We start from the raw sequence: 72,089 nt of genomic DNA, 5'->3' as shown, positions 1-72,089 counted from the left end.
TCCAGAAGAGTTCCAGTGTTCTGAATCTAGGGAGTGGCTCCTGCCCCACCCAACAGGAAAAGTAGTTCCAAACAGAGGAGGATCAGAGACTCAACTGGCAGGCAAGTAAGCAGCATGGTCTGCTGCAGGTAAGTCCACCCAAGCATTATGAGCCCGGCGCTTCCAGCGCTGGGACTGGGCATATTTATGAGCCTGGTGCCACTGGCGCCAGGACTGGGTCCAAAAGGTCCCAATTGGGACTGGTTGGCACTCGGAACCTGGGTTATGGATCTGCTTCCAAGGGAGTTGGGAAAACCCTGACCTTTTGGAAGCAGAGATCATGACAGTACCCCCCCTCAAGGCCCCTCCCAAACCGGGCTTCTCCGGGGGTTTTGGCTTGTCAGGAAATGTTCGGTGAAATCTTTTGATTAGGCGAGGAGCGTGGACATATTCAGCAGGTTCCCAGGATCTGTCTTGGGGGCCGTAGCCTTTCCAGTCAATTAGGTAAAATAGTTTAGATTTGGAGATCTTGGAGTCCAGAATGCTTTTGACTTCAAACTTGAGTTCTCCATCAACTAGGATAGGTTTTGGAGATTTAGTTAGTCGGGTTTGAGGTTGCACGGGTTTTAATAGAGAGACGTGGAAGACCGGATGTATCTTCATGTGCGGGGGCAAGTCCAACTTGACCGCTACTGGGTTTACTATGGTAGTGATGGAATAGGGACCAAGGTATCTTGGGTTGAATGTGCGTGGCCCTTTTAGAGGTAGATATTTGGTGGATAACCAGACTTGATCCCCTACTTGATATTGAGGGGCTTCCTTCCGATGTTGATCTGCTCCTTTCTTGTATTGTTCTTTAGCCCTTTGAAGGTGAGAAACAGCTTCCTTAAAGGCTTGGGTGATTGTAGAATGCAGGTAGTCTACTGCTGGTGTTTCAAGATCTTGGAGGGGATCCAACTCCGAGGTTCGAGGGTGACTGCCGTACAAAAGAAAAAACGGGGTTTTCCCAGTTCCCGAATGGACAGAGTTATTGTAGGCATATTCGGCTATCCAAAGAATGTCTTTCCAAGTTTTTTCAGTTTGTTGCAGCATGCAGCGTAAATACTGTTCCAGAGTTTGTTTGGTCCTCTCGGTTTGTCCGTCGGTCTGAGGGTGGTGACTGGTCGATAGTCTCACATCAATTTGAGCCGACCGACAGCAACTTCGCCAAAAATGAGAAATAAATTGACTACCTTGATCCGAAATTAGAACCGAAGGAAAACCGTGCAGTCGGACGATGTTTTCGAGAAATTCTCGGGCCATAGTTGCTGCTGTTGGCAAGCCTTTGAGCGGAATGAAATGCGCCATCTTGGAGAATAAGTCCACGATTACTAGAATCGTATTGTATCCGGAGCATGGAGGTAGATCGGTGATGAAGTCCATAGAAAGCGTATGCCAAGGGCGAGGAGGGATGTCAATAGGGCGTAAGAGGCCTGCTGGTCTTTCCTTTTGACTCTTGTTTTGGGCGCATACTCCACAGGACATTATAAAGTCTCTGATATCTTTTTTCCAAGACGGCCACCAGAAGTAGCGCTTGATCTTTTCTGAGGTCTTGGCCATACCGGGATGTCCTTCCATTAAAGAATCGTGATAACAAGAGATTACTTTTTTCTGTAAATCTGTGCTGGGTAGGTATAATCGTTCTTGGAAATACAATAAGTTGTCCTTTACTGCAAAGTCCTTTCCCTGCAGATGCCAATTCTGTATGTCTGCTGGAGTTACAAGTTGCCTGGCTTTATCCTTAACTTCCTCTATGGATTCTGTGGCGATTACACCCAGAATTCTTTGTTCGGGAATGATTGGTACAGGTTTAGGGTTGATCAAGTGTTCTTCCACTCCCATCCGAGAAAGGGCATCAGCTTTACCGTTCTTTGTACCAGGTCGATAGGTAATTATGAAGTCAAACTCGGCAAAGAATAATGCCCAACGGAGTTGTCTAGAGGATTGGGTTTTTGCGGTTTTCAAATATTGCAGGTTTCGGTGATCCGTAATCACAGTAACGGTGTGTCGGGCCCCCAGCAGATAATGCCGCCAAGCCTTAAAGGCAGACTTGATAGCCAGAAGTTCCTTGTCAGTAATCGTGTAATTGATTTCAGGAGGCGAGAATTTGCGGGACCAAAATGCCACGGGATGCAACTGATTGGTTACCAGGTCCTTTTGTGATAGAACTGCCCCCATGGCAAGGCTTGAAGCATCAGTTTCCACGATGTAGGGGAGTTCGGGGCGAGGGTGTTTTAAGATTGGTGCAGAGATAAATTTAGTCTTCAAATCCTGGAAAGCTTGTTCCGCCTCGGTAGACCATTCAAAACGTTTGTTTTTCTTTAACAAGGCAGTGATGGGCTGGACTATTCGAGAGAATTCGGGGATAAACCTGCGGTAAAAGTTAGCGAAGCCTAACATGCTTTGCACACCTTTTACGGAGGATGGTGATGGCCATTTGAGAACTGCATCGACCTTCTTTGAATCCATACGCACTCCGCCAGGTGATAATATGAATCCCAAGAATTCAACTTCAGTCACGTTGAAAACACATTTTTCCAACTTAGCGAAAAGTTTGTGTTGACGCAATCTTTCGAGGACCATTTTCACGTGTTTCCGATGTTCAGATTCCGATGAAGAATAAACGAGGATGTCGTCAATGTAAACAACAACACACACATCTATGAGCTCTCTGAGGACATCGTTCATAAAATATTGAAAGGCGGCCGGGGCATTGCAAAGTCCGAAGGGCATGACCTGATATTCAAATAGCCCATACTTGGTGCGGAAGGCCGTCTTCCATTCATCGCCCTCTTTTACTCGTACCAAGTGGTAAGCTCCTCTAAGATCCAGCTTTGTATATATGCATGCTTTTCTGACTTGGTCCAGGAGTTCAGGGATCAAAGGTAACAGATATCTATTCTTAACGGTGATCTGGTTCAGGGAGCGATAATCTATACAAGTTCTAAGGTCTCCTTCCTTTTTTGGAACGAAGAACAAAGCTGAAGAAGCAGGGGACTTGGAAGGACGAATAAACCCATTTGCCAGGTATTGATCCAGGTATTGTCGAAGGTGAAGGTTCTCAGGCTCGGTGAGGGCATAAATTCTACTACAAGGAGGAGTAGATCCAGGTATCAGGTCTATCTGGCAGTCATAAGACCTATGAGGAGGTAGAGAGTTAGCCTGATCCTTCCGGAAAACATCTTGGTATTCTAGGTATTCGGGAGGTAACTGGGGAGTCTCTGAAGAAATTGCTGCCAGTGCAACACCAGGTGGAGGGTGACAAGTAGAGACACATTCTGGAAACTGGACCGTTCTTGCTCGCCAATCGATCAGAGGATTGTGTTTCTCTAACCAAGGTATTCCTAGAATAATCTGAAACTGAGGGGCCTTGATCACATCGAACACGATCTTCTCATGGTGTCCATCTTGACTTACTAGCATCACCTCTTGAGTGGTATGCGTTACTGGCCCGGAGGCTATCTCCGTACCATCCACCGTAGTAATGACGTCCTTTACAGCCTTGGGACAAAGAGTTAGATTCATCCTCAAAACCATTTCATGATCCACATAATTGCCGATGGCACCGCTGTCGACGTAAGCTTCAATTGCATGTAATCGATCCGGATTACCAGGGCTAATGAGGACCATAGGTATCACGAAATGCGAGGTCACAGAACTGGTTTTCACGCTCGGCAAGAGGACCTCTATTCTTGTCGGGCGAGGTCGTTTCCCTGCTCAGAGTTTGTAACTTTGGTAACTGCAGCTCCTACTGCCTTCTTGGCAGGTTTCACCGGACAGTCTCGAAGAAAGTGCCCTGAGTTTCCGCAATAGAGGCATAATTGCAACTGTTTTCTCCTTTCCCGCTCCTTTTGTGTTAGAGGACCTTTCAGACCCCCTATTTGCATGGGTTCCCCGGAGTCTACTCCTTTGGAAGGAGTTGGCGGTTTGGAAAATACTCGAGCATCAAACTTGGAACGATCGGCCTTCCTGTTCTGCAGTCTGTGATCTATTTGAACGACTAAGTCTATATAGTCCGAACAATCTTGTGGGGGATTCACTACTTGGGCTAACACATCTTTGAGCTCTCCATGTAGACCTCTATAAAACAGCGTAATCCTTTTGTCCTCAGGCCATTGAGTTTCCACTATCAGTCTGTTGAAAGACGCAATATAAGCCAAAAGGTCTTGATTACCTTGTCGCAACGAAAGAAGCTCATTGTCCAAGGTCTGCCCCTGTGAATGTCTTGCGAACAGTTTTTCCATACTGAGCTGAAAAGCTTGAAAATCATGGAGGACTGGATCATCTTGATTTACTAGAGGGATCGACCAGTCTGCCGCATTGCCACTGAGGTACGAAAGCACGAAAGCTACTTTAGCTTGATCAGTTGGAAAGGCTGCTGGCCGGCATAAGAAATGCAACCGGCACTGATTGATAAATACTGCAAACCTCTTTGGGTCACCAGAAAATCGTTCGGGCGGAGCCAGAGGTACATTCCCAGGTAGGTTGATCTGCACTGGATTCATAGAGGATGTAGAAGGAAGATTTCCCCCAGATGCGGGTAACGGGGTCTGTCCGGCTTGTGACTGTAGCAATTGTCTAGCGAGATCATCTGTTCGCTCCTTGGAAATAATCAGTTCCCTTCTTAGAGTGTTCGTTTCCTGACGGGCTGCATGCACTTCTGCCCTTAGTTCCCCAAGTAACTGGGCTAGCTGGTCGGTATCCGAGATTTCCATAGCGCCTGGACGGGAGTTTTGTGGTAGGCTTTGCGTTCTGTAACGCTCACCTGATTCCCGTAGAGGCGCCGGTCTTGACTGGGCGTATACCGTATCTTCAAAGGTGATGTGTAACACACGGCTGGCTCTTTGGGCTGGACCTCTGTGCACTGTATGTCTGACTCGAAGGGTAAGATGTCTGCAGATAGAAAATATGGGATTAAGGAACTCGGTTATTGAATGTCTCTCTCTTCTTCCCTTTCTCTTCTCCTGTAGAACCCCAAAGGTTAACGCTCTCACCTTAGGTAAGTGAACGCCGTGCTCTCCATCTGCCTCGGGGCAGGGTGCTGTAACCAGTTTCTTCACTGGATAAGGGGAGCAGGCCTCTTGACTTCAGAGGACTGCTGTCCGTCGTTTACTGCACGAACGGTAAGTTTCGAGTAATTCTAATGTCTTTAAAGTCTTTAGTAATGATGTTTCTTGTTTTGCAGGGTTCCGGCGATGGCGGATGACGGGCTGAAGTGAGTTGAAGATGGAGCCCGTGTGATGAATAGAAGCGCCTGGAAGCACGTAAGTAAGCGCTTGTTGCCTGCTTCACGATGCGCTCTAACTGTCTTTTTATTTTGCAGGTACAAGTTCGGAGCGGCTGCAGGGTGCCGGAATACCCACTGGGTTAGATGTGGAAAGGAGTAATGGCACGTGAGTATTAAAGTTCCCCAATGTCTTTAAACGCACCTTGTTTTGTCTTTCAGATGCGGGATGCAGCGCCGAAGGCCTCCGGAGCGTGCAAAGAGTTGGTAAGCTTTTGTCTTTCAGATGCCGGAATGCAGTGTGAAGACCTCCGGAGCGCACGAAGAGTAGGTAAGCCTTTGTCTTTCAGATGCCGGAATGCAGCGCGAGGCGTTGGTGACAGCCGATGGACCAGGTAAGTGAAGAGCTGTCACTGAAGACCGTAATGCTAACCTGTTCTTTCTTGTCTTTATAGGTGTTGCTGAAGACTGGATTCAGGATGGTAAGCCTTTTTCCTTAGGCCCAGGATCAGATGCAGAAGACACGATGAGCGTTTTGCTGCAGAGGATGCAGAATAACGCAAAGCAAGATTCATCCATCGGGTGTGGTTTAAATAGCCTCCTGTAGTGCTTAGGTGTCTCCTTCCACAGCCACGCCTAGGTAAGAAAAGAGTTCCTGCTTTCCAGAAGAGTTCCAGTGTTCTGAATCTAGGGAGTGGCTCCTGCCCCACCCAACAGGAAAAGTAGTTCCAAACAGAAGAGGATCAGAGACTCAACTGGCAGGCAAGTAAGCAGCATGGTCTGCTGCAGGTAAGTCCACCCAAGCATTATGAGCCCGGCGCTTCCAGCGCTGGGACTGGGCATATTTATGAGCCTGGTGCCACTAGCGCCAGGACTGGGTCCAAAAGGTCCCAATTGGGACTGGTTGGCACTCGGAACCTGGGTTATGGATCTGCTTCCAAGGGAGTTGGGAAAACCCTGACCTTTTGGAAGCAGAGATCATGACACATACCAAGAAAAGTATTTTAGCCAAAATATAACGTCACAGAGTCCTTCAAAATCTTATACAAACAGGAGAGAAATCAGGTTCAAAGCTTAAAACCTATCGTAGGAAATTAATCTTAGAAGCATTGATGGACAGTGCAATTCTTCTCAAAAGAAATGTATTTATTTTACTGTTAAACAAAATGAAACCACTAACAAAACTAATAACTAAATTACAAAAAAGACTTCTCAATAAGCGAAATATCAACAGAAAGAACTTCTTAAGTATCAGCGGAGGTGAATGGAATCACACTACAAGCACAGAACCATATTTTAATGAAGAAGCGTACAAACAAAAGCAAACAAATACAATTGCCATACATAGCAGTGGTCGAGGTTATGGAACAAGAAGTACTTCTTACAAAAATATGCCCTGAAAACTTAGAATTACCCCTCCATTCAACTGAATCAGAACGTCTAGTGTACAAATGGCCATGCACGTCAATGTGTAACATTCCCAAACAATGTTTCAAATCTTTACGCCAATTCCCCAATAAATATGTAAAAAGCAAAGACAAAATCAAAATTAAATTACTGCAAAATATAGATACCTGTCCAGTGCGCAAGTACACAGGACTACAAGGACCTTCATTGGCCTGCATTACAGGACCTACTTGTAAAACCAATTTCCATGATATCAAAAGGATATCAACACATCATTCAACTATAAGAAATCTAGTCTATAAACTGTACTATGCTAAAAGTCCTGCTTTAGCACTAGCAAAGTTAAATAACATCCTTCTACATGGTACAGCAAAAGACCTACTTGAAGAAATTCACTATATCCAGAAAAAATATTTTGGAAGTGAAAGCCATTTACAGAATGAAATAGCTTTAAACCAATTAAGCAACAATTCTACACATGGCAACCTTTTGCTAAACACATACAAAAAGGAAACACTAAAATTTAAAAGTACATCAGCTGAAGTACCAAACCATGTATGTGTATGTTGCCGTAGAATTTTTTATAAAAGTAACACAAAAACTGTGGACCTATCATACAAAATAGAAGACAATGAAGATTCTAAATGGTTTGAATTAGCTCTCTACCTTGTAGCAGAAAACAAATATGAAATAACTGAGCCCTTAATACTTTGCAGTTATTGCACTACAAAACGTGACAACAACCAAACTCCTTCACGTTCTATCACAAATAATTTGGAATTATACCCAGTACCAAAACCTCTACAACAACTTAATTTATATGAGAGCATCATAATTCAAACAGTACACCCATTTCAAGCAATAATACGCCTTCAACCAAAAACAGCAAAATTACCTCCTTCTGAATTGGTAAAAGGCATTCGTGGAAAAGTAGTTTATTTACCATTAAATCTAAAAGAAAATGTGCATACTCTGGGAGTGCAACGTCCAATGCAGCAATCTTTAATTATATTAGTAAATGGAGTACCTACAAAAGACAAAAAAATATGGCAACAGCTGGTAGATTTATATAAAGTTAGACAAGCCTTCCAATATCTTAAAGAGAATAATGAATATTACAAAGAAATTAATATTGAAGAAAACTTGAAAGATACAACTGAAATAATTCAAGAAACACAAGAAGCTGGTCAATTTGAGCTACTAGATCCTGCTACAATATCAAATACTTTAGACCATTATACAATTCATCCTTTGCACTGTAATGACACCGTACAAGATGTACTGGAAACTTACCAAATGCGTCAAACAAAAGGATCGCCAATCAGTATATGGGAAAAAAGTATAGAAGCACGTGCTTTTCCTCTACTCTTTCCTACTGGCAAAGGAGGAAGGTATGATGATAGACCTATTCAAATATCAGCTTCAGAATACCGCTCATTACGGATGTATTCTGAAGATCCCAGATTTAGACAAAATGTGGAATACATATTCCACCTACTCTTTGAAAGTGAACTAGCAACTTTATGTTACAGAGTTGCACACATATTAAAATCAGGATCACACTTTCAAAATATGACAGCTACACAATTATTAGAGAAAGTGCAACAAAAGGATGAGATTTTACAATCAAATATTACAAATCTATTAGCAAATATGCGTGGTACTAAAGAGTACTGGTTTCAACGTCATGGAGATGTACGTTGTATGATCAGAAACCTTGGCCCACCCACTTGGTTTGTTACATTAAGTTGTGCAGAATATGCATGGGAAGATTTACATGATTTCCTACGCATATCAAATAAAAACAAAACAAACAGAGATATTCTAACACCTGGAGAACTTTGTTCTTTGGATCCTGTTAATGTTTCAAGATATTTTCACCATCGCTTCATTGCTATGCTACATTTTATTTGTAATAAAACTGTTCCTCCCCTTGGAGAAGTGCAACACTTCTTTTGGAGAAAAGAATACCAAGCCAGAGGAGCACCACATATCCACATGCTTTTATGGATTAAAGATGCTCCTAAATATGGTCAAGACAGTGATGCCACTGTTTTACAGTTTATTGAAAAATATGTCACTTGTGAAATTCCATCAGAAGCCACAAATAGTAATCTTCATGCACAAATTTTACAATTTCAAAGACACAAATGTGGAAAATATTGTCGTCGCAAATACAAAAACAAAGGCAAATACTACACCAAATGCCGATTTGGTTACCCTAGACCAGTTACAAATACAGGTCAAGTAAACAACCTCATGTCTTCAGTTAGACATAGTGTTAAAGGTAAGTCACCTAAAAATACATATTACATAAAAAGAAAAGAAGAAGAAAAATATATCAATGATTATAATGCAATCATTGCCCACTTATGGAATGCAAACATAGATGTGCAGTACATTGCAGACAATTCTACTGCAGTTGCACGATATGTCACAGCATACTTTACTAAAGCAGAAAAGACAGAGCTCCAAGACCTCTGGAATGACCTGTCATCAGATAAAACAGTATCTCAGAAATTATACAGCTTGGGCATAAAAATGCTCACCCATAGAGAATGTGGATCTTATGAAGCAGCTGATCGTTTAACGGGTACTTCATTGTATGGTAAATCTGAAAATATAGTATGGCTAAGTCTTGGTCCAGCTAAATCTAGAAAAAGAGTTCTAAAATCATATGAAGATATAGAAACAATAGCCAAACATGATCCCAACAGCCAAGACATTTTAAAAAACAATTTATTGGACACATACTACCCAAACAGAAGTAATACTTTGGAAAACATGTGTCTACACCAAATAGCCCAAAACTACACATACAAAAATAATATGAAACCTGATGAAATAAAAGGTAAATATAGAGTGACAGACTGTGAAGGCAGCTTAGTTAAACTCACTAAAGCAAATTTAATTAATCATATCAAATTGTCATTGAAGACTCCTCAACATAAAGAAGTATATTACATGTCCCTGCTACAACTCTTCAAACCATGGAGAAAAGAAGAACAATTACTAGATAACTAAGACTCATATGAGGATGCTTTCAAAGCAAATGAAAGCACTATAACTGATGTAAACTTTACACAGTACAAAACAATGATGCACAATGAACAGCAACATGAAGAAGAACTCCAAGCCCAACTAGATAAGGATACTCCTGACAGTAGTCAACCTTCTGTAGCAGGAAGCCAAGAACCACTGGGAGAACCACTAATAACAAATGAGGCAGAATTAGCTATGATAGAAGTAGAAAACACCATGTGTCAGTATGAAGATAAGGAAGACTTAACTATACTACAATCAAAACTAAACAATGAGCAAAGTAGCATTTTTCAAGAAGTAACAAAACAAATTGCACATGGTGTAAAACATGAAAATAAAGAATGTTCCTGCCATAATTATAAACCTATACTACTGTACGTCATTGGTGAAGCTGGTTCTGGCAAAACATTCCTAATCAAAATCATTAGTAAGTTCCTTCAACACTTGACAAACAACAAACTGTCAGCTGTTGTCACTGCCCCCACAGGTTTAGCTGCCGACAACATAGGTGGTGTTACATTACACCGATTGCTACTATTACCAGTAGAACACCAGAACAAATTAGACTATTACAAACTTTCTGCAGAAGCTGCAATGGAATTACGCAGAGTATTGAAGCAAATGAAAATGCTACTAATAGATGAAGTGAGCATGGTCTCCAACCTGATGTTAGCTTTGATTCACATCAGATTACAAGAAGTACTCAAAACAGACTATGAAGAGCTCTTTGCAGGAAAACACATTATTGTTTTTGGAGATCTGCTTCAATTAACACCAGTAAAAGGTGAACCTATTTTTAAAACAATAGGGCACAAACTCTGCCGTAAAACTGTTGGCAGCATTGGAAATGTCAACCTTTGGCAACATTTCCAATACAGAGAATTAACAGAAAACATGCGCCAATCTGCAGATCTAACTTATGCCAACATTTTAAAAAGTTTGAGAGTTGGTATACTTTCTAAAGAAGCAGAAGCAACATTGAAAACCCGGCACATGAATGCACTTCATGGCGATAATGCATGTGCTACAGATGTTATGGAACAATTAGCCCACAAAAATGTCAATTGTATGGCCTTAATGCCAACTCTTGCAAGCTGTCTCAAATTCAATGAAATAATGTTAAGTAGAGAAAGGCAACCAATAATGTAAATTAGCGCCACAGACAAACTAGATGTACATGGTATGACACTACCCATGTGTGACCAAGCCACAACAAGACTAAATAATTTAGAAAAATCAATCTCAAACACAGCAGGCTTAGAAACGATGTTAAAATTATCCTTAAATTGCAGAGTAATGCTTAAACGTAACCTTGACGTGGACCAAGGACTAGTTAATGGAGCACTGGGTACAGTTGTTGGCTTTCAAACATACCCACGTGACAACAAAATTCAGTTTGTCAATATACTCTTTGACAAACTTTCAGAAGTAAAACGGATAGGACGCTCAACAGCTAGATTCCTTCTCTTCAAAGATATGTATGTACGCAGAGAACAATTTTCTCTAACTCTTGCATACGCAGTCACGATTCATAAATCACAAGGTCTTACCCTAGACAAAGCAATGATAGATATTGGTAACACAGTCTTTAAAGAAGGCATGAGCTACGTAGCACTATCACGCTTACGTACAGTTGACGGTCTATTTCTAATCAACTTTGATGCAAGTAAAGTAAACGCTGATATTCCTTGCATTTTAGAATATAATAGACTTCGCTCACTATACACTCCCCATCTAAACACATATTCTGTTCCACAAAAACTAAAACGTTGTAAAAGAAAACTAAATCAAACAGAAATGCAACAGGACGTCACTGCAAATCCTCCAAAGAGAGTAAAAGAAACTAATACTTCATCAAGTACCACAAACAAAAAAGAATCAATTAGAGAAAGTAAACCAGGTACTTCTTTAAAGGAGGAAGACAAACTCCAAAAAAAGCAGTTAGATACAGAACTACCTGGACCATTTAAATTCTCAAATATAGTTGGTGTAAATTGCTATGCAAATGTAGCAATGAATATTCTATTTCAATTACCACCAATTGTTGACAACATTTACTTACACAGTACAGACCCTTTGTGTTTGCAAATGTTAGTACTTCACAGAAATGCAGCAAACAATCCTGACAACACATATAGTGTTTTTGGAATAAGACGACAATTGGACTACTGTGCTGGAATGGTGAAATTCACTATAAACTCACAGGAAGATCCACAAGAATTTCTAATGTACTTACTATTAGTACTGGAAAACAAAAACATACCTATAAATGAAATCTTCCAGATTTCATACATGTGGAAACATACATGCACTCTGTGCAACAATGTGACACAAGAAGAAATTCCCAATGAACGCTTCATATATATATCAATACCAAATTGTGAATCCATTCCATTTTAGCAACTTGTACAAAATGCAAACCATGGTAGATTATGCTCTACCTGCAATTCAGATAATCGCTCCACGTTAGTAATACAAACACATAGTAAATACGTAATACTAATGCTTCTACGTTACAATGCAGATGGTACCAAAAGCAACTGCAAGCTGACTGGATTCACACATAGTCAAATATCACTTGGTAAGAAAACCTTCACAACAATAGGTATAATCTACCACGCAGGAGGCACAACCAATTCAGGGCACTACACGGCATATATAAAAAAGAAATGTGGATGGTTTGAATGTAATGATAGTACCATTACTCTAAAGCAGAGATTACCAGCAAATCTTACAAACGCTTATTTGATGTTCTTAAAACCAAAATTTGATAAATAAACTGTATTTAAACCTTTAAGTAAATTTGTGTTAAAAAATATAAACTGTTAGAATACTCCAAAAGCTATCTAACTGCTCAAAGATTCTACAACTAATCAGATAAATGAATACCACTAAATTAGACCAAAAAATACACAGTTAAAATACGCCAATTGGTATCTAACTGTCCCAAAATTATACATTTGTGTTAAAATAATATAAACTGTTAGAATACTCCAAAAGCTATCTAACAGCTCAAAGATTCTACAACAACTAATCAGATAAATGAATACCACTAAATTAGGCCAAAAAATACACAGTTAGAATACGGCAATTGGTATCTAACTGTCCCAAAATTTAACAATATCCAAATAGATAAATCAAAACCACTAAAATATATTAAAAAAATAGACAGTTAGAATACGCCAATTGGTATCTAACTGCTCCAAAATTTTATAATATCAAAACAAATGAAGAATCTGTTACTGCTCCAAAAAAAATACAACAAAGCAAAGTATAAAGCATTAGCCAGAAACAACAAGTGAACACTGAAAACAAACAAACAAATAAACTGTAGCATAACAGAAAAAGGGTTTTTTTTTAATCCAACATGGATTTTTTTTTCTCCCACAGACCCAATGATTTTAGCAACAAATACAGAAACTGAGCAAATTGCCCAGTACTCTGATTTGTACTCTACTAAATATGAGGGTCGAAAAAAAATAAAAGTATATTGCTTATACAATGTTATGTCATTACAAAATACTAATACTAACATGCTATTTTCTTTTATCACAGAAATGAAGAAGAAAAACATGGACTCCCATTACTAGACCAAACAGTAAGTATACAATAATTAGGACAACCATAGCAGCATATCACATCCATAGTATCTAATACCTTTGTTCCTTATACATTTGTTTTTCACCCAAGGTTATAAGCAAATATGAATGTGATATGCTGCGGTGGTTGTTGCCAGGACATAGAGTCTTGGGTGCATGGGCCATGCACCCAAGACTCTATGCCCTGGCAACAACCACCGCAGCATATCACATCCATAGAGTCAAACATTTCAACTATGATCTATGGGAAACTTTTAATGTCCGCGGACAATGTGAGTGTTCTTAGAACACTTTGAACTTGCCAGCGAACAATACGGACACCGTTTTCAGGACACCCCCTACGAACATTTCAGAACAACGCGATAGTTCTTAGAACACTTTCAACTTAACAACGAACAATACGGACAGCGTCCTAAGGACACCCCCTACGAACATTCCAGGACACCGGGAGTGTTCTCAAAAACGTCTTCAGAACACCCCCATTTTGTTTATTTGCGAACATTTCAGGACACCGCGGGTGTTCTTAGAACACATTCAACTTGACAGAGAACAATACGGACAGCGTCCTCAGGACACCCCCTACGAACACTCCCCGGACACCGCGAGTGTTCTTAGAAGCGTCTTCAGAACACCACCATCTTGTTTATTTGCGAACATTTCAGGACACCGCGAGTGTTCTTAGGACACATTCAACTTGACAGAGAACAATACGGACAGTGTCCTCAGGACACCCCCTACGAACATTCCAGGACACCGGAAGTGTTCTTAGAAGCTTCTTCAGAACACCACCATCTTGTTTATTTGCGAACATTTCAGGACACCGCGAGTGTTCTTAGGACACATTCAACTTGACAGAGAACAATACGGACAGCGTCCTCAGGACACCCCCTACGAACATTCCAGGACACCAGGAGTGTTCTTAGAAGCGTCTTCAGAACACCCCATCTTGTTTATTTGCGAACATTTCAGGACACCGCGAGTGTTCTTAGGACACATTCAACTTGACAGAGAACAATACGGACAGCGTCCTCAGGACACCCCGTACGAACACTTCCCGGACACCGCGAGTGTTCTTAGTAGCGTCTTCAGAACACCCCCATTTTGTTTATTTGCGAACATTTCAGGACACCGCGGGTGTTCTTAGAACACATTCAACTTGACAGAGAACAATACGGACAGCGTCCTCAGGGCACCCCCTACGAACATTTCAGGACACCGGGAGTGTTCTCAAAAACGTCTTCAGAACACCCCCATTTTGTTTATTTGCGAACATTTCAGGACACCGCGGGTGTTCTTAGAACACATTCAACTTGACAGAGAACAATACGGACAGCGTCCTCAGGACACCCCCTACGAACACTCCCCGGACACCACAAGTGTTCTTAGAACAGTTTCACTTTGCTTGCGAACAAAACGGACACATATTGAGTCCTTAGACTCGCATACACTCCCACCCTCCCCAAACACTCCTACACACCAACACACTCTACAAAATACACATTTTGAAAAAAATTTCACTGCGCTGTCCGCGGACGTCCGCGAATCCAAGATGGCGGCCGCTACCGAAAAATCTGACGCGCTTCACGCTCCACGCCATCCAATCAGCGAACACGTTGCATGTCTGCGAACATCACGCAAGACGATTGGCCAATCAGGACACTGTCCGCGGAGCGAACAGGGAAGTGTGTCCGCGAACCGAACACAGATATCACTCATTTTTTTTTACCTACTTTTTGGTCATTTTAAAAAAAACTAATGGACGGATTTTCACCAAATTTGCAAAAGCACGCTTTCGGGACCAAGCCGCTGCTCCTGGTCCAAATTTGGTGGAAATCCGTCCAGCGGTTTGGGCTGTAGGCGCAAGCAAAATTTGTTTCCCATTCAGTCTATGGGAAAAAAAAAGTTTTGGGACCCCCCCTATAACTATGCCCACCCTGAACGAATCCTCACCAAACTTTGAAAAAAAATTCAGAGTGAGCCAAATACTTTTTTTGCAAAGTTTGGTGAGGATCCGTCCAGGGAGAGCGAAGTTATAAGCCGCCCAAAAAGTGCTCTTCCTATGGAAACAGCAACTTAACCATAACTACATTATATATATAATGCGTATTAGGCTTTCGAATGGATTGGTTCCTCCCACGTATTCCTCATCTTAAGACAATTATCCATCCAGCTTCTGCTTCGGAAGTCTTTTCGACAGGGAGCTCTGTGTGCCGTCTCGTCGAATCAATGTCCCTCAAGGGCCTCCGTTCGACTTTCGACATCATCATCAGTATAAGTAGCGCATGCAGTAACTGTTGGCTTCAGTTCCGTTTTTCCGAGCGAACGCTTCCAAGAATTACGACACACTTCGGTTCTTCAGTGACCTTCTTTAGATATTTTTGATAATTGAAAATGTCTTCCCCATCGACTCCATCAACACCTAAGATGGCCTTCAAAAAGTGCTAAGACTGTGGATCGAAGATGTCGATCACCGACCCCCACCGCATATGTCTGTGGTGCCTTTGTACCGGTTACCATACCTCCGACTGTTACTCCTGTCAGGCGGCGACCGAAAAGGCCCTAAGGGAGCTTAAAGGAAAATTGGCAGTGGGGAGGTTGCCTTCGAAGTCTCCTTCGAAGAGCTCAAAGAGAAAGACTGATAAGTCGAGGGATTCTCCTCAACGGATAAAATCTAAAAGGCCTCGATCGAGAAGTCGATTACACCATTCTTTGTCTTCTTCTTCGAAGAAGGCCAAGAAACGGCGTCACAGGTCACCTTTGAGCTCTAGTGATTCATGGGATGAGATAATCAAATGTCCAACTAAATCGGACACCCCAGCAAAATGGGATGTGTTTCGTAATGAAATGCTTAAAATTTTTGATTTGAGACTGCCGCCCGACTCACTCGTAGGACAAGCAGAATGTCCATGCCCCTGTCGATCTGCATAAAGACGACAAAATGAAGTCGAAGACGAAATCTTCGAAAGCGAGCCATAACCCAGCACAGCATCTAGATAAAGATCCGACGATAAATCATTGAGGGTTTCGACAAGTCAGGAATTTAGTCCATTGAGGGTTCTTTCGAAACAGCATAAGAAGTCGACAACGCTGACGCCTTCGCGTTTGCGCCGTCGACAAAGATTACTTGGAAGTTGTCGAAGCCTACTGTAATCCAGGAAAAGTTTTTCAAATCCTTGCCAAAGAAAGACTTTAAGTCTTTAACCTCTATCTTTAATGAACCTTCAGATGATAACACACCACCATTTGGGTTACAATATGGCACCCCTAATGTGCCAGATTACTTCATCTCAGAAGAGTCTAGATTAAAATACTTGTATGATAACCTTCGGTCAGCTAGTGGTTTAGATACTTCTCCTGAACTGGAATTTGGCAAACCAGATCCTACTGACCACGCTGATTCCTCATATAGGAAGCTAATGAGCAAGGTGGTAGAGTTCTTAGGTTGGAGCAGGCCTACTCCTTCTTTTGAGCAGGATGACCTGACAGATATTTTGGACCAGGATCCCCAAAAAGATCAAATTTTGCAATTTCACACTGCACTACAGAAATGGGTCTCAGCAAATTGGGAGATACCAGAAACTGCGGCTGCAGTGAATACACACTTTGGTAGAAAATATAGACCATCCAGCAGCGACCCAGAGTATTTGACAAAACATCCAATATCAGAATGCTTGGTGGTTCAGGCTGCTACATCGACCACGCAATCAGCATACCTGTCTATGCCTCCTGGTAGGGATGATAAGAGAGTGGATGCCTGGGCGAGAAAAACATTCTCTGCTGGCAGTATGACATTAAAGTCAACTAACGCAACTTGTACCTTGTCAAGGTTTACGTTTACGCTGTGGGACTGCATAGCTATGGCGGCTGACCACATCACGGAAGGTGAAGAAAGAGACGGCTTCCTGGCAATCATCAAGAATGGTAAGGAGGCAATGGGTGAATGTCTCTAGTCAGGTCTGGATACTGCAGACAGCATCAGCAGATCCATGGCAACTAGCGCAGTGTTACGCAGATTTGTGTGGTTGAGGAAGTCTGGATTTGCACCAGATGTGCAGTCTAGACTTCTCAACATGCCCTTTGATGGCCCGAGGCTGTTTGGTAACAAGGCTGATGAGAGTTTGGAAAAGCTGCAGACCTCAAAAGTGGTGGCTAAATCCCTTAGCGCCACCATTAGACAGCCTCAACACCCTTACTCCGGTTCATCTTCTTGGAGGGGTAAGTCATTTCGATTCTGCTAAATTGGAAGAGGAAGAGAATAAGCCGGTCAGAGAGGTCAGAGAAGATTCCCTCATGGTGGACGAGGGAGAGGTGCTAAGCCAACCCAAGCAGCAGCAGTTTTACCCATAGCAACTGCTTCAGCTGCCTCAAAACCACTCTGATGTCTTGACTCACAAGACCCCGGTGGGAGGCAGACTTACCCAGCATTTGAAAGAATAGTGGGGCATTACGTCAGATGCTTGGGTACTGGAAACTGTAGCCCAAGGTTACTGCCTTCAATTTCAAAGAAGGCCTTTGGATCATCCACCGGGGAACAACTCTTTCACAGTGCCGGATCCGCTCCTTGTGCAGGAAATTTTGACCCTGCTAGGGAAAGGTGCTATGGAACAAGTACCAGTTGCTGAAAGGGCACTCCCCATACTTTCTAATTCCCAAAAAGGACAGAGGATTGACACCCATCTTGGACTTAAGAAACTTGAACAAGTTCATCAGGAAGGACAAGTTCAAGATGGTTACCCTTTTCCCAAATCCTTCAGGCTCTCCAACTCCAAGACTGGATGGTGTCATTGGACCCTGAGGATGCTTATTTTCATGTGCCTATCCATCACAAGCACAGAAAGTACCTGGGGTTGGCAGTTCTCATTATCAGTTTCAAGTTCTGCCATTCGGTCTGACCTTCGCCCGAGGGTTTTCACCAAGTTGATGGTGGTGGTGGCAGCGAGTCTCAGGAGATGGGGGATTCACGTCTACCCCTACCTGGATGATTGGCGGATCATGGCACGTTCACCTTAACATGTCCGGGAACATCTCAGCGTAACCTGCAACTCTCGTCACAGACTAGGCTTCTCCCTCAATTACACACATGTTACCATCTCAAAGACTCCAATTTATTGGAGCAGTCCTGGATGCTTCCTCTGGGAAAGCCTCGCCACCCGAGTTGAGAGCACAACATATTCTGTAGATGGTCACCAAATTCCAGAGTGCCCAGCACCTTATGTCCTTTGATTTTTTGAGGTTGCTCGGTCTCATGGCATCCTGCATTTTACTGGTGCCAGAGGCTTGCCTCAGAATGAGATCCCTCCAATGGGCTCTCAGGACTCAATGGTCCCAATTCTGATCTAATTCTCTGTAATTCATGGCATTTAACTGAACAGCAGTCCTGCTTTTCCTGGTGGGCCCAGCCAAAGGCATAAGGTCAAGGTTTCAGTTCAGTGGGGAAAACAAACTACATGTGCAATTCTAATAGGATAGCATTTTAAATTGAAAAAATGTGTTCAACATGACATTTTTGTATCACATCTAGTCCTGCTGTTTATATAACTATAATACAATATTTAAACAGATATAGGTTCACTCTTGGTATTCTTCACACATAGGCCACAGTTACATAGAAATAAAATAAACAAACAAACAAACAAACATATAAAGTATTGCTCACTCATCCAACAAGTAGGCCTTTACTTTTAAATGTCAGTTTATTTGTGGAAAGTAAGTGTCTTTCCCTGAAATATGTCACTTGGCTTCACTTTTTAAATGTAAGGCACAATTCCTCCTTTCATTTTTTTAAAGTATAGCATTTCAATATATCTTTTCTCAGGTGTACTGCTACAGTTGTTAATCTGTCAAAAAGTGATTTTTCACAGTTTACACAAAGTCAGCATCTGCAGCATCACCTGTCTTTTCAGGAATCCATTGGACACAGTTTGCACTATTACAGTTCTGAGACACACTCCCCCTCAGATGCCTTTCCATTTTGACAAAGTTGGTGGAGGCCCATTTTTATTCCTTCTGTAGGCCTTATGTCGGAAGTCAAAGTTTGGAACTGGCCTGCATTTTCCAATGGATTCCAACATCAGCCAGCTTCTCTCTCACAATAGTGGCCTAGCATGGTCTCTCAATCTCTGTCACTTTGGGGCTGTATTTTCACCCCACAATTTCTGTAAAAAGTCCTTTCATTTATATATAATTTTTAAGTGCATACTTAGCTGCCCAGAAACAGCTTTGGGTAGCATACTCCTTGGCAAAGGAAGCACCTGATCCTAAACTTAGCAAACAAAAGTAAGGGATTCATACTATATATGTAGATGTACTTTCTGGAAAATCAGTGCTGGCACTTTCTGTTAAAATACATTTCCAAAGAAAACATCTTAGAAGCATAAAGAGCTCAGGGAGGTAAGGGCAGGTAAGTGAGATGCACAGCAAAGAATGGGTGCTAATTCAGTAGGAGGGCTAGGGTAGAAGTAAATGTGAGGAAACGAGGTGGAGGAGAAGTGGTGAAAAGAAAGAGGGTAGTGGAGAGAGAGGAGGGCTGTGAGAGTGTCAAGGATTGTAGATGATAAGTAATGAGCAAAGCCATTAGTCAAAAGAGAGGCGGCAATGGTTATTGGCTCGGGAGGCAAAGCTTGGAGGATAGATGAAAGTTTGTAGAAGTGATTGTAAAGGGAGGAGATTAGGTTTGTGAAGTAACAGGAGTTGGCAAAGCCCAATACAGAGGGGAGGGATCCGTGATTTGCACCAGCATCGTACAGCATGGCTCATGTTTGTGATGGTCTGAATCTCAATCTCAGAGGTGATACAGGCCTGAGGATAGAGACATATTGTGTTGGTCAGTGGAAGTCATAAGTGCATAGTGAAAGTGAGAAAAAAGCATTGTCAATGAAAACTGCATGAATAGCAGGTACAGACAGTAGAGGGGTCCTGCCATCATCAAGGTAAGGGGAAAGAGAGTTCTGCTTGAATTCCCTCCTAGTCATTGAAGAGGGGAGAGAAGTAGAGGGTTTAAGGTCCGGGATTTTAAACTGAACAATGGAGTGATCCGAGAGAGAGGGGCCGATGAGGAGATCATAGGAGTAGAGTGAATTTGAGAGAACAACAAGGTTAAATGTTTTCCCTTCAGAGTGGGTAGGCTGGTTGTAGAGGCAGTGGTCAGATAAGAGTGGCTGCAGAGGGCTTGGAACCTATAAAGTCCCCAGCATGCCAATAAGGATGTTGATAGGCAGTGACTAAAGGAGAAGGTTGGGAAGAAGGAGTTGAGGACCAAGGAACTGATAAAGAGCCAGAACAGTGATAGGAATAGGAGGGAGAAGTTGAATAATGGCATAGTGAAGAGGTGATGTCAAACAAGGTTAGGGGGCAGCGTTTAGAGCCTTATTGATAAGGAACCCTTCACACCTGCATGCCTTAACGTTGCTTCTCATTTTCATTAAATTGTATTGTGGAGAGAAGGGGCGTAACACACCTTGCGTTTCCGCTGGTCCCTTCCTCTCTGCCATACAAAGCCTCCAGCATGTGCGCCTGCATGCATGTTCATGCGGGCGCAAATGCTGGGAATCTCTATAGGGTCCGCCTGCTTTATGCGCCAGAAAAAGGAGGCAGACCCCATAGGGATCCATTGTAAACCCTACCTACCATGCGTACATGGAAGGCAACATTTGCTTCATTTGCATGACGGAGTGCAAAAGGTGAGGGCAAGATATGCCCCCTTTTGCCCTATGCCATGCAAATGATTAAAGTTTGGTGATGGGGAGCCGTTTACGTTGATGTGTTTATGTAACAGGCCCCCCCCCCCCATCGAATTACACATGTCAAAAAAATGAGCTCCATTGTGACCTTTGTAACCTTGGTGGATTCTATATGGGAGCATCTGTTTACATATGTGCATCTGTACCTGATCCCATGTGTGTCCACTCACTTTACCAGCATTTGCACAGTATATGCATGATTTGTTGCCACATTAATGTGAGATCCTGTGGGCATGTATATTTGATGGTCACCCTGTATATGAAATATCTCTATACAGCAATCTGTCATAGAGATAGAATTGAGGCAATTGGGTCTTTTCGTGAGATGTGCTCAGAGGTATTGTTCTAGAGAGGATGTAGAATTGTCTCACTGATAACCATGTTCTCTTTGAGGAATCGGTCTTTAGACAGAAAAGGGGCACAACTATTGGCAGTTCTTCTGCTCTATTGTTTGTGACCCTTATGGATGGAAGGTGAGAGCAGTTCTTGGTCAAAGGTGGCCATAATGTTGGGGACACATGGCACATAATAGTATGGCTCCTGTACATGGGGGGCGTGGCCAGCACGCATGCCGTAAAGACAGACCTCCACGGAGCTCCGTCCGTGATCCTGAAACTAATGCTTTACTTTCGCTGAATTAAGGTCTACGACTCGACCTGAGGCCAGAATATCGTGGGGGAACCGATTGCCAACACCCGGCAACAATATTGGGCGGAATCGGAGTGCGGACGACGGAAAACGGGAAGCTCGAAGCCGAGCCCCCTGGGACTCCAAGATGGCGGCGCCCGCCGCGGAGTAGGACGAAGCCAGCCTCGGCCCCCTGGGCCATCCTGTGGACCGCTGCAGCTGAGGTGGCCGCTGCGGAAGAGCCTGTTCCCTGCCCCGCCGGTGGATACTCGACAGGGGGAGACCGGCACCGGTGACTGCCGCGGAAGTCGGAGGAACCGCTGCATGGGCGCGGTCAGGAGGAGGTCGTGTCCGCCGCGGACGCTGGAACAGGGAGCACTTAGGTGAGACTGTCCACGCTCACAGCCTGCACTTGAGCGAGTTACGGGGAACAGAACAGAAGGCGGCGGGCCCCTCACTAACGCAAAAAGCCGGGCCGGGTCCCCCCTCACGACGCTCCCTAACGGGACCACCTGAAAACGCCTCATACGGTCTCCCAGCAGCCTGAGGGAGCAAAGCTCGGTCGGCCCTGGGGCCCATCACTGGCTCCTGCGAGGAGGACTGGCCTGGACCTGTGGGGCTGCGGTCGCCCTAGAGGCTGCCTGATACGCGAGAAGACTCGTGGGAGGCAGTCCCCAGCGGAAGGAACCCACTCACGGCACTAAGGCCCGAGAGGGAGAAGGGCGACTACTACAGTGACTGGGAGCCCCTGGGAGCCCGACCCACAGGTGGTGGGACGACATCAGCCTGCCGGCAGCTCATCGGAGGCGCAGCCCGGGACCTGTTGGCACCACAGCGACTCCCAGAACAAGGCTCCCCATACAACCTGAGCCCACAGCCACTGGTCCATGGGCCCATAGCTCCCTCGTAGCCCACACAAAACTCTTGATACAGGGGTCGTCGACAGATCTGCACTCTGCAGGGGGTTCCACTTATAGACCTCAAACCAGGAGATGTCTCCCCCCAGGACCAAGCCGAAACTAGTCACGATGGACTCCTTTACGACAGTCAGACCCCAACGGCAGTCATCACAACAAGATCGAGAATTCCCTGACGACCCGCCTCAACAAGAGGAGGACCTCAAACACATGCAAGTCCTCCAAGCAATAGCTGCCCTCCGCACATCACTCGAGGGACAGCTTGAAGAGGTGAAGTCAGATATGCAGCTCATGCGGCAGGACGCCCGCAACCTAACGGAAAGAGTTACAGAGACTGAGGTTGCCCTGCAGGAAAATGTTGAGAACACCCGAGATCTACAGACGACGGTCAGAGATCTGGAGCAAAAGGTAGCAAGGCTAGAGGCCCGCTCTGAGGACACAGAAGGTCGGGCGCGCCGCAATAACATTCGCATACTGGGGGTGCCCGAAGATCTAGAAGGCCCAGACCCGACGACCTTCATTGAAACGCTCCTACAGCAAGAAATAGGGGTGGCAAACCTCTCCCAGGGATTCTCCGTCGAAAGGGCCCACAGGTCTCTCCAGAAACGTCCCCCACCTGGATCTCATCCACGTCCAATCATAGCAAAGATTTTAAATTTTAGAGACCGCGAAACCATACTGCGGTTCTCTAGAGAAGGCGGGGAGATAAAAAGAAACGGCTCCATAATAGTTATATACCCGGACTACACCCCTGCAGTACAACGAGCCAGAAACTCTTACATTCCAATAAAAGCCCGGTTGAGGAAGCTCAACTTGAAATATATGCTCTTATACCCATCACGTCTCAAGATTCTATATAAAGGGAAAGCGACGTTCCTAGAGACCCCAGCCGCAGCTAACATGTGGCTTGAGCATAACAATCTGGCGGACGACAAGGAAGAACCATTGAACTCAGACCGGGGATGACCACCCACCCCCGGTGAACGCAAGCAATGGGCAATCCCCACAGAAAACAAAAGGAAATGAACACGAACCGTAGACGAACGAACCATTATGAAGGTCCTACTACAAGTCTCGCAACATCGGACGCGAGATCGGAGGAGCATACAAGCGGCGGACAAACAACCCACCCCACCAGAAAAGGTGTAAGCAGTTTGCTCACACACAACCTGATCCGGAAGGCCAGGAGTGGCCTGGAAGGCTCAGGAGCCCCTGAGCGCTGCAAGTTAAAAGCAGCTGCTAGGGTCAGTTTGGAAAGTTTTGTTTAGTTTTTCCCCATTCAACACAATGGGATCTACACAAGTTCGAAAATCTCCAACCAACGAAAGATCTGGGCCCGGAACGAGAGGACAGGTGGGGAGAAGAACAAGACAGGACAGAAGGACAAACGAGGCCAACAGGGGTTGGACAACTGTGAGTGTTACTCAATTACCATATCATGGCGGCTAAAACAAATATAAAGATATTGACCTGGAATGTGAGGGGTCTGGGTTCATACCTACGCCGGAATAGAGTCAAGTCCTATTTGAACAGAAAGAGAGTACAGATAGCGTTATTGCAAGAGACACACTGCACGGCTGAATCCCTAGAGAGGCTAAGTGAACACTGGGGAGGCCAGGGGGTCGGAACTTCGTACTCTAGGTATGCAAGAGGGGTATACACTTGGATTCACCCACAACTCCCTTTCCAGATAACTAAGACCGAGTCAGACCCAGAGGGAAGGTTTGTAATACTATGGGGCAGACTAGAACAAACAGATATTTGCATAGGGAACTCCTACCTCCCCAATACCAACATCCCATCGTACCTAAACTCCATGTACGCTAAGATTGCGCCATATCGGCATGAAATCCTTTTTTGGGGGGGAGACTTCAACTGTGTCCACGACCCGATACTCGATAGGTCCCTCCCGCACCCAAAAGGGCCCTCAGCGGCTACAACGGCTCTCTCCCTATTAGTCGATAGGTTACACTTGGCAGTACCTGGAGAGAGTGTCACCCTGACGCTCGAGGGTACTCATATTTCTCCGCTCCGCACGGTCTCCACACCAGATTGGACTACGTTTTCATAAGCAACGAACATATGCCACAAATAGAAGAAGCCCATTATCTGGGCAGAACCATTTCCGACCACTCGCCACTCCTGGTGGGCTGGAATCACACTGGCCCCAGACCTCCTATTCCAATGTGGAGAATGCCGATAGATGCCCTGGGAGACCCAACATTTAGGGAAGACCTGCACGAATTCATAGAATCCTTCATAGAAAGAAACACCGGAAGCGTAGACCGCTTAAGCACGATGTGGGATGCCCTAAAAGTAGTGACGAGGGGGGAAATAATAGCAAAGGCAGGGGGCATTAAGAGACAACTCAGGGGCGAGCTGACCCATTGGGAGCAACAAATAGAACAATTGGAAGCAGCCCCGGTTGCCACAGAACAAAGGGAAGACAACCTCAAAGTACTTAGAACTAACTCTACCTTAGCTTGGAATAGGCTCGCCAAATTTGATTATGCCACCAAAACTAATAGAATACACACGGAGGCGGACAAACCAGGCAGAATGCTAGCCTGGCTCTGCAAGAAAGAGCACCCCAGGCACACTATCACCGGGGTACAAACCAAGGAAGGGGGGCTAGCACAGACACAGCAAGCCATAAACGATACCTTTAAGGGCTTCTATGAACGCCTTTACTCTCATAGCGACCAGATCCCCCTAGAAAAAATCATGGACACCCTTGAAGAGATAGGACTCCCCAGGATGCCCCCAGAGCAATCGGAGGCCCTAGATGCAGACATCACAACTGAGGATATCACAGAAGCCATTAGATCGTTAGCGACTTGCAAGACGCCTGGGAGCGATGGTCTGCCCACGGAGTTTTATAAGGCGTATGAGCCCACTCTAACGCCCCTGCTACACGAGGTTTCTCAAGAAGCACACGAGACAGGGATATTACCTGATAGCATGAGAGAGACCCTCCTGATCCCGATTATTAAGCCTAATAAACCCCCTGACAGGTGTGACTCGTACCGTCCGATAGCAATGCTTAACTACGACGCGAAAATCCTGACAACGGTGTTAGCAAATAGACTGGCTAGAGTTATAGGGGAAGTAGTACACGAAGACCAATGCGGCTTTATACCAGCCCGAAACACAACCATGAACTTGCGCAGAGTGCAGCATGTCATCGCTCAAACTGAAGCTTGCACAGAAGCATATGCACTACTGTCCCTGGACGCCATTAAGGCGTTCGATTCGATCTTTTGGGAGTGGCTATTGGCGGTTCTGGAGGGGTTCGGCTTCGGCCCGAGGTTCATTAGGTGGATCAAGATATTATACACGAAACCTAGAGCCAGAGTAAAAACTGGGAGGCACGTATCGGAGGTCTGGAACATATGCAGAGGAACCAGACAGGGTTGTCCCCTCTCTCCCATGCTCTATGTACTAGGCCTGGAACCCATTGCTATCTACTTTCGAAAGCAATTTTTTGATGCTGGGATCCGGCTGGGAGACACTGACCACATTATCTCTCTCTATGCGGATGATGTTCTATTATTTGTCAAGGACCCATACTACAATGTGCCTACGTTGCTGGATGTCCTAGACAATTTCGCGAAGGTTTCCGGAATAAAATTCAGCAGAGCCAAATCCTGTCTCTTCCCACTGGCAAACCTTAAGGGAAAGGAAACATCGGAGCTTCCTTCGGTGGGAATACGGTGGGAACACACCTCGTTCAAATACTTAGGCATACACATAATGCATTCCCCCGAACAAATGCATGAGCGCAACACTAAGGCTGCTCTCCCGACCTTGAGGAAATCTATGGCTTTCTGGGCGAAACTCCCCCTATCCATGATGGGCAGGGCCTCCATAACTAAAATGATTGTCCTTCCTAGATTCTTGTATGGATTTCAGAACATACACTTTTACATCAAAGCGCCCTTCTTTCGCCTACTGGAAAGTATGCTTAGAGACTTCTTGTGGGGGAAGGGAAGACGTAAGATAGCGCTTACCACGTTGTCGTTACCGTATACTCAGGAGGGAATCCAACTCCCAAACTTTGAAAAATACTATCTGGCCACGCAGCTTAGCTTTGTCACCAAATGGTTAACGGACGATGCCACATCGGAGACACCTCTCCTGCAGCCACTGGTCTCCCCGTTGTACATGAAAGAACTTCCCTGGGCCCCCACCCACCTGATAAGAAATGCCCCCCTAATGGTCACCCTTGGACGCAAAATCTGGCGTAGGACCGAATCCCTCGCCCATGTCAAACACCAATACTCCCCGAACATCCCGCTTATCTCGGACTTATGCAAATCCCCCGCGGACCTACTACAACTCAGACTCTGGGAACAGAAAGGGATATACTCATGGGGGGACTTATACACGGAAGGGGAGTTCAAAGAATTTGAAACGTTTCAAGAACAAAATGAGGTCCACACAGGCCAGTTTCTGTGGTATCAAAAATTAAGATCCACGACACGTGCCAGATGGTCGACATGGCCAGAGGAACCAGACACAAACCCCCTGATCACGCTACTGTACGAACTGGGAGAGGGAGGGAGACCAGTGTCTCAGATCTATAGCCACCTAAATGGCACTCTCAACCCACGCAGTGCTGGACTCAAATCCAGATGGGAAGCTGACATAGGCCAAGAATTAACAGACGGGGAATGGGAAAGGGCTCTGACATTTCCTAAAACAGTATCTAGAAACCATAGGTTTAGACAAATACAATTGAACCTTCTGCATCGGACATACCTAACCCCATCCAGGCTGGCCAGACTCCATAAAACTCAGAGCTCCAAATGCACCTGGTGCGAAATGGACAATGCGGACCTGCTCCACGCATTCTGGCGCTGTGCCAGGACACAATCCCTGTGGTCTTCAATACAGCAGACAAGTGAAAATCTGGGGCTGACCAGATACGAATGGACTCCTGCGGAGTTCCTACTCGGCACATACCCCAGACCAGCAAAGCTAAAGCATCTAGTTAGACTAATGTACATTATGTGTATTCTGGCTAAGAGGACAATTGCAATGTCCTGGAAGAAACCATCGGGACCACAACAGAAAATCTGGCACAGAGAACTGAAACGATGGGTGCAGGCAGAAACGAGAGCCTGGGAGGAGAGCGTGGCTAGATCCACAGATGCCTCGAGTATGACTTTAGACGCCTGGAAGGGACTCACAGACCCCTTGTTCTACCCCTCCGACGATAAGCCCCCATGAACCACCACAGACCCACAGTAGGAAGTCCCATGGATAGAACTGGAGTCCTCGAGGCAGCCCAATCACAACCTCATGCGAACCCTGCCAAGGGAAGTTTCCCCCCCCCTGAAGGTCCTAATCCCCCCCTGTGCCCCCACTCGGCACCGGCCTCTCAAGAAACAAACGTTTGGAGATAGTTAAAGTTTCATGTTAAGTTGTAAACGTTAATAATATGAGACGCTACGTGATTTATTGTTTGATGGCAGTAATGGTCATTTTCCTATGTTTGTAACAAATAACAAATGCCAATAAATAGATTTGAAAATTAAAATGGCTCCTGTACATTGATGAGCTTCTGTGGGGTGTTGCGCAGTCAGTAGGGCATACCTAGACCTTAACATCAAGGGTTGCATTGTGAATTGTTACTTCAGCCTGTAACGTGCCACTTTCGGGAAGGCATCCTCATGTAAAATCAACAAAATTGATAATTCCCTCTAGTCAATTATTCCGGGTATGCTTTAACAGCAGTATAGACCAGGAATGTGAGAAGACAGCAATTGATCTGTAAGTGCTTTAGATATCAGTGATATCCCCATTGTTACCTGAAAAAAGCACTACAGAAAGTAAAGATGATTGAAAGTAATAGTTTGCTGCAATCAAAGACCAGGACAGAAGGGACCAATTATTAATTTATTACAGAATTTAGTAGACTCAGAAGAGAGTGAGATTAAAAAAATAGTACACAAGCATTGAACAGTTCTGCAACAAGATCTGATTATGAAATGAGTAGTGAGGAAAGCGTTTACAGTCTAGATGCCACGGAAGTCCAATGCACAAAGGTTCAAGCACAAAAGCGCAACATGATGTGCGTTGAGGTTTCCCTGGGTTGCGGTATTCAGAGACCAGGAAGGAGACAACAGCAGCTAAGTGTAGGAGGGCTTTGGAGTAGGAGGGCTGGGACAGAGGGTGCAGTGCAGCGGTGGGAAATGTGAGAAGGAGGTGGACCCAAAGGGACCAAGAGAGGGCTGTTTACATAAGGCCAAACCTGCAGAATACGGCCTTTTGATCTGGAAACCGCAGGTTCAGCCTTTTGTAAATGGCATTCGGACATAGATCCAGGGAAAACGCCCTTATTTGCTTTCAGTATTTGCTTCCAGAAGACTGACCACCTTCAAAGATAGTCTTATTCATAAGTCCTTTGAAGGTACTATAAGGGCTCCTGGCTATAAAACAAAGTGGGGTTTTCATGTGTAATAATGATGTTGCGTGTATGTTTGGGCTCAACAAATCGAAGGAGTAAAGGGATGAGAGTAATAAGGTGGTGTTGGATGTTGAGCAATTTAAATTGTGCTAGCTATTTTGTAGTAAACATTTCTATAGGCCTGTGGCACAAGCTATGTGTGGGAAGGTAGCATGTTTCGTTTCCTTAAGGTACGCTATTAAGAGAGTAGAACAAATACATCCTCTTGCATTTTACACTATGCAGAATAACATCTCAATGATCTTTGCGCACCTACCTTTGTGTTAGCCCACAGAGCGGTACTGAATAAGAGGTGGGAGTAGGGAGTGTTTACTGATGCAAATGAAGGCGAGTATGAATATCTGCCTGTTTCCACTGCAGCAGAACAGCCACAACATTAGTATGGGCCTCCATCTAGTCTTGAATAGTAAGCAGTAATCTTGGGGTTCTTGATCTTATGCTCTCCTCTTGACCTCGTGCTCTCGCCTGTGGTTTAAGTGCAGAATTCTGCATGAAGATTTAGACTTTGTTGAACTATCATGAAACTCGCTTCAAGCAAGAGAAGGATGAATGTATCTCGGATAAAGTCGTATGTTGTGTGATACACAGTCAGGGAAGATGTAGTCACTTGTTTTTAGGATGAATACATGGGAAACGTCAGACCAATGGGATGTGTCCCTTTATGGTTATTTTTGCATATCTGGAATGATTATTTGAATTATATGAATCTGATTCATCCCTCCTCAGGTGTTTTTGCTTGGCTGATTGGATCTCACCTTTTGTCTGATGGAGTAATGTGGTTCATTGAAATGGAGGCTTTGTCTTCCTTTGGTTGATATGCTGTGCAGGCATTTTTCTGAAAAGAATGATGTTTGAGACTAATTAAATGATTGGATTTTGCCAATTATTTTGAAGGTGTTGTTGACATGTGTAATATTGGGAAACCCTGTTTGAACTTTAATGCTTTTGAGATTTATTTTACTATGCATGTAGGAGATGTGCAAACAATGGCATCCAATACTGTGCTTATTTACGCTAGGCCAATGTGGCCACCATATGAGTGTCTCCAGGATGTGTGATTTTGAACTTAACTTTTTTTAAATGGTATATTACCTACATGATACGCAGTAAATAAACCATGACAAAACCATTCCTGGTGTAATGTGTCAGGAGCACTCCCCCGCTGGTATACATCACGTGTGCTTTGATGTATTTAAAGATTTTTTTACAGAGAAACATATTTCTAAACTCACTTTTCCCCGTAGTGCCTGCTGTACATGTTTTGTTTGAAACCGGAGCATATCACATTTGCCTGACAAATGATGGTATTTCCTGGGTGCTTGTATGTTGGCAAAAGCTGAAACTTTTGCACATGATTCCAATGCATAGAAAATGCCCCGATATCATTGGCTTTGCCAATGTTTATTATGTGTGGTTACTGTCAGGGCAGCCAGTATGCATATTATGTTGCCGGAGGCATCTATTGAACATGTGCGTTTAAACTAGTTAAGAAAAGACACAACTTCTAAATGTGTTTGATGCTTTTTTATTTGTGATTTATTGCGAACAAAGTCAAAACAATTGAGCTGCAGCTAAAAAGTAAACAGTCAAGCGTGAAGATGTGGTGACAAATTGAAAAGCAGACATATAATTCTAGGATCCCTAATCACAGGCGACTCTTGGCCAATTGGAGAAAACATGGTGAAACGAAAGGGAAAAATTATAATTGTGAAACATTTTTTTTGTTCGTTTTTCTCTTCTGCAATGAAAAGTATTGCAAAACAACCCTAGGAATTACAATAATTTTGTTACTGTAAGACTCTTTTATCAAACTCTGATAGCAGGCACATTTTAATAGAGATATGCAAGATATTCGAAAGAGCTTTAACTTTACTGATGCATAGGGACCACGCGCATTTTAAATTTTTAGCGCATTCAGGTACCATCCTAACCAAATCCATGTCCCATGTACTTTATTTTTCAAAGAAAACATGTCTAACTTGCTCTTAGTGGGTATATTATAAACATGCTACAATCACAGAAATAAATGAAAGATTTGTAATGTTCCAGCATCTTCGGGTTTCCCGCTGATATCATCACCCGCCAGAAGAATGGCAACTGCAAGACTGACAGTATTTTTACTGGCTGTCACAATGTTGAACCTCTAAGAAAAAGCCCTGGCTTTCGTTAATACAATAATGGTAATTCCTTGGAAAATGCCGAACTTCTTTTGGCCTAAATGAGCTTTTCTTCTGCCTGAATCAATCCGTATAAGTGCTGCTTTAGTTAGTAAAACTTATTTCTGAGGTATTAACTTGCACAGGTACAATAGAGAATTTTACTCGTATGTGGTGTTTTTGTTGCTCTGCAGTTAAAAGATGGCTGTTGTAAAGAATCATCGCATTGGTTTGTTGTATTTATTACTTTCTGGACTAGACCTAGGAAACCTATGTGTAGTAACATGTTGAAGTGACTTTAATTTTTTACTGGAAGTTGAAACCAGTGTTTTTTTGTATAGTTTAGTAAATGGGCAAATGAGGAGCCACTCTGGGTTGCTGTCAGTAGAGAAGGGTAATGCTCTCAGCTAGAAAAAACATGTTCTATAATCTGCCTTTTAATGCTTTCTTGAGCTTGAAGTGGTTGTAACGGTCCTAACACTGGAAATATTGCTACCCCCACTTCCAGCACCATACCCATCCCCTGAAGTGTATCTGCTCCCAGATGCAGTTCCTCCAGCAGAACTTCCTCTGCTTCCAACCCCGCTAGAGGAATATCCACCGGTTGTGCTAAATCTGCTTCCGCCGCCGACTCCACCTCCGCTGCCACCGCTAAATCCACCAGCATGATGCAGTCCGCTCCCACTGCTGTATCCGCCTGTGCTGCCGTATCCTCCTCCTGAGCTGAATACACCTCCAGTGCTAGAGCTCACAACAGCTGTAAAATATAACACACATTCTCAGACTTCACTGTGAAACAAACTGAACGTGTATCTGTAGTACTCATGTGGACAGAAAGCTACTTACAGATACTCACAGAACCTGCTCCCTCGCCAGATAATCTGATGAAAGAGAAAAAAACAATGTTTTGTGAATCTTCAAATAATGTGCCCATGTGACACACATATCTACTGAGAGCGAACTGAGGGACACATGACCGACATTTAATAACATTGGGAGAGGTTGGTGACTATTCCAGTGAAATGAGTTTAACATGAACTGTGGTTTAGGCATTGAGCACTGTACTGATGTGGACAATTTATACATAATCCATTATCCAGCTCCTTCAAATTCCCAATTTATTGATACTTTACACTTGAAGGCACAAAGACGAGAGACACACTTGCATGTGCACCACCTTGTGCTCTGACCCTTTTTTGTATTGTCTAGAAAGGAGTGAACTTTGGTCGATAGTCTGAGCTGCTCCTGAAGCCTTTCTCACCAGCATGTTTTGTTTCTGCATAAGTGTAATTTTTCGTCCCTGTCTTTCAAACTCTTTGTGTTGTCCTCTGTGATGTTGTGGTCAGGATAATACTACGTGTGGCTAATTCATGGAAAGCATAATGTTTGAAGAGTCCTTTGCTGAATCTCTCTGAGTCTGCCCCCATTGCGTATGGATGTTTGTGGCCACTCCAGGCACAGCTGGATTTTCCCTTTATTGATCTGTGAAGTTGCAAGACCAAGGTTCCATTTCTCTGGCAACTGCTTGGTTCACAAGCATGTGTTATGTTCACAGGTACCAGTGGTATTCAGTTTTGGACCATCTATCTACTATTTATTCTGCATTGGCAATATAGGTCTTGAGGGTTGGTATACCCCTGGGGATGTAATTGAATGTTTGGTGGTCTTTTTCAGGTCATACAGATTTACAAAACCTGCTGTACTGAGAAGTCATCTGACCTTAAGGCTGATCACTCTTGCCTAATCCCTCAGCCTGTTCTAGTTGTTTCACACCTTCCACCTCAGTAGCACATGCACAAGGGGTGCATCTGACTTCTTTTGCCACTCCGTCTGGCCTTCAATCACCATCTAATGATATGCAATGAGCACAGCCAAATGATCAACATTCAGGCATATACCTTAAGGATAAATAGGACACGCATAATGTGCATAATGCATAGCACAGAATCTTAGTCTAAGCCCCCTATGCTAATTCATTTGCTTGTTGATTTGGGTTCCTTGTTATGGTCGAATTCCTTTGCTGTTTTTCTAGAGTTCAAATCTCCAACAGATTGATTAGTTCTGTATCCTATTATCTCATGTTAACAGTTCACAATTGCAAATTCCACTACGCAATCTTCCATTTCTTGATCAAAAAGAGAATAAATATCATCATTATAATTTTCTATATTTCTCTACAGTGCAGGGATTTCCGTTTTAAAAGAGGCTGACACAGGCCACCTCAGAGAAATTCCAGTAAACAATTCAAGCGAGCATATTGCAAGGTTTGTTTTGGGAATTTAAATTGAGGATATCTTTGAGAGTATGTGCAAAAATTCAAGTGTATATTTCCAGAGTACTGCTGAACGTAGAAAACATGTCCATTTAATAAAAACATACGCAGGTGACAACGTGTAGCCTTTGTGCTTATTTTTAAGTTGTTTTTCTTACCATCTAAAGCGTGCCCTCCACTCTTGACTGAAGGAATTACATTTCTTCGCACTTACATGATGTGCATTTAGAATTCGGTCCATACATTGTTGTAAAATGAAAAACGCAGGACTGTGTCACCTTCTTTGGTAGCATAGTGTCAACTGTAAATTGTGCGCTGCATAACCGAGCGTTGAAAATAAACATAGTTTTCCTTCCAGTGACCTTGGGGGAAAACACTCTAAAATCATTAAATTCACCTACTCAGGCAGTTCTGCATGAAATGTTATTTCTGTTGCAAGTCTACAGCAACAAAAGACTTTCTAGAGATCATAGTTCGCGTTACGACTCACTCAGAATATTAGATTCTGGTCTCATAAAGACAAGGCTCTGCATATCCCCTTTTATTTCATTAAGCTTTTACCAGTGAGGCCCTGAATTATTGGTAACTGATTCTCTGGGGATTGTCATTGTAGGCAACCAACTGGCTACATGAAAAAACAAGGAGGATGCACCGTTGGTCTTTCTGGTAACTAGCAACTGATGTATAGGCATTTCTGACTACGACTTCCATTATTACATTATGGCCAAATGTTAAGAATGTCATGCAGGCTTCAATCCGAGTGAGAATTGATTAAGTAGTATCCCGAAAGCAACGACTACTCCAAACATTTGTGTATGCCTCTTGCATGGCTCCTCATGGACACCTTTCTACTCAGTTTAAGGAAGAGGCTGTTGAAATGTCTTCTTTGTGCAGTGATCCACATAATAACTCAGAAGTAATTCACAGCAAAGACTGATCCTTGATTCTTCGGCCCTCATATTCTGCTTCTTCAAACTCATTTTCCAAGCTAGAGTCAGAATCCTCAGCATTATTTCTGAGACGAATCTCCTATTGTAGAAATGATTGTCCACCTTGCTTTCACCCTTCCCTCCATTTCTGAACATAAAGGCATGGTTTTTGTAGAATGTCTAATGACATTTGAATAATCTAGTGAGTTACAAGAATGTATCCAGTCAGCTGTGTAAGAATTTGTATTTATATGGCTCTGGAAAGGTCATTTTGATTTAACATTCAGTAGAAATAGCCAGCCGGTTGGATAGCTGGAAGCATAAACCTTTATTGTTTATTACAGCTGTAAAACACACTAAGTTTGCCTTACTGTGTGTTACCTCTACTCCGAATGTGAGTTTCACACACAAAGCGATCTGACAATTGTTTTAACTGCATGGGCAGAGGCCCTCTTTGAACCCGTATGTTGCTACAACATCACATTTTTGACAAACTCGGCAACACAAATTGTACTTGAAAAACGTCCCCCCAAATGCATTTGCTTTGAATCACAGTCCGTTCTCTGATTGTCCAAGCGGTGGCATGATGAACATTCTTTAAAAGGTAATTGTGCTACTTAGATATTCAACCGCTCAAAAATGTTGACAGATGACACTCATTTTTTCGTTCACTCCTCTCACAAAGCTATCTTTGCCCTTCACATCTTACATAAGGAAAAACACTTTACACATCTATAAATAATCATTTTGATTAGATCCCAAATTGCCACGGGTGAGTAAAAACATGGAGTGACAATCTGCGTTATTTCTCCTCCTTGCCATTTTGGATCAGAATCCCTGGATGTAGTGGGGCACGGAGTGGGGAAACCACTCTGCGCGTTTTGTTTCCTGCAGGGAATCGTCATGCATCACATCTTGATGCAGGTTCCAAGAGCACGAGTCCCTGCATATTCTTCCCTCCTTTTGCACAGTGAAACATAATAATGGACGCTTCCATGTGTTTGGTACAAATGCCAATACTGACCGCCCCCGTGCATGCATGGCAATGATTCAGACACATTTTATCTTCATGCAGTGGATAATGGCAAAAGTCTGGATTCCTGTTCCATTATTCCTAAGATCTGTGTATAATGAAGTTGTATTTGTTTTATATATAGCGCAAACCTAGCTAGGAAGCAACAGAGCAGTGGTTGTGCTGTTGAGGTCCATAAGCCATTAGCCTATTGCACAGAACCCATTTTTCTGTATGAAATAAAACTCTTATGAACTCACCTGCACTCCTCTCCCTCTAGGAGCTTCCGGTAGGTGGCAATCTCAATGTCCAGACCCAGCTTCACATTCATTAGGTCCTGGTAGTCGTGCAGCTGCCGGTTCATATCCTGCTTGGTCTTCTGCAGAGCCTCTTCCAGCTCTGCCAATTTGTTCTTGGCATCCTTTATAGCACGTTCCCCTCGATCCTCGGCTTCACTTACCGATGCTTCAAGTTTGGCACACTGACATTTTAAAAAAGAGATGGGGTACAGTATTACTCTCTGCCTTTTTCCTTTTTTCCTGTTTCTCTTGTTGGCACTTAGCTCTATGCTAGTGCCTATTGTAAACAGGCTTTGTAGCAAGTGACATGAACTGCAGAATGTCCTTTTCTGACAGTTTACTTCCACACCCCTTTTAACACCTGAGCATTTCTGTGTAATCCCACACGTGGAAAGTCTGACACCACAGTGCACTTAACTCTGATTCGAAGTCTCGCTTTCATTCTCATGTCTATAAAACTGATGTGCAGGCCGCAGAGAGGGCACGCCAAAGGCAAACTTGTCTATAATCTCGATGCAGTGGCATCCTTCCACCCCCAAACTTTGCACTTTTGAGATCTTGTGAAACCTAATTTTCCTATTTGCAAAAGCACTTTCACATGATTGAAAGACCTAAAAAAATCGCACCAGTCTACCTTCAAAATCAGAGGTAAGAGATTTTTGGAGCGAAACCTGTTCACTCCTTTGCATTAATAAACATCCACTTGACTGTTAAACATTTCTTTGGGATTGGTGCAAAGCTCATGATGAAATAAAAGAACCTAGCTATTTTAGGATCTAATCTCCACACAGATTCTTCTGATTCTTTACCTTACAGAACCCTTATTATTGCTCTAAAACAGGCTTCGAAATGTGCACTTGTCGCTGTGTTTTAGCACGTAAGAAATGATGTGCTCATCGGATGTGGAGGACTTCGAGGACACGTGACATTTTATGGCTGGCTGGCAGCTCTTTAAGTTTTTGCCCCGGGTCTATAGGATATCTTTTTTAATTATTATTATTATTATTATTATTATTATTATTATGGTATTAATTGAGAGCGGACCTAGTTTCGGGAAGTAACTGAGCGCTTTACAATCATAGGGTGAAGAATAAGGTTAGGGAGCAGAGAAACAAGGGAATGTGGATCTAACAATAGGGGAGGGAGAGCAATTGTCAGCATTGGGGTTTACAAGCAACCTGGGGAGGAAACAGTAGGGATCAGATCACCCAGTCTCCGGCATGGTGGGGAGTGGATGGTGTATGCACCTAGGAGTTAGGGAGGAGCCATTCCTTGAAGAGGAAGGTCTTGAGCCCCTTCAAAAACTGTAGAAGCGAGGGGTCGAGCAGATGTTGATGGACAGGCGATCCCAGAGTCTTGGGGCGTAATAAGAGATGTCTTTCTTTTCTGTTTTTTCCCTTCCTGCACTGGCGGAGTCCAAGTCTGCACATGCCCTTACTTCTGGTGACTTGTAGGCCTCCAGATATGCTGAGTGAGGTGGCTTGGGGACTTCAGGGTGACTGCCTTGTAGATGATGCAGCAGGATTTGAAGATGATGATACAGGCATGCAGTAGGAGCCAGTCTATTTTGAGGAGGGTCGGGGTGATGTGGTTTTGCGGATGGTGAATGGTGAATTTGCGGAGTCCTTTGACTCGTGCTGCAGCTTGCGGGACACCTCATGGGAGCTATGGTTGTCACCGGAAGGTCTTGCAAGAGGACATTGCCGCCCTCTCCACCATCCAGGTGGGAGAAGACCAAGGCTTGGACAGCAGATCTGAAGTTGTTTTCTGGGATGAAGGGCTTGATTTTCCACAGCAGAGAAAGTTGGTACCACAACAAATCAGTAAAATTACTCATAAGGATAGTCACATTCTAGATTTAACATTCATATCCAAGGATGGCTTTTCTTTCAAAACCCCCATTCCACTAGTTTGGTTCGACCACTTGGCCAATAAATATGATTTCTCTCCCCACTGGATCTCAATTCAGTCTTTCAACCACACCTTAAGGCGGCGTAGCCGCTAGTGGAACCAATTTCTATTTAGATCTTTGCTCCATCTCCCATTTATATTTATTCCATGTGCCTGTATCTCATATTCCTCATATGAGACATTGATAAGGAATAGCATTATCTCACTTAGAAACTTAAAACAAAAATGGATTTTATTATTCCAGAGAAAAATGTGGGTGCCAGCAGGAGAGGAAATAAGAATCCCAGAGTCACCCAGAAGATATAAACCTTGAAGAAAGATAAAGAAAGATTTGCAAAAGTGTGGAGGACCAGTCAGACCCTTTTGTTAAAGCAAATGCTTTTACAAAAGAAAAAATACAAAAGACCCATTTCACAAGCCACACATACTATGGCAATCACTTATAGGTTTCTGGTAGCTCTCAAGAGGAATTTTATTATTTTCTTAACTAGTTCTGCTCTCCTACTCAAATCTAAAATGTCATGCCTACTCAAGATTTTTGTGATGACCTAGCACAGGGGTAAACATTTCAAGTTGCAAGCTCTGAGCCATAAAAAGTCATTCACCACCTCAATTCTATAAATAAACATTGCTCACCATTTTTATCTCGCCAAGAGTCAAACTGATATTTACTTATCTGAAATCCAAAAACAGCAATCTTTTTCAATGGTCTACCGAAGTAACTCATGAATATTGTACCTTTTAATAAAGATTCTCAGTTTTCAGAATTTCAACACCTGGATCAGAAGCTGTTCATCACAGTGGCTAAAACTAGCAAACTACCTTTCCATTAGATCCTTGTTCTCCAAAAATGTTAAAGAAGCTAACCCTTCATTCTAACTTGGGCTATTCTATCAGAAAAAATATGAATCCCTCATTATGTTTGTTGAATTGCCAAACTCTTTAAAATCAGCCACAGTGACCTTTTTGCTTAAAAGCCTTCAGCGTTGAGATTCTGCCCTATTTCATATTTATATAGACATTTTTTAGGGCAACCAATTGTCTTACGCGCTGAGGTGTAGGTGTGATAGACAATTACTAGAGTTGGCTGCTGCGTATTGTGGTGTTCAAGAGGAAATGCCCTAATCTCTAAAAAGAAATTCTGTAAGGTTAGTGTGAAAACCAATCATACTGCACTGAGCCCAATGTTCCTTTTTAGAATTTAAAACTGTAAACCTTACACTATTTCGTATTTAACCTACATCCTTAAGCATATTAACATGGTGATAATATTCTGTACCGATACTGGCTTGCTTCAGACTGTGCACAAGTGGATGTCTATGGATGCATCCAACATGGATGGCCTTTGTTGACTGGCATTTTGGGTGGCACCCAATGCACTGGTGCTCCCGAGATTGTCTCTTAGCATTGAATAGTGTCAAATGGTCGTCTTTTGGCAAGACTGTGTGACATTGGCTGTAAACGGGAAGCCCTTGAATGGCTAATTAGAACTATAATTGTATAGCCTACTCCAAAGTATGGGCCCACCCTGTCTCACATGAGCTACAATACATTCTAGCATGATACGACATGGAACAAACTTTTAATAATACCATGAAAGTGCCACGCTTTTTTCAATCTTACCATGCTAGTTTGAGCACTTAATTCCCTTATTCTGTTACCAACAACATTCTCCTTTGTACAGAGTCTATTCTTGCGTACTTCACTCTGTGCTCAGGCTTAGCAGCCCAGCATTAACATTCCAGAATTTGACCTCAGGCAAAACGTTTGCCGATGCCCAGGCATATAAGCCACCAACATTTCAGGATTGCCCAATCACCCAGTGAAGCCCCTCATGCATGCAAAATTACACTGTTTACTAACGGACAATTCCACCAATCTCACTTGGAAACGCAACCCCATTTTAGCAAACTTTTAGGGAATATCTGCTATCCTTCTTTTGCAGCTCTATAGGTAGCTAAAATAGCTTACAGGACTGGCATAGACACACACTGCTAGCGAAAAACATCCCCCCTGCTGAATCCCACTCCCCCTGTGTTTGTAGTGCCCATTTCCTGCTTTCCCTTCCTCTACTCTTCTTCTTGATCATTTTGTCTCCTCCAGCAGACTAACGTCTGGATACTCTTGGTGAGGGCACAGCACACCACTCCACAGACCCGACTTGGCGCTCGGAAACTATTTTGGTGGTGATTTGGGGCAATGGAAAAGTATATCAACATAACATGCCCCTCTCTGGAGACATAAGTCAGCTGCATGTTATAGAAAGGTTTTTTTGTGTTAACCATCTGTAATCCATTTTTGCCAATTTGGTCTACCAAGCCTCACCAGTGACTTGGATATTGGCTAAATAACACCACTGTGCATTGAATTTTCGTCAGTTTGCATCCACTTCATCAGTTTTATCTGTAATAAATATGTCTGTTCATGTAGCAGTAGCAACACTAAATGTAGCTCTCAATTGTCGCATAGTTCACGTTTGTTCTGTTGTTTTGAAAGACTTTGCTCTATCGTGGTAACAAGCATGCCCTTAATTTTTTTACATTGTTCTAACCAAAACAGTTTGTGATAAAATCACACCTTCATGAGAACATATGCTTTGTTGTTTGCGTTACTTGAATTATTGAATTCTGCTGTCTTACCTGTGCTTTCACGTTATCAATTTCTCCCTTCAGTCTTTGAATCATTCGATTGTGCTCTGTGATTTCATTTCTAGTGATACGCAGATCATCTCCATGTCGTCCAGCCGTAGTACGTAATTCCTCATACTAAGAAAGAAATGCAAACATGTAACGTGGAAAAGAACAGAATTTGAATGCACCCAAGAAACAAGGGTACTTGTGCACTGTTTCTACGACTTTCTTCTCTGATTTACCTAGGCTAATACATTGCATTTCGTTGTCTTTTAATTCTTTATCTTTCGCTGTCTTTCGTTTTGGGCACTCGGTACAGCACTGAGTGTCCGGGAGGACCAGAGGAGTTTGTGAATGGAGCAAAGACATTTTACCAAAATGTTTTTCAATGGGAAAAACCCACTGAAATACTCTTCGTAAATCAGGCCTGGATCAATTTACAAAACCTTTCCCCAATAGATTTGGAGGACCTACTTGGACTTTCCAATAAATATTATGATTGTACTTGAATATTTTGATTCATTTTGTGTTTGCGGTATGGAAAAGTGTTGGTTCCTTTCAAAAACATCACGATTTTACCTTTTGTCCATTAAGCCACTAAGGGCTAGTATAATTAACATGGTTAGTGATTATGGGTTACTTTACTGTCTGCTTTTAACCCACTTATGTTATATGTGACCTGATGTATGGTTAGAGTATACACACCTTAGTTTGGTACCAAGATTCTGCTTCAGCTCGGCTCTTGTTGGCCATGTCCTCATATTGAGCTTTAACCTCGGCGATGATGCTGTCCAGATCCAGATCCCGGTTGTTGTCCATGGATACAATGACGGAGGTGTCTGAGATCTGTGCCTGCAGCTGGCATATTTCCTATAAATTGCCAAAGACTATGTCATTGCTTTATTCGGCACTCAATCCATTTCCACCTGCCCTTTATGGTGAACTGTCTTTATTTGACATTACATTTAAGGTTAGCTGCCCATCCTTTTTAGAAAACAGAAACCAAAAGCACATAAAAATTGTTGACTTAAAGTGACTGCTGGTTTTAACTCAATTTAAAAAATGAAAGCCAATGGCAAAAAGCCATCAACCCATTTCATTATTAAGTAAAAGACTACAACCACTCCATTTTGTATAAGCATTCCCTCATAAATGTTGTTTTAAGTGAGATTTCCTTACCGCCTCAAACAGTATTCTAAGGAAGTTGATCTCCTCCACCAAAGAGTCCACCTTTGCTTGTAACTCTGCCTTATTCAAAAAGGCAGCATCAACATCCTGTATAGGAGCAGATTAAATTAGACCTATTTTTCTTCATTAGCAGATCATTGCTGACATGCATTCTGCTTTTCTCACTTTAATTGGCCTAGTTTTCTAATAATGTTTCTTCCTAGTAGCATCATGCATATTTTACTTCGCATGTCATGAAACCATTTTGAAATTATACAGTCATTCATTAAGACGTGTATATATTTTCTAGGAATGACAAGTTCCCAATGATGTGGTTTTGATAATATTAGGGTAAATTATGGTAAAATATTCTAGATCTCACCTTCTTGAGGACCACAAATTCGTTCTCAGCTGCTGTGCGCTTATTTATTTCATCTTCATATCTGATGGATTAATGAAAAGATGTGATGATACAAAGCACACTTTAATTTTCATATTTATTGCAGCATTGCTTTTTTTAACCAGGGGTTGAGAATATTCACAATTTTCAAAGATATTGTCACATGCACATGATGGGTAGTTGGACTTTATATCCTCCCTTCCATTTCTTGTGTGAAAAGTAGTTATTTTTCATGCTTTAAAAAACATGGGAGCAGAGGTTAGTTTGGAAATAAAGTTATAACATACATGTTAACACTAGGACCTATGGACTCTCCTACCACTGATATATTAAATGACTCCTTAATTCTGATATGGGAAAAATCATCTTATGTTTACAAGTGGCATATCACAAAGGTTGATTAGAATACATGACTCAGAGCAACTTACTTTCGCTTGAATTCCTCCACAAGATCCTCCATGTTCTTCCTGTCTGATTCTAAACGGACTCTGTCCCCACCCATACCTTCCAGTTGCCGCCTTAGGTTTGAGATATAGCTCTCAAAAAGAGGCACCATATTACTTTTTGCTGTCTTTTGGTCTTGCAGAAGATTCCATTTAGTCTCCAGCATCTTATTCTGTTGTTCTAGGAACCGCACCTGAAAGCCAGCAGGTAGGACATTATTTTAACGTTTTTATCATGTTTATGAAAGTTGCTACTTGGCTGTGCAACTACTTCTGGTAAATGAACTAAAGAGTAGAAGGAAATGATGTTGGGTCTTAAACCCATACTTAAAAAAAGTAGAGGGAGAAGTAGGGTTCCAAAATAAGTGAAAGGCTGGTCAATGTGTTAGTAACACTTGTATAAAAAGTGCCCATAGGAATGTCTTGGTATTTCTAAGAATACATTTAGTTACAACAGCTCATGGTTACATATGCATGACATTTATTAATTAGAAATATGCAGTTTGGAAATGAGGTGCTTGTGCCTACTCCCCTTTAAACAATTTACGTGTTGGACTTGCAAATACCTTGATACTGAAATCTTACCTTGTCAATGAATGAGGCAAACTTGTTGTTGAGGGTCTTGATCTGCTCCTTTTCATCCTTTCTCACTTGCTGGATGTGTGGGTCTATCTCCAGATTTAGAGGAGTCAGCAGGCTTTGGTTGACAGTAACGTTTGTAATCCCTCCTGGGGGACATGTTGGAAATCCTCCTCCAAACCCAAAACCAAGGCCAGCTCCAGCACCACCTGATACTCCTCCAAGAATGTATGCACTGCTAGCTCCTCCACCAAACCCATATCCTCCACCAGGGGCACCAAAACCATATCCACTTCTTAAAGTGCGGGTGCCACCAACTGAAATTCTGCTTGGACCAGAACTGGCATTGTAGAGACTTCTGCTGCCAAAACCAGCAGTCCCTCCAATACCCGAACTGCCAACGATTCTTCTTGTGGAAGTAACAGCGCTGTACTGGCTCCCGCTCCTGGGCAGAAAGGCTGAAGAAGAGCTGAACCCCTGCAGTCCCCCCTTAGAGCTAGTGCGAATGGATTGCTGAGACATTGCGTCTCCTTAAAGATCGAATGAAAAGAAATGGAAAATGCGCTGGAGCAGACAACTGAGTGGCACAGAGTGCATCCGTCTGAAATGCTGGCTGAGCTTGAACCTACTTTTATCTGTCAGCAAAACTGGGATTGGTCCCATAAACGCTGAACAAGGACCCTACCTTTGAATTTATGAGCTTGGAAGCTTTGCAGGCACTCGCCCTGTTCATCCTGACTAATGGGCGACTAATAAACACACACCTCTGAAATAAAAACGATGCTGCTCATGTTCTGCTGGCATTATTATCTCCATAAAAGGGTATATTCAAAGAATTACAATGTGGATTCCAAATTATAATTAACGACCAAGATCCTTAGAAGTTTCCATCACATCAGCATCTTTTTATATGACTTTTGGGTTGGTTGAATGTGCTGAGAGTTGCCTCCCTTTGGCTCTGGTCTTCTAGCTTCCCAGAACTTCAATAGACAGCATAATTTCTTTGCAAAATTGATTTTATGGTTGATGCAGCTTTTAGAATGTGGTTCCTCCCTCTTGGCTGAGAAGGAAAGCATGCTTCACAATGCATTTTTGGTAATGATGCGGTCCTTGAAGGTGACAGTCTCATTCTTTTTTGTAATGTTTATGTGCATTTCTATCATGATGTGGGTGTGGCATGTTTAGTGGGGTTTTCCGTATTTGCTTTAGATAATATGTGGTGCAAGTAGGAGAACACATGCCTTTCCTTTCCTGAACCGACCCGAGTACTGCATTATGAGAAACGTCATAAATGTGCCTCTCTACCTTACTTGTGGGAATTCGGCTAAGCAGGATAACCCAGCATGCATCGCAACCTCTACTGAGTAACGCTGACAGCTTCGTGAACCTGGAGGGCAAAGGAAATGTTTAAGATTTGAACTATGTACATCTTTAGTTAGATCTTATCAAAGAGAAAAGGAGATATACACATGGAAATGTGTGCATAAAACGTTCCATGCGCGAGCTAGGATTATATTTTAGGATGGCTGACTAAAAAGGCTTCTCGTGCGAAACTTCAAGAAAATAAATGTCAGCCCGTTTGGTGGAACCCCCACGCCCTGTGCGATTTTGTTCATACGTGTTGAATGGCATGCCCGGGAAGGTCTGCACAGGCACAACCATGTACCTCGCTCCCACATGCGCCTCGCCTGCCCTGCTGGTCCCTCTCTGCTTTCAGACGGGTGGCACCGTGAGCAAGTGACAGAGCATTTTCTTTTGTCATACTTTCTAAGTTTGCTATTTAAAAATGTCACCTTTAAGGACATCTTTATTGGATTTGTAAATACTATGGAATTGATTTACAAAAGCGTTTAACAATGGCGCAATCCCACTTCTAAACACAATTTATTTAATCAATATAAATAAAACACTGATATTAATAATACTATATTTCATATTTAGAAGACAGCAATGCAATTTGGTCTATCTGGCTTTTGTTTTCCAGTTTTCTCTAAGTAGAATACATTTGTGGGCCCAAATTAATTATTCCTACATAAGAAGCCCCACACAGAGGAATACCGAAGGAGAGAGCTGGGCAGCTTTACATGTGAAGAGGAAAGTAACACTGCTGCTGAATGGCAAACAGCAGTTCCTGACTCCTATCAGTTGATGCCAAGTCTTTTTTGTATCCTTCGAGGAGGAACTTGGGACCCTTTCTCTGCTCTTTGAAGGATTTAACGCTTGTTTGTTATCACAATTAGAGCACAATTCTTAGCTCCGCTCAATGTCCCCTGCAAGGACCTTTTAAGTGAAGGAAGGTAGGTATTTTTCCGGGTTTTCTACACCGCCTTCATTGTCTTGAGCCAAAATTTTGTCACTTTTTAATCAGTGTGCCTCCTGTGGTGGCACCATGTCAAAAAAGATGACCATGCTCTCTGCATTGGTTGTCTACAGTATAACCACTAAGTTAAATAGTATCCCGTTTGTCTAAAAATATTTTACCCGCAGGCTCAAGGACAGGGAAGGGATTAAGCTGAGGGCACAATTTGAGAGGACAAGGCATCATTTTGGGCCTCATTACGACCCAGGCGGTAAGGGGTTAACGGCAGCGTTAACAGCGCCGACCCTTACCGCCTGAGTACGAGGTCCCTTAGCGCCATGGCGCTTTTAACACCTGCTTTTAGCAGGTGTTAAAATCCATGGCGCTAAGGGACCATGGAGTTAATTACGCCACCGTAATTTACGGTGGCGTAATTAACGCCTTCCCCACTCCCATTATACCCTATGGGGCAAAAATGGGAATGGGGAAGGGTAAATGGGGATTGGGGACTTACTGCCCCGCCAAGGTCGGAATGGGGCGGTAAGTCCGCCAACCACCATGGCGTAAACATAGTTCACGCCATGGTGGTAAAGTCACGGCCCAGGCGGTAACTTACCGCCTGGGTCGTAATGAGGCCCTTTGAGTCTGCTTACAAGGCACAGCAGCAACTATGTAAAGAGGGAACATTTTCAGGAAGCTAGTCTTACAGCAAATCTTCCTGCACCTTCAGATGAAGGCCGGATGTGCTGAGTCTGTTTACGAGACTTATTTCCACATCCTTGTGACAAAGAATACAGGACGATTTTGAGCTTGTGGTACAGAACCACCATTATCGGTGGAAAGTCCAACCTTTCTGCCACAAATCTATCCCAAAGGTAATTGCATGGCAGTGGTTGTGGCCCATCTGAGGGAGTTGGACAAATGTTTTGCACATGCTTATCTGAGTGACTGCCTCATCAAGCCAGATTCTCCAGAGAAGCCCAGCTAAAGCTTCAACATAGCAGTCAATGCTCTGGCTTGTCAGGGCCTGAGAAAGTTGACAACCATGTGTGGCGGCTTGCGCTGCCCAGAACTATTCCAGCTTCAAGTAGAAGTCCCAGGGTGTTTGTTGGAATTCTTACAGAGAACTGGTTCAGGGATTCTTAGAATCTTTAAGGCCATTTATTTATTTATTACATTTATAATACGCCCAGACCAGAGGTATCACGGCATAGTTGAAAACAATGGGTAAATACAATCTTAATATTATAAAGCATGAATACAGTAAAAACAATGGTAATGTTACATACAGTGTATATACAGCAGACGGTGGAGGTCTAGTCAGGTGAGTTGGGGTCTTCGTTCAATTTAATATTGATTGAATAGCCAAGTTTTCAGTGATTTTTTGAATTGTAGGTAGGATGTTTCATTCATGATACTGGTAGGTAGGGCATTCCAGTATCTTGGAGCAAGGACTTTGAAGCTGCTACCCCCGATTTCTCTCTTTTGTATCTAGGGATTTCGAGTTGTGGGTTGTTATTGGATCCAAGGAGTCCGGTCTGAGATTTCATCAGGACTCTGTTAATGAGGTATTTGGGGGCTTTATTAGCAATGCATTTGTGTGTGATGCTTAGAGTTTTGAATAGTATCCTAGCTTGAATGGGGAGCCAGTGGTTGTCTCTCCTGACGTTGGAGATGTGTTTGGATTTTGTTATGCCTAGGGCAGCTCGGAGAGCTTTGATCTGCATAAGTTGAAGTTTGGCTATGTTGGTTTTGGACATGCCAAGGAAGAGGATGTTACAATAGTGAAGCTTGGAGAGTAAGATTGATCTTGCTAATGTGACGCACTTATCAGGTGAGAGGAGTGTACGACTAAGGGAGATGAGTTTGGAGGTGTAGGCAGTAGAGGAGGCTAGTGTGTTTACTTGTTTGGACATAGTTAATGTGGCATCTAAGTAGACACCAAGTGTCTTAACTTGTTTAAGTACAGGGATTGAGGTGCCATTAATGATGAATGATTTGTAGGCCGGCTGAAGTGTGTCGATTTTTGAGGATGAACCTGCTATGAGGAGCTCTGTTTTGTCATCATTGAGGCAGAGGCTATTATTAGCCATCCAGTTTTGGATAATTGAGTAATTTGTTTAATGAGCAGTGAGTCTTGCTCAAGGTTGCCTGTAAGTGGGATGAGGATCTGGGTGTCATCTGCAAAGTTGGTGTAGATGACACCCATGGCATCCAGGCAGAGATGAGCAGCTTAGTATGAGCGTTGTACAGTGTGGGGGATAGGCAGGGACCTTGCGGGACGCCTTTGGGAACTGGTATGGGGTCAGCTGATTGTTTACCAATGGACACTCTTGATGACCTGTCTGCTAAGAATGATTTAATCCAGTCAGTGGCATCCTTAGACAGGTTGAAGTTATTTGCTAGTGTGCCACAGAGTTTGTCGTGGTCCACCAAATCGAATGCCGCCGAGAGATCCAGTAGTATTAGTAGGCAGAGTTTGCCTGCATCTCTGGTGGCATCCATTTGGATCTTCAGATCGAGAAGGGCTGTCTCTGTGCTATGATTAGGGTGGAATCCTGACTGTCAGTCTCCTAGTAGTTGGTGCTGTTCTAGGTGGTTTTGTATTTGGGAGTAAGCCATTTTGTCGATTATTTTTAGGATAAACGGTAGCATTGTAATAGGTCAGTAGTTAGTGGGGATTGAGGGGTCTGAAATGGGTTTTTTTTTAGGAGGGGGGTTACCCATGTTTTTGTTAATACTGGTGGGGACTGAGTTGGTATAGAAGGAGGCATTAACACATTCAGTAATGATGGGTGTGAGGGTAAGGGCGCAAAGTTTAACTAGGTGGGATGGGAGTTGGTCTTCTTTGCAGTTGGAGGCTTTAAGTTTGGCTATGGTGTCTAACACTTCTTAGTGAGAGACTGGTGTGAAGTGAAATGGCTTGCCCAGAGTGGAGTAAGATAGTTTATCTGTGATGGTGTTGGAGTTTTTTCTGCTGACAGGGTTTTTTTGCTTTCAATCTTTTTTTGCAGTAGTAGGATTTTGGCTGCAAGAGCGTCTTGTATTGTGGTGCACCAGGCTTTGCTGGCGTTAGTGGGTGCCATAACTTGTCATGGATTTTCTAACTCTCTGAGGATAGAGAATAGTTCTTTGCTGTCTGAGGAGGAATTAGTGATGCAATAGTTAAAGGCATCTGCTTTTTGTGTGATTACGGCTGATTTGTATCTTTTGTTGGCTTCATCAAAGGCTTTCACTGATTCTATGGTGTTAGTTTTCCTGTGTAGGTGCTCAAGCAATCTTTTTGTGTGTCTCAGGGAGACTAATTCCACATTGAACCAGGTGCGTGATCGTTTGTCTGTTTTTCGAGTTTTTGTGGTGATGGAACCAAGTAAGTCAATAGTATGGGTGTGGCACTGTTCTGCTAGGTAGGCAGGGTTGTTGGTGTCTGGAGAAGTGTTGGCTAATGCTGCATTAAGGACGGGGGAGAGGTTGTCTGCTGAGAGCTTCTTAATATTTCTGGCTTCAAAAGTGTCGGGTTTATTGGAGGTAATGTGGTCTATGAGATTGTTGTTCAGAGTGAAGTTGATAATGAAGTGATCTGACCACGCTACAGGGAGGAGGGAATCAATATTGACTTGTGCATTCATCGTGAAGTGCCAGTTCAGTGTTCTTCCTTTAGAGTGGGTGGGTTCATTTATCAGCTGTGAAGTTCATGTCTAACATTGCAGTGTGGAAGGCTGATGCGTCAGGATCAAGGTGATCACTATATCATAAGTTGATGTCTCAGAGAATGATACATTTAGTGTTGGGCTTGATGATGAGTGTTAGTAGTAGGGGGATGTCCAAGTTAAGGTGAGTATTTTTATTCAGTGATCTGAACACTACCAAAAATTTGGTAGTGGTTTTAGGGTTGGATGTATATTTTACCAATAGTAGTTTGTAGCCCTGTATTTGTTCTATTGGACAATCTCTGATTTGCAGGTTGGTTCTGGCTATTAAGGCGATTCCGCCTCCTTGGGTGTTGGTCCTGTCTGTTCTGTGGATGCTAAAACTTGGGGGATAGCAAGAGCTAAGAGTGGGCCTGCGGCATGGTGTAGCCATGTTTCAGTGACCACCAGGATATTGAGTTGTTGGTCCACTATGAGGTCATGGATTTCTATGGCATGAGCTCTGAGGGATCGCTCATTGATGAGTGCTCCTTTGAGATTGGATGTGGGGGCATGATATGGTGTGTTTCCAGGAGTATTACCTAGGTTGGGGCTAGTGGGGCTAGGGGGAAAATGACTCTAGGGCTATCCCTCTCTATCTCAACTTTGCCAGCCTCTTGCCACATCCCTAACCCAATCGCCCCCAAGTCATGGTTCGTATTAGTGAACGGTGACCCCTGTCTGTCTGCTCGTCTGACAATTTCTAGATGCCGTGCCCCTAATTGATGTCTGCCTAACTCCATAGGGGCTTTCTAACTGTCCCTCGTCTGGCTCCGCTTAGTGTTCTAAGGGAGTTAGGTGCCTCCTTCCACACAGTTCCAACTGCTCGGCACACAACCATAATCTCACCTGGCCCTCTTCTACTCTGATGACTCATGATATTCTCCTCCCCACCACTCTACGTCCCTTTGATGTTACACTCGGCCTTCTGTGATTTATCCAATGGTTTCATCACTCCTTTCCCCGCAGCGACCTCTCAGCATGTGGCCAGGGGATGGCAGCAGCTACCTGATCCTGACACACGGAGCGGCTATATGAGGGAGCATCACATGGGGGGGGAGCCTCCAGGAGAGTAGCAGGGCACCATCGGACAAGGCATGGTATTCCCCTTCCTCTCTTGAGGATACCTCATCCATAACCAGTGCATTAATGGCATATTATTACACTTCCCCTCATCCACCTAGTAGGGCTACTGAAGATCTTCTTGATGGCAAGGGCCTCTAATTCCAGCAAAGTATACATTTTTTCACGTGGTAAAGATTTGCAACTCGTAAACAAGATGGAATGTTCTAATCCATCACAGATTTGTGATATGACTGCTCCTAACCCTGTAAGGGGTGCGTCTGTTTGCAGCACAAATTCCTTTGAGATATCTACTACCTTTAGGATTGGGTTCTGGCACAGGGTTTCTTTTAAATTGTTATAACATATATCAAACTTGTCAGTCCAATGGAGTTTCTGGGGTTCTGGGGTTTGGTGTTCTTATGTTTGCCTGTCAGCCTGGCTGTTCTGTCCAAACAAAGTTTGGGATAAACGTACGGTACAACCCAATTAACCCTAGGATGGCTCTGAGATCTCTTTTAGTTTTAGGGTTAGGGGTATATAAGACGGCTTTCACTTTTTCATTCCCTACAAAGAATCTGAGGTATTTCACGGCTGTCTGGGCCAGTCTTCATTTGGATGGATTGGCAGTTAGACCAGCCTCTCTGAGGGCTCTCATAATAGTAAAAAGATGGAAAAGGTGGTCCTCCTAGGTTTTACTATAAATGATGATATTTTCAATTTAAGCTGCACAGAAAGCAGAGTAGGGCTGTAATATGCTGTCCATGAGTCGTTGGAAAGTGGCTGGAGCGCCATGTAATCCAAAAGGGAGTAATTTGAACGGAAATAGTCTTAGGGGCATACACTGGGACCTGCCAGTACCCTTTTGCTAAGTCTAGGCTGAATAGAAAAGTGGCATTTCTGAGTTTATCAATTAGGTCATCAATGCGTGGCATGGGGTAGGGACTGAAGTCTGAAATGGCATTAACTTGACAGAAATCTATGCAAAACCTCCAGGAATGGTCAGGTTTGGTAACCAATACGATAGGGGAGGACCAGGGGCTGGATGAAGGCTTGATAATATTTGCTCTTAACATCTTATTCACTTCCTCAACCACTATCTGTTTACGGGCTTCCGGGAGTCTAGACAGTTTTAGATGAACCACTTTTCCCTTAGTGTTCTATTATAGTGATAGGTATAGTGATAGGTGCCTTTTACTCTTCCTGGTTTTTCTGAGAATACATCGAGAAACGATGCGACTACATCTTTTAGATCTTCTTGTTGTTAATTAGATAGCACTGGAGGAATCAATTCAAAGTTGTCTATTTCTTCTGGAACCAAACAGGATAGTATTGTGGCATGGGTGGCTGACGGGTTCTCCTTCCACTCTTTTAAGGGATTTACATGATATAGATGGACTTTCTGTTTCCTGTCCGGTTGGGCAACCTTAAACAGGTCCCCGTTTGTTCCACTATTTCATATGGCCCGTGCCAATTAGAGACAAGCTTGTTTTCCCAGGTGGATAAGAGGACTAGTACATTTTGTCGTATGGAAAACGATCTTAAGCTCACTTTCTTGTCATAAGTGGATTTTTGTTGCATCTGGGCTTTTTCTATAGGAGTACAGACTAGATCTCGAACAATTCTCAAATGATTCCGCAATGTGGTAGTGGTTTGCGAGAGGGGAATGCGTGCCTCTTCTCGTTCTTCCCGTGTCTCCTGGTGCATGTCCAGGACATATCCAGGTTCTCTGCCATGAAGTAGTTCAAAAGTAGAGAATCCAGTAGAGGCCTAAAGTGTTTTCCTTACCGCAAATATTGGCCAGGGGATCATTCGGTCCCAGGCAGTGTTCTCCATTCCGGGACCTGAAGGGAAGCAGGCGTGTGACGGTTGAGCCACGAAGGAAGCCAGAAGGCCATCTACAGATAGTTGGTTAAAGCAACACGCCGCAGAAGCGCAAACCGGACCGGAGACACTGGAGAAAACCGGTGAGTCTGCCCGAAGCCAGTGGGGACCCGGGGCATTCCGGGGGCCGTGCCAACAGCAATTTGAATGTGAAACCATTATTAAAACCAAATGAAGATTGTTTGAATGCAGAAAAAGGCAAAGTACAATCCCCAATGAGCTATGAATGCATGAAATGAAAATGTGGGCAAATCTTGAACAAACCTTACCGCAAACATATATACCAAGCCAAGAGCAATACATACAGTATTGGTGAGGCAGAGAAACTGTGAAATATATGAGAAGACACCAGGCAATTGAAACACATGAGAAGTCCTGGCAAGACAAGACACCAGGCAATCGAAATGCCTAAGAAGTCCTAGCAGGGGAGTATACCAGGCAAGTGAAAACCACAAGTGAAGTCCTGGCAGGATAATACACAAGGCAGCTGGAATTGCATAAAGAGTCCTGGCAGCTCCAGAGATGTTAAAGAAAGACAGTGCTTTCCAAACCAAGGAGAAACCTGTGTTAAAGAAAGACTGTTAGAGAACTTGTTTTATAAACAGCAACCTTGTGAATCAAGATGAGACACAAAGGAACTGTTGATATAAGAGATGATTGCCATCCTCTGTATCCAAGGGCTTCCAACTTTCCACCTTGGAGAACATTTTTGTTGGAGCTATCCTTACTTTCAGTTGAAGAGGGCTGGTCGAATCCTACATCTGCTCTCCCTCCCACAAGATACATGGCCCAGAAGAAGAACCGCAAATACTGCGATTGCCTATACCACTTCGGACCGATTCCTAGTGCGCCAATGCCAGATAGGTATGGCAAGAAGTACCTGCTTCACCAACCCTACAGCCCAGGAGCAGTGCAAACGCTTCACAGAGTGGATGACGAGCCTCAAGGCGACACTAAGGAGACTCCAATTGACAATGTTGTCTAAAGCGCCAAGAAGCCATGATACTGATGTGTTTAGAGACACCATGACATAGTAGCGTTAGTCACGAAGCATACGTGCCATCCGCACATTGGGACACAATCACAAACACAAATACACGAAGAACACAAGCGCACAGTTCTATAAGTCAGCGGACAGACACACACACACATACTGCCTTTCTTTATTATTTTTGTCATTAGACTCACCGCAGCAACGCAGAAACCGCAAGAAGAAAGAGATCCTGAACAAATGCTTGCAGATGTGCCATTAACCCTAATGGAACTGAACGAGCAACACAGAGCCGAACAAATTCATGCTGCACAGAGGAGCAGACGTGTGGGACACGGCCGGCTGCCAATGCCACCAAGATACAAGTGCCATTCCATACCCTGAACTACAGTAACTCCAGCTTTAGTAAAAGTGAATAATTCTTCATAAATTCAGAAGAATTTGCAGGTGCAGAGCCCAAAATTACAGTTTCTGAGCACGTGACCCATCCGACCTGATGATGAACTGAAACCAGCAGCTGGGAACTAGGAAAAATCTCACACAGCCAGACAAAGGCTTGTAACAAAGAAGTTACATCGAGAGACAAGTGTTGCATGATGAGAACGAGCACTCTCATAGTCTTTGGTGGTGCACACATGTTACAATGCAGACACATCGTTTTTATTTATTACCTTGAGAAGGTACACCACAAGCTGAGAACCTTTTAAATCCCAGGCTTGGGGAACGTCTGCTCTAGCAAATCACAGTTCAGGACCCTAGGGGTGCGTAGCAATGGGCAAGAACCAATGGTAAGACCCTCACACTCCAACATTGTAGAGTATTAGGTAATTGGGGAGGGGCTAGGCCAGACACCTGACATGGTAGAGCCAGTAAACTAATAAGTATAAGATCTGCTATAGGGAGACTACCACTCAGCACCCAATCCCCAATGACGATAGGTTTTCTGGAGAAGGGCCCAGGTTGTAGCGTCACTCTGATGTCATTTGGGTACAAAACTGGCCTGCGAGCCAGGAGATGTTGAGTTGGTCCTCGATTCTTGTCTATCCATGTACTGATCCCTGTTGGTTTTGGCTGTAATAAACCGCAGTTTGTACTTGCTGTCTGTCTGGGCCTCCGTTCCTTTTGGGGAAGGAATGTGTTGGGCCTTCCATGAGTTCTGAGTCTGCAAACTTCTAGTAGCCCTCGATCCTAACTGGGAGTTACATCCAACAACGTGGTAGGCAGAGGATGGTTCCTGGCACCAGCCTGGCACTAACCTGACTCCTTCGCCGCCGAACCTGATAGGTTGTGGGACCCTTGCATGTAATTCGAGTAGAACGGGAAATGTGTACCCATTTTTAAAGGCCGTCGAGAGCCATTTGGAAATCATTCTGCAAGAAATATGCGAGTTGTACAGGCAGACCAGGACAGGGAGGCGAGCACCTTGGCTGGGAGCTGGCAACCGAGCAGTGTCAGCGAACACGGAATGTAAGTATTGGTCCATGCTAACAGCAATTTTGAGTGTGAGGGACGGTGTGGAGTACTGGGGGAAGGGTAATGAGGAGGTATTGTTAGATGTTGATATAGTGTGGTCTAGTAGTGTCATAGTATTGTCTAGTAATATTGTAGTGAGTAGGGACTTACACTTTCTCTGGAGTAGGGACTTTCTCTGTTTAGGGCACATTCGGTCTTCGAGGCAAAAGGTTCTGATGAGCCATATGGACTACATAAATGAGAGAATTGGGATGACAGAAGTTGTAAATAAAGTATTCCTGTGAGTTGGGCGTTTTAGCTCAGGTCATAGATGATGGTTAGCTGGAGCTATCCTAGACTGCAGAAGGTGAGTCGACTTGCTAAGTCTCCTGGAGAGAGGGCGTTTCACACGTTAGGTGATGCAATGGGTGCAGTTGGATCACAAGAGAATATTGGTATACTCTGCTCTGCAGAAGCAGGAAGATAACTGTTGGATTTGTGTGGGGTTGGAGTAATGGGTCATTGTTGTGTGTGCCCAATCGTCCATCTACCTGTATTGTGATTTAGCTTGGTGACGTCACCCTTAGGTTGGTGCATAGGATGGCAAGTTTGACGGTGAGGAGCTAGTGTTGACAACTTGGGTTTGGCAGACGAGGTGAACCAATGGCGGTGCACGGAAGGCACATCCTCAGGATTGTGGTTGTGTGCCTGAGGAGGCAGCGATTGTAAAGGTGGGGCAGTGCACGGTGCACACCTGAGAAGGTGCAGAGCCGGAAAAAAGTGTTGTCATTGTGTCCTAACCATTACTCCTGAACAGCGGATTATTGAAACCCTCAACTTGAGGTCAGGTAAATGGTATTACGATGTATCAGGGCATTAGCGGAGGAATTACCCCCTTCAGGATTTGTGTTAACCGTTACCCTCCTTACAAGGAAAAGCTTTGTAATTATGGCATAGAATGGTCCAAAGGTACTGAAGGTAAACTGAAAAAGCCATGGCCACCATGTGGGAGTTTCTCCAAGGACGTGCAGCAATCGCTATTGAGACACGTTCACAGTGCTTATAAGGGGAAGAAATTGTCAAAACGCATGGCTATATTCGAGTTGTGGTGCATGTTTCAGGAGGGAGAGGGGGAAGCAGCAAAGTGTCACCGGATGCTAAGCCAGCAGGCAGTGAAGGAAGAGAGGTCTCACCCTTTTGCACCTCCCCCTGACCCTCCAAGCATAATATCTGATGACACAGATGATGAGCAGGGGATGTACCCAATTAGGGAATTGAGGGCAGCAGAGGAGTATTCAAATCCAACATATAAGCCAACACCATACACTAAGGAGTACAAACAGAAGGGTACAGGAAATCCACCGAGCAACAAAGGGGTGAGCAGCAAGGCAGAGCAGAGAGCGAAGGAGGAGTTTCGGAACTTAATTACGAGGGAGTGGATAGCAGCGCAGGTGCTTCTGAAGCTTTAGGGTAAGACGGATGGGGAGGCAGAAGGGGTGACGGAGGCCATTCAGAAACTGGAGAGGGACAGCAGGTCTACCGACTGGACAGAACTAATGGAGGAGAGAGCAGAAAAGGACAGGGAGGTGAGGTTGGAATGAGACGAGAGGGAGCAGAAGAGGGAAGAAAAGCTGGAGCACGAAGACAGGGAGCGGAGAAAGGAAGAGGAACAGGAGCATTTGGAGAGGGAATGTAAAGAAAGAATAGAGAGGGATCTAAAGGAAAGGAAGAGAGAGGAAATGGAGATGAGGGAGAAACAGGAGAGAGAGATAGAGAAGGCAGAAAGACAAAGGGAGATAGCAGCACAAGAGAAACACAAGTTGGCAGGGAGCGAACAGAGGAAGTTGCAGCTGGACAGGCTGGCGAGAGAGTGAGCACGCAGAGAGGAAGAAGAAAAGGCAAGGAGGGCAAGGGTCCAGGCAGCGCTGGACAGGGATAGAGGAGAGCAGACAGCATGAGCCAGACAGCACATGTTCTCGAGGCAGGAGCGCGGTAGCGGGAAGCAGGGCGAGCCTAAGAAGCTGCACAGGAGGCAGAAGGTATAACCTGCAAGCAAATGGAGTGTGTGAACGCTTGAATGGACTCCTGAAGGAGTGCATTGCCAAATCACATAAAACTGGCTTCATTGTTTTCCTTTGGCACTCTTTGAACTGTGCAACCAGCCAGGGTCCGACCACCACTTAACGCCCCACAACGTGGTGCAAGGACAGCACATGAATCTCCCCTTGGATCCTACCACTTGAGCACTGAAGGATTGTGAGAGTAGTGCAGATGTGTTAGGGCAGGAAATGTTTGAACAAATAACTTCCCTGGTTTCTAGTGCTTCTTTTATCTCTCGCCAGATACAGCTGATCCAGGGTGTGCCTGAAGACAACAAAGGTAGCAGCTGCAATAATTCTGACTCTAAAAACAACCTCCAACACTCAGTAAAGGTGGGGGACCTGGTCCTCCTAATAAATTTCCTTTGGCGATGGAACTCGCCTAGATTCATGGGACCTCATATTGTGGAGGCCGTGACCTACCGAGCAGTAAGGCTCGAAGGGAAAACTGTCTGGAACCACATTCAGGACATCAAGCCCTACAAAGCGATAGCTGCACCTGGCAACGGAATTGCAGGGATAAACAGGGCCAACGTTTAATATCCCAATGAGCAACAAGCATCAACGGATCCCAGAGAGTTAGAGAGGGCAGGATACCTAATGACACCCAAGTAGCAGAAGTTGCAACTGGCATACTCGTCCAACTAGACAGCTAAAAACACTGTCTGGTTGCTATTTTCCTTTCTGCACACAAAGGTCCACATGAAAGTAATAAAACCCAGTCTGTTTGTTATTTTCCTTTCCGTACATGCAGGTTGATGCGAATGTTGTTGGGGTTGTATAGGGACTGCACTGATGATACCTCCTGTTGACCACCCTGAAACATTCTTCAACTGGTTTGTGCACTACATAAGGAGACCATGGAGATTCTGAGATCGATCCCCTACAGTATATTTCCAGGTGTTTATAGAGTACCTGGCCCAACCGTACCCACAGCCTAAATACAGTGCATATCCTGTTCTGCCCACACTGAGACACCTCTCAGTAAGAAAAGTCTGGGAGGAGGTTTTTGCTTTTACCGTCAGTGACTAACTAGTTTGCGGAGCTTGAAGGTACTGATCAATACTAGCAAACTAACACATTTCTGTGCGATTTTCAGGCGGACAACTCTATCATCTCATCAGCTACAAGGACCCAGCAGCGTAAGTGGTCATGAAAGGACTAATAAAATAAATTATTACTCTGGTGTGTTTACTGATTCCCAGTGGTGTATTAGCCATCGTGTTCTGGTCAATTTATCATGCTATGAGCATTACCGATGTGTCCCCTACTAACATTACCCCAACCCTAGCATGAAGGACGACCATGTCAGCTGGAAGAGAAGACACTGCTGATAAGGTAAGGAGAGGTAAGTGCAGTGTTGACACAGACATGAAGGGAGTTGACATGCATCTCACAGAGACAGCACGAGTAACAAACAACATGTGGTATAAGCACATGTATAAAGTAGGTAGGGATACCATTGGCAGAGCTGTTGCATTTGTATTTATTGTATTTATTGTTTTTATATAACGCTTTAATCCAAAGTGCTTTACAGTTTAACAACAAAAATACATCAAACATGGAACAGTAGAAGCAATAACAGTATACTTGAATCAAACCAGAAAAACAGCATGTAGAACAATTTGCATATGAGAAGGAAGAGGAGAGGAGAGGGTCGGGAAGGAAAGAAGAGGGTGAGAGAGTAGGGAGTAAAGTGAGTAGTAGGGAGAAAGGAGATCTTAGGAGAGAAGGGGAAAGATAAAAAGAACAAAGAAGAGGGTACTAGAAGGAGAGAGAGAAAGGTGAGGAGGGAAAGTGTGTCAGGGAGGGGAATGAAGAAGGAGTGATTTCAAGGAGGAGCGGAAGGAGGAATAGGTGGGGATGGAGCAGATAGAAAAAGGTAGGGAGTTCCAGTGTAAGGGGGCAAGGAGCTGAAAGGAGCGGAAACGAGAAGAGGCACAAGGGGGTGGGAGAACTAAAGTAAGAAGAGATCAGCAGAACGAGAGGGGGTGAAGAATGAGAGAAGAGAGGAGAGGTTAGGGGGGTCAAGGTCATGAAGATATTTAAAGACAATGCAAAGAAAGTGAAATTTTAGTTGGGAGTGGAAAGGAAGCCAGCCTAGGTAAGAAAGTGAGTTGGAGATGGAGTCGCAGGGAGAGAGAAGACAGAGGGTACGGATGGCTGAGTGGTAGAGGGATTTGAGGGGGACAAGATGAGAAGCAGGGAGACTGAAGAAGAGAGAAGAACAATAGAAGAGGCGAGAAAAGATGAGGGCGGAGATTAAATGCTTGGTAGTATAGAAGGTGAGAGAGGGACGGACTTTACGGATATTAAAGAGATATCCTGTAATGTCTGCTCTGATATGTCATGTCTGCTCTTTAATCCCCTACGCAATGACTGCTTATGTTATGTCTGCTCTTTAATCTCCTACGCAATGTGTGTTTCTCGAAAATTTGTTGCAACTGATACCTGCAGCAAGAGCACATTGTGTGATATATCTTGCGATGGTGCAGACTTTATGAAGATTCCCAGGGAAGACAGCAACATTGAGATGGATGTCCAAGGCAACGTTCCCATATGAAGATAATTACATAAAGACACTAGACATGATGAACAACTATTGGCAGCTAGAAGAAGGATTGCAGTACATCACTGAAGGACCGGAGAAAGGGGAGACAAAGACTATCACATTGAAGGAGTTGCCATGCCCATGGACAAGAGTACAGGAAACAGGAGGAGAGCCTGAATGCTGGGAAAGGCCACAGATAGTAATCTATGGACTAGTATATACCAATGACGGATGGGAAGATGGAGTGGTAGGAAGAAAAGCACTGTGGATGGAGAACGAAGCCGGACCAATGACAATAATCCCCCTGAAGATGACGGCCCTTTGCTATCAGAACAATGGTGACGTATAAGTTGGCGAAAAGACAGGGTGTAAGACAGTGGAACAACATCCAGCAATGAGAGCTGGCACGGCAGTGCTGACGGACCACTAGTGAGTGTGCGGATCAAAAGCCTATGAGAAACTGCGACATGAATGGGCAGGAGTATGCTCTTTGGTGCACATCCACATGCCCTTGTTGGTGGTGCCCAAGGAGGATGTGAAGCTCAATGAGTTCCCTAAGATGGACAACGATAGATGGAAGAAGTGATCGATCGAGGTAACACCAACAGCCCAGACACAGAAAATTGAGAAACAGAGCGAAGTGAGAAGAGTGAAAAGAGGGGGAGGGGGGACTATTTCTCAGGTAAATCAAAAGCGGCCCTGGATAAAATCCCACCAGAAAACAGATGTTATTTGCATCACTAACACCAGGAGTACAGATGTATACAAATGCCAAGTGGTTACAGATCACTCGTTGGGAGCTGATGGTAACAATTAACTCAACAGTGAATTTGGTTCAATGCCATAAAGGAAGAGCTCTGAGCAATCAGGTTGGTGGCACTCCTGAACAGGTACGTTCTGGAACTCCTCACAGCAATGGAAGGAGCACTTTGCACAACAACCTATACCCAATACCACAGTTATGATAGAGACTGATCCTTAGTTTTGGTTTTAGGTAGGGAATTTCCTTTTTAGAATAGGGCCAGAGAGGAATTTTCACAATCCATTATTGTTCAATAAATATCTTTGAATAAAAATATGACAACTTTGTGTCTGGCATTCATTTCTGACCCCTCACAGACCCTGGTGGACCCCCTCGACTGAAGCAGAAGAAGCTTCAGGGTTGTGAGAGGCTTGAGAGCAGTAGTGAGGAGCCAGGGACCTTGTGCAACAGCGGTAAGCAGGCAAGCCACCACGGGCTAGGGGAGAGCCTGGCCAAGAGCGAGGGACGTTGAGCGGTGAATAGCTCAGCCTGGCAGCACTTAGATCCAGTGTGAGGTCCGGACACAGCGGCGGGACTGCAGTGTGCGACCTGGTAAAGTGCACAGCAACGCAGAGCGAAGAGGTGCCGTGTCAAAGAAGGGCCTGAGCGGTAGCTGCTCCCCTCCTCCATGGAGGAGCCAGCCTCGAGTGCCCTGCAAAAACTGTGTGGCTGACGCAGCCCAGGGGGCCCACATTTGATGCAACAGTAACTGGTTTGGAGTTTTGGGTCCCCATCGAAAGGAGTATCGGCGGAAAAGCTGCGCAGAGGAGGTAAGAACCCCTCACTTTGGAAGAGCTTGGCAGGGACAGGGAGAATACGGCAGATACGCCAAGAAGGTGTTTTGCAGATTGGAAATGCAGGGTCATATGGCAATGCCTAGGGGGAACAATGAGGCCGTGCTGTGAGGCCTGAAGGTGAGCGCTACATCAAGGCGATAAACAGCACCAACCAGCTTGGGAGGAGGGGTGACAGGGCCTGCCTTCCTGGGGGGCAAAGTAAACTACAGAAGTTGAGAGGATGCAGCAGAGCAACACAGGGCACAATATGGCACCCATCCCCACAGTTTGAACCTAGGGGTGTGACAGACGAAGGTGCAGACCCTGAGTAACAGGGAGGAGTGGGCATAGTGAATAGCCGGACTGTAATGGGGAGCCTGACCAGGGAGTGCCTGGACGTGGGCTGCACCCCAGGGTTGGTGTTCAGGGGGAGAACTCCTGCTGCACAGATTGCTTCCCCTACTAGTGGATGGGACCCAAAGATGGTGGGTCTTAAAGTGCATATCCAATCCATCACAGCAGAATAAAGGCAATGAGGTTCGAAGTCCAACTCTCAACGGCAGCAACAAAGACAAGGATGGGTAAAATTGAGGACAGGGTGAAATCCCTGGAGCACAACCAGCTCCCAGTGGATATCTTAGAAGCAAGGCTGGAAGCGAAAGTCAAGCGGCTGGATCAGTTGGGCAAAGGCACTCACCCACATCAATATCACGTAAGTGAGGAACGCTATGCTTTACGGCGACCATCTGAGCCTTTTCCCAGACAGATACAGGAAGAAATGGACCTGATGTAACTAAAGATGGCAAGAATAAGCAACCTTACTTTTAATTGAAACACATGCATACAATAGACAGGAAGTAGATATGCACTCACCGTGAAGAAACACAGACACTAGGTCAAACTTGCATTGATACACAAAAAATATCGCTTGCAACCATAAAGACATGAAGAACATAACATAAGCAATGTATATGCTGAAATGCAACACGAACGAGACACGTATGTAGTTTACTAACATAGATCTGTAACAGTCAAAGGCAGCCATCGTTGTTAAAATGGAAGTTGCAGCACGCATTGAAATGTCTTGAGGCTTCCTAAACCTAAAACTGCTGAATTCACTGAAATACAGATCTGGGCAGGGTGCAGGCAGTAGATGTGTAGCCCCTTCCAAGGTTACTGGAAGATTCGGGAGGGTTTTGACGGCTCAGGAAGGAAAATGAGATAACAATTCCCAAGGTTTCAAAAACAAAACCTTTACAAAAACAGTCAATTAGTCAAATACAAAAGAAACAGAAAAATCTACACAAAAAGAATAATCCAGTTTAGTAAACGTGCACAAAATACAGTACAATTACCTACATTCCAACAGAATTATGTAACAAACAAGAAAAACAAGAAAAACAAACAAGGTATAAAATCCAGGTTAATATACATGCTACAATAATACAGTTATTTCAGTCCTTCCAAAAACTTACTTTAAAATATCAACTCGCAAACATTCGACAGAAATCATACAATTGAGATTTTTAAGGGAATTGAATTGCCAGGAAGCATATTCCACCAAATTACATCTGGGAAGTATCTCTCAGTTGGTGATGCAAACTTTCCAAAATAGGTTTCACGCTCCTTGTTAATGATTTCACATTCTAACAATAGATGTCGTAGAGTTTCTTTTATGATTGGATTCTTACAAAAGCGACAAGGAACGTGACCTTTCCCAAGTTTATCTCTAATTTCTAGTATTTGCCCAGTGGCTAGTACATTAAAACGAAATCGCATAAAATGACACCTCCATTTTTTCCCCGGAAATTTAACTAAGTATGGTTCCAAAGCTCCCACCGACTTCCAATCTGAAACCCTTTTGGAGTATAGAGATGAACTTTTTACTTTCGCCATAGTTTCTGCCCAGTCTGCCAATCTGATTCTATTTTTCACATGAATGGGGTTAGTTATCAGATGTTCCAAATCTGTGCTGATTTTAGCTAGCAGCATTCTTGACAATTCATACAGTGATAATAAAAACTTTGATTTAGTTGTCCCCAATCTCAGCTGAAGGCCCAGAAATGTGTATAGATTATTTCCTGATCCCACTAATAGTTTTCTTAGTAATGCCAATTTTTTTCAATTCAATTTGGCTTTTCGGCGATTGAAGTCCCAATTCATATCTAATGGCAGATATAGGAATAGATTTCGGAAGGTAATAAAGTATACTTCTCCAGTAATTAGTCTCGATCTTTGAGCATATTTGTTCTAAGCATTGAGGAAAAAATTCAAGGCCGTAGCTGAGCTTAGGGACAGCTTTCAAATTATAAAAACGTAAAAAAGGCAAAAAAGAAAATTTACAATGCATCCTGTCTATTCTCTTAGTCTGGATGATCGAATTAGTCACTCGTTCCTCCAGCACATTAAAATATGCATTTTTTGTTATATGAGCAAATATGGGATAACCTAAATACACAAATGATCGCCTAGTCTCAAGCTTATAGTACTTTAAATACCAGCAATGTCTTATTGCTTTCTTATTTGGGCCCAAAATTTGAATTATAGATTTCTTTTCATTTATCTTTAGACTGTTAACATCTATGTATTCCTTGAATTTATTTATCAAATGCTGAAGTCCCACTTGGGCTCGATCTAACAACAAAAAATCATCAGCGTAAGAACACCAATTTAACTTTGTCCCTTCAATTTTGGGCATAATAAATGCAGCCGTGTCCAGTGTAGTTGCGACGTCAGATATAAAAAGGTTGAACAAGGTAGGGCCAAAGATACAGCCCTGCCTGAGGCCATTCCACGTAGGTATAGGGATTGAAAGTTTACCTTCCTGGTTCATTCTGACTTTAATAACAGAACCCTCATGCAGATGGATTAGGAGAGATAGAATATTCTTAGGCATTCCTATAAATGCCATTTTGGACCACAGCAGGGACCTATTCACTCTATCAAACGCTTGTGATAAATCTATACTTGCCACAAATATCGGCGTGGCCACTCTCGTACTTTGATAGTCCTGTAGGAGTGAAAATATGAGGCCACCGAATTCTGTTCCCATTCGCTTTCTGAAGCCGAACTGGTTGCAATGTAATATTGAGTCTTTTTCTATCCACTCTTCAATCGATTGGAGAACCAAGCCAGCAAAAATCTTGGAGTCGGCACCCAGTAAAGATATGGGCCGATAGTTTTGTGGGTCACCCCTATCCCCCTTTTTGTATATGGGAATGACGTATGAAATTCTCCAGGTTGATGGAATACACTTCGAAGTTGCAATGTTCCCAAAAAGGATGAAGAGAGAATTTGTCCATAAGAATGGGTCACACTTAAATATGATGTCTGATAGGCCATTGGGTCCTGCCGCTTTGGATGGGTTAGATTTTGTAATTTGGGTCGTTATCTCAAGTTCAGAGAAAAAACACTCCCAATCATGTTCATGTATTCCTGGCCTCATTATACCTGGGATTTCATCCGCTGTATAATGTGCCCCAAAATGTCCTACCCAGGCCTCCTCTCACATGCTATTCACCTGAGACGATAATAAAGGGGATCCCAGTGCGTGAATTAGTTTCCAAAAATTCCTAGAGGAACCATTTTTTAACGCTCTTAGCATAGCCTCACTGTCTTTTTGTAACATCGTAGCCTTGTGTAATTTCAACCAATTTTTCAATTTTTGTTTTTCTTTACGGATTAACAGTAGTTTCCCTTCCTGATCGAGAGAGAGAGTTCTAATTTTCCGTAAATTTTTATTACACAATTTTTTGTGTTCTTTGACTAGGTGATCAAAAACGTGAGGATGTTTGGGACAAGCTGTGCTGATCTTTGAGTTGTTTAATCGGTTGATTATTTTCCCGATGTGAGTACTAAATTCCTCACCCGAGAATAACTTCCATCGTTCAGCCAATTGTAGTCTATAGTTGTCATTATTGATAGCCATGTTAATTTTTGACACGTTGCCCGGGTGCCACAATATTCTATTTTTTGCTGGTTTCACTTCTACAAGTGACCTATACCAATTCCTCTGGTTTTGCTGAAGATTTAAATACAGTTCTATTTTGGGAAATCTATGATCACTAAAATCATTATTAATCAGTTTAAACGATGCACATGCTCTGTGCAAATTGCCAGACAGGAATATGTGGTCAATTGTAGAAGTTAATAGGCCATTCGACCAGGTATAGGTGTCAACCAAACTGTCATTCAATTGGTTTGCACGATAAAGGCCCCAATTTGAAAAGAATGGGTTCCAGATGTGACCTTGTAATTTTTTCCAGGGGCAGCCAAGCGGGCCTCCCTCAATTATTTGACCCTCCTTTCCGAAACCAAACGACAATATACCTAAGTTATGATCTATTATCTCACCCATGTTATCTACTATTGGGATTTCAGCGTTCAGATCGCCTGTGATAATCACATGGAGACCTTTGTATTTGATATTCATTTCCACCAAAAGGGCGTCAATCTACTTGATTTTCATCCCTAGATGATAAACGGGGTTAAAATATATATTTATCACCAGAACAAAGATTGTGCCCAAAGTATAAGACATTTCTAAAACCACTACCAGGACTCCAAGAACTGAGGAAATAGTTTCAAGGATTTTCATTCCCACATCGATCTTTACAGCAATAATAAGTCCCCTAGAAGGGCGACCCCTGCTGGCTTTAGTTGCCAGTTGGAACCTCTAGTCAAAACCGTCAATGTGAAATTTTGATACCAACCATGATTCCTGTATACATATAATGCTGTTAGTAACAATATCTATACATAGCTCCTTAGAGGAAGTTAAATGTGAGTAACTCCTCAAATTCCAGATAATATGGAGATCTTATTCTAAAGTCCCACTCTTAGATATTTCAGTTCTGCTACGGATTCCTTCAAAGTTTCGGCCAGTAGCATCCATGAATTCACATCATCACTTTTAGGAGGGAGCCAGTTACTTCCATTGACATTTCTCTCTTTTCTGTCCTCTCTAACTTCCTCCACCGGTATTCAAAGTCCCACCCCAAAATTCCTGTTGAACCATTCTATTTTTTCTCTAGTTCATTCCCTTTTGTTTCTGCTAGGTAGTTGTTCCTGGGGTTGAATATTGACACTCAGATTAAAATCTTTTATGTCATATCCCAATCTATTCAGTTCCATAGTCATTTTTAGGAGCAAATCATGTACGGTACATGAATGGAATACCTATCGTACAAAGTCAAAGCGATCCGGATGGATGTAATCGATTTGTTTTAAGTCTGCAGATGTTAACAGTCTCAAATTAGGAATTTCCCTAAACAGCGACAAAACATAGCTTCTATTCAGGCTCAGCAGGCCTCCATAGTCAAATAGAAAGAATAAAAACATACTCGGATAGTCAGTCATTATGGGTCGCCGCCAACATATTTTCCCAAAGTCCTCATTCTGTGATGGTTTTGGCAAAAAGTCCTCCGTAGCTATGTTAAATTCGGTCGCCTCTCCATAGAATTCGTTTCCACGATTTCCTTCAGCCTCCATAGCTACCCTTTGTGCGTGTAACTCTTTCTTAGGAATATCCCAGGGGACTACCTCATAGCTGGCGGTTGCGGTAACCGTCGGATTTGAATTATTTTCCTGAACTGAATTAGGATAGTGAGGCAAACTTTGTTCTATCATGCTTTTGATGAAAGAGACCAAAGATGCATTATCCATAGTGTTACACTCTTCAGTCTTAGCATTAGCCGTAAGATCCTTATTTTTCACTCCTACGCTTGAATACGTTTTATGGTCTATGTCAGCTGGAGAAGCCTCCATTTCAGCTGGTTCAATTTTTTCTGTAGGTTCCTTATTTTTCACTCCTATACTTGGGTCCGTTTTATGGACAGTGTAATCTGTAGATACATCAGATTTAAGTGATTTTGTTTGTTCGATATATACCTCCAAGAAAGTGTTGGGACCCATCATTTGGTCCTTGTCCATATTTTGGGGAAGATTTAGATCAATGGACTTCTTCTTTACCTCAGTTGAAACAGGTCCACTTTCCTGAATTTTGTTAATAGGTCCCGAATTACGGAATTTTGATCCATGCACATACAAAACTTGTGAGGGATCTTGCGCTCACAATTTTTGGGAAAACAAGTGATATGTTTCTTTGCTTTCGGTCTCTTTAGCACCTTTAGTGCCCTTATGCCTCATTTCGTCTGTTAAGGTATTTGAGGCTATACACACTTTCATTTCCTTGGTGCATGTTGGCAACTCAGTTTCCCGCAAATTGCCCGTAGAGTCTTTGTTCTCACTCGCCTCGTTTGACCTGGCTGGTCTTGATTTACAGCCCCCTTTATTATCCGTTTTGCCCAAACCCAAAACGTTTTCCTTTTTTATTGTTGGGAGGACATCCTCCTGCTTTGGGGGATGAAAGGAATTTGCTGTTTGCATTACGCCCATCAAGGACTTGGATTCATCATCCAACTGTTGCAATCCTTCAGAACATCATTGCAGGACTTATTCTTCTGTTTTCTTTCGAGTGTATTCCGACTTTTTTTAGAATTTTTATTTTGTCTAGCATTCCATTTCTCTAATCTAAGCAAAGAGCGTCCTTCTTTACGGGTAAGTACCAATGTTGGGGTGCCATCAGTATTGGTCGCCCCCTCTACTTCTTCATAGTTAGTGCAGGGACCGCTCTTCTCAACTTCAGTTTTTAAATCAATCAAGTTGGTCAAATCCGACGGACTGTCATGGTTAACATTTTCCTCCTGAAAGGAGGATGTGGAAGAGTCTTGCATATATTGCATAAGTTGCAGAGTTTTAATTGTGTCTGTCAAGGTGGTTACCAAAGATATCACTTCACTGATCTTCACAGAATTAGATGCTATTTCTTTCATTAAATGCCTGTCCTGTTCTACATCCCTTATACCCTTGGGCGATTTAATTGGTTCAGGGGCCCTGTCTGGGGCATTTAACATATTTGTGAATCCTCCCATCTCTTTTTTAACATTAGTACCTACTAAAAGGGTCTGCGTATATTGATTGCTAGAAGGAAGGGGCATGCATTTAGGACATGTGGATTTTTTTTTTTTGGTCCATTACCATTGAAGCTATTACATTACAAGTAAACATGGCACCATCCATCTTGTTTAATTTCAACATAATTTCCACAAGTGCATTTTTCATGGACCTTATTTCCCAATGGGTTTGTTCATGGCCTTTATCTAGTAAATTCAAAAAAATGTGCGGTATTACTGCGAAAGTGTATTCTTCATCCAGAAATGGTTCTGTTTCAGCAAATAAACCCTTGGGTGCATTTTGATTATGAATTTCCTTCATCGGTGCGTTACTCTGACTTTCATTCGGATATTGGAGATTAGCTTCTTGGCCTGTCTCTTTAGTCCCAGGATTCGAATTTGGCTCAAGGGCAGGGGAACTAGACTTCATGTTAACTATACCTCTAATGGGTTGATGCCCCGATGTTGCACCTACAGTTCCCACCTGAGAGTTCTTAAGCATAAAGACGTTTTCAATTCCTATGGGCCGGAGCTGAACGGCTGTAGATGGACCTAGGGAGAGGCGAATCCGTCTACCCAGTTCCTCCTCAATGGCAGGGGCGATTAATGAGCAGTCAGAGATTTTGTTTCGGAACTGATTGTGCATTAGACCATCCATAGAAGAGTCCCAATTACCCATACTTCCCTCTCCCTGGTCATTTTGTTCACCCATAGCGTGATGCCTATCCCTCAATTCGTTTAGTGTGTAAATTGGAAGAGAGGTATCACTAGTGGCATTCGTTAATACATCCTGTTGTACAATTTCTTTTTTTTCCATATTTCCGACATTGATTTCCGGACTGCCTTGGAGTTACGCAAGAACATCATTACCAACACATTCTGTACCTTCTGTGGATTTTTCTTGGATACAACTATTTCTTGTTCATCCACGTTTCCATGTGGCAGAGAGCCCATAAGCTTTCTACCACTCCTAAGACCATTAACCATATTCTCTCAGAGTTTCCGTGTTAAATGGAAACTGAGTAACTCTCAAGATTGTATAACTGTAAGAGTTCGATGCTCACAAGACCAATGTCTATTTGCTATAAAAGCGAATAAACGAAACTGTCGTAAGAATGTCAGAAGCCAATTAGCCTACAATGATTTTGCATATAACACTCATACGGCGGACAATATTAACAACTCGGAACGCTTCCGTAATTCAATTTCTTTTTACCGTCTAAGTAATTTTCGCAAACAGTGATTTATTTACATCAATGCTACTACTTTAAACAGTTACAAGCAGCTGTTTACTATATTGCATATAACATTTCCGAAGGAGGTAGACATAGGGCCTCATTCCGACCCAGGCGGTAAGTTACCGCCTGGGTCGTACCTTTACCACCATGGCGTAAACTATGTTTACGCCATGGTGGTTGGCGGACTTACCGCCCCATTCCGAGGTTGGCGGGGCGGTAAGTCCCCAATCCCCATTTACCCTTCCCCATTCCCATTTTTGCCCCATAGGGCATAATGGGAGTGGGGAAGGCGTTAATTACGCCACCGTAAATTACGGTGGCGTAATTAACATCAAGGTCCCTTAGCGCCATGGATTTTAACACCTGCTAAAAGCAGGTGTTAAAACCTCCATGGCGCTAAGGGACCTCGGAATCAGGCGGTAAGGGTCGGCGCTGTTTACGCTGCCGTAAACCCCTTACCGCCTGGGTCGGAATGAGGCCCATAGTCTCTAAGCTCAGCATTTCCGGCAGAATACACTTCCCGGATGAACTGACCACTCTACTTTCGGTCGTCCCTCTAAATCGTGAGATTAAGGAAAGAAATGTATTACTCACAAAAGAAAACAGACGTCATCAGTATAAAGTATAAAGGTCTACCTTGGTCAATGATTCATAAATACTGGCCCCCTCACCGCCCTACCCCGAGCAGTGAATAGCCAACAGTCGCTACTTAGTAGCTACTTCGGAGCGCGCGCGCAGGAGCGTGCGGCCTCTGTGTAATGTAGTTTTTTCAGCGGCAGAGGAGGGGCCAACTCAATTAATGCCTACAAATAAATAAAATAGGATATTTAAACACTTATAAAGTGTATAAAGTATATAACGTTGTAGTTTAACATCCTATAATGCAGGTCAAAGCAGTTTATAAGCATACCAATTATACAAAATAGTAAAGTCCAATTAGTGTCCAGAGACTTTTCACAACCAACAGTCGATACTTAGGAGCTACATCGGAGCGCACGCGCAGGAGCGTGCAGCCTCTGGGTAATGTAGTTTTCTCAGCGGCAGATGAGGGGCCAGCACATTTAATGCCAACAATGATGGGGATGAAGAAAACAAGTCCAAGAATCTTGTTCACATGATGAAATTGGACACTCTGAGTATAAGCAAAGGTTGAGTTTGATCTTGTGCCTTCCCTCGGTACTCTGGAAATTGCTCTGAAAAGCATGTATTTTTCTAATGCTGCCATTTCGTAAAGAGTAGTGTCTAGTTCCGACCTGAGACACAAGACATATTTCTCTTAGATTAATTGAGGAACAACCAGCCTTTGAATGCCAGGTGCAGACTAATTATAAGCTCAAACTACACAGGGAATGGATCGACCCTAGTGGTTAGACAGGTAATAACACTTGCGCTCATATTAGCTAAAGACCCAATAAATGCAAGGTGAACTAATTCAGAACATGGTCCTCTGACACGTGACCCATAATTGAAGAACTGTGTCTATTCATTAGGGCCAGACACAGATAAAAACCTACCTCGACTCCACGCATATTCTCAGAACCAAGGCAGCTAGCAAGGTCGAATGCAAAGAAGTTACTCTGGCTTGTGGCCTAGGGAGAAGGGATAGTGTGTTTTCATTAGAAGAAAGCCAGTCCTGGGTTTCTCTCCCCCTACTCCCATTTCTGGCTCATATGTCTATGACTTGTCAACTGCTCAAGGTTGGAAATAAGGTGCCAACCAATAGAAACTCTCAAAGTTATGCTGCCCAGTATATGTTGCATTAACTAAGGAACTAGTTTAAAGATGACATCTATTCTCTATTATCAATTTAGAGGTGGACACAGGTGAAGCCATCAGATAGAGTATGATCAATAAAAAGACTAGCCCATAAAGCTTCCATGGGCCTCATTACGACTGTGGCAGTAGCCGTGCCAGTAAAAAAGGCTCCGCTGCCGCCAGACTCGTTTATTTTCCAGCGCCTGGCAATGGGGAATTACTGGGGCATTACAGCCCCAGCAGTCCCGGTAATTCCCCATAGCCAGGCGGCAGGAATAATTACTCCCCATACCCATTCGAATCCCATAGGACTCTTTGGGAATGGGGCGGATGGATGCACCGGCACTGTGTGCAACAGTGCCGGTGCCGCCCTCAAGGTCTGCGAGCGGGTGCCTTTCCGCCCGCCAGGTCAGACCTGGCAGGTGGAAATGCACCTGCTCACAGAACTCAGAGTATGCCGGTCCGGTAACAACGGTGCTGGTAGCTTACCGGCACCGTTGTTATCGGACCTGCATACGCATAATGAGGCCCCAGATGTATATAGTTCCCTTAACCAATACCCAAACCTCATAGGTTTTGGTAACTAAGATTGTGATATGACGTCGAAAGTAACGTGTTTTCTGTTTTTAAACCAATGTCATGCCTGAGAATGCCAGAGAGCTCCAAGAGAATATTGCTTGTACGCTGTCCCTGCTTTGTCTGGATCGTTAATAAGGCGGTTTGTGCCATTTACCATGACTATTTACGTTTCTTAGTCTGGGCTTTCCCGGCCTACCATTGCCGCTTAAACTGGGGTTACTCAGGCCATTAGAGTAAAGGGGCTGGTCGCAAAGCTCGTGGCAGCGGATTACCCCGGAGATGTTCAATTCAACAGGATTACTAGGGGAGCCGGCCCCGCGTTGGGCCCGAAATAATTGGCAGCCAAGTGCCATTAATTCAAGGACAAAGTTGTGATAATGGATAAAGCCAGGGCCAGCCTCGACCTAGAATGGTAAGGCACCAAGATTAAAATATTTCAGGACCTACCAGCCGATACCCTGGAGCAGCAGAGAATGTGCAAACACCTCACCTCCTAGCTTATTGGGAATGACCAATACCTGGTGAGGAACACTGGGTGGGTACGAGATAACGACCAGGAAGCTGCCAGTTACTTTCAGGAGGGCCTTTACACAACCAAGCACACAGAAGAATGTGGCAGGCCAAGGAAATTCCACAAGATGGGTTATCCATCGCCCAAGGCGCACAGCTGAACATCTCTGGATTTAGAATGGATGACAGGCTAATGGTGACTCAGGGAGAGGGAGTGGAAGGGGGATGTATAGTGAAATCTGTAAATTCGGAGGAAGGGAGTTTAAAAAGGTTTTGGGGTCGAGAGAGTGGGGGCTTGATTGCAGCAGGCTGAGGGTTTCCTGGATGATCCTGATGATGGCCCATATACTCTGGGTGTCTCGGGGATACTTACTATTGTTGACATATATTTTTTTTCTTATAATGGCTGATGGTTATGGTGGGGGTTTTGGGAGAGCAGTATGTGGGATGGGAGTTGGGAGGGACGAACATGCAGTACACCAAATTGGGGTTGCCCAGGTCAGACAGGCAGGCAATTGAAGCTGGAAGGATACCCTGAGAACAAGAAATCAGCTGCATGTACCATGATGCCCCCTGATACTAACATTAGTTTGGGAACGATAAATG

The 72,089-nt window shown here is 43.6% G+C and overlaps 1 protein-coding gene across 1 annotated transcript; it reads right to left on the bottom strand.

Annotated features, from left to right (window-relative positions):
• Positions 1-30,554: 30,554 nt before the first annotated feature.
• On the bottom strand, positions 30,555-43,465 carry LOC138582390 (keratin, type II cytoskeletal cochleal-like). Its single transcript, XM_069653655.1, has 9 exons — positions 42,850-43,465; positions 42,250-42,458; positions 41,804-41,864; positions 41,434-41,529; positions 40,960-41,124; positions 40,264-40,389; positions 35,675-35,895; positions 32,048-32,082; positions 30,555-31,958 (listed from the first exon to the last, which is right to left on the bottom strand). The coding sequence occupies exons 1-9, from the start codon at positions 43,363-43,365 to the stop codon at positions 31,639-31,641; spliced, it is 1,749 nt and encodes a 582-aa protein (XP_069509756.1). The 5' UTR covers positions 43,366-43,465; the 3' UTR covers positions 30,555-31,638.
• Between the last annotated feature and the right edge of the window lie 28,624 nt (positions 43,466-72,089).

This window comes from Ambystoma mexicanum, chromosome 3q, assembly GCF_040938575.1.
Source record: "Ambystoma mexicanum isolate Mex_15411 chromosome 3q, UKY_AmexF1_1, whole genome shotgun sequence".
Taxonomy (NCBI): Eukaryota; Metazoa; Chordata; class Amphibia; order Caudata; family Ambystomatidae; genus Ambystoma; species Ambystoma mexicanum.
The sequence above is the reverse complement of the archived record's forward strand: the minus strand, read 5'-3'. Positions and strand labels throughout refer to the sequence as shown.

Excerpts from the sequence above, each read along its gene's own strand:
- LOC138582390 (XM_069653655.1), bottom strand. The coding sequence starts at position 43,365 with ATGTCTCAGCAATCCATTCGCACTAGCTCTAAGGGGGGACTGCAGGGG. Across the intron at positions 42,459-42,849 it reads TTGCCTCATTCATTGACAAG|GTGCGGTTCCTAGAACAACA; the intron begins GTAAGATTTCAG and ends GCTGGCTTTCAG. Across the intron at positions 31,959-32,047 it reads AGCAGGTTCTGTGAGTATCT|CTGTTGTGAGCTCTAGCACT; the intron begins GTAAGTAGCTTT and ends TATATTTTACAG.